At 37.1% G+C, this 72,089-nt stretch overlaps 2 protein-coding genes and 3 non-coding genes across 5 annotated transcripts; 4 read left to right on the forward strand and 1 right to left on the reverse strand.

Annotated features, from left to right (window-relative positions):
• Window positions 1-2,274: 2,274 nt before the first annotated feature.
• Window positions 2,275-2,382, forward strand: LOC112704509 (small nucleolar RNA R71). The gene has a single exon (XR_003155132.1). It is a non-coding gene; the product is annotated as a small nucleolar RNA R71 (small nucleolar RNA).
• A 21,874-nt stretch (window positions 2,383-24,256) lies between these two features.
• LOC112703134 (uncharacterized protein At1g01500-like) lies at window positions 24,257-26,058 on the forward strand. The gene is made up of 3 exons (XM_025754458.3): window positions 24,257-24,520; window positions 24,813-25,548; window positions 25,638-26,058. The coding sequence occupies exons 2-3, from the start codon at window positions 24,886-24,888 to the stop codon at window positions 25,872-25,874; spliced, it is 900 nt and encodes a 299-aa protein (XP_025610243.1). The 5' UTR covers window positions 24,257-24,520; window positions 24,813-24,885; the 3' UTR covers window positions 25,875-26,058.
• Window positions 26,059-27,067: 1,009 nt separating this feature from the next.
• LOC112703135 (probable receptor-like serine/threonine-protein kinase At4g34500) lies at window positions 27,068-32,363 on the forward strand. The gene is given in 8 exon segments (XM_072199497.1): window positions 27,068-27,966; window positions 29,568-29,672; window positions 29,775-29,897; window positions 30,013-30,183; window positions 30,262-30,391; window positions 30,475-30,684; window positions 30,773-30,784; window positions 30,786-32,363. Coding segments are annotated over 8 exon segments (1,443 nt in total). The 5' UTR covers window positions 27,068-27,367; the 3' UTR covers window positions 30,879-32,363.
• A 14,223-nt stretch (window positions 32,364-46,586) lies between these two features.
• Window positions 46,587-46,695, reverse strand: LOC112704729 (small nucleolar RNA R71). Its single transcript, XR_003155338.1, has one exon. It is a non-coding gene; the product is annotated as a small nucleolar RNA R71 (small nucleolar RNA).
• An 8,083-nt stretch (window positions 46,696-54,778) lies between these two features.
• On the forward strand, window positions 54,779-54,886 carry LOC112704370 (small nucleolar RNA R71). The gene has a single exon (XR_003154996.1). It is a non-coding gene; the product is annotated as a small nucleolar RNA R71 (small nucleolar RNA).
• The last annotated feature ends 17,203 nt before the right edge of the window (window positions 54,887-72,089 follow it).

The raw sequence follows: 72,089 nt of genomic DNA on the forward strand, positions 1-72,089 counted from the left end.
TATTAGGGGTTGGGTTTGGGAGGGAAAGTTATTGAATTTTGAAAGGTGGGGTAGGTGGGGTTTTTGGGGAAGGGTGAGTGGATGTGAGTGGTGAAGGGTATTTGGGAAAGGGTGTTATTGGAATGTGTGAAGAAGAGAGAGAGTGAGTTGAGGTAGGTGGGGATCCTGTGGGGTCCACAGATCTTGAGGTGTCAAGAATTTCTCATCCATGCACCATTTTGGCGTGGAAACGCCCTCTGAGTGCTAATCCTGGCGTTAAACGCCAGATTGCTGCCCATTTCTGGTGTTTAACGCCAGCTTTTCTTCCCTTTTTGGCGTTGAACGCCAACTTGGTGCCCTTTTCTGGCGTTAAATGCCAGTCTGGTGCCTTTTTCTGGCGTTAAACACTAAGAATGGTGCCAGACTGGCCGTTTAACACCCATTTTGCTACCCTTACTGGCGTTTCACCAGTAAGTTCCTCCTCCAGGGTGTGCTATTTTTAATGCTGTTTTTGAGTTTGTTTTTATTTTTGTAGTTGTTTTTGTGACTCCACATGATCATCAACCTAAAGAAAACATAAAATAACAATGGAAAATAGAAAATTATCATAAAATAAAAATTGGGTTGCCTTCCAATAAGCACTTCTTTAATGTCAATAGCTTGATAGTGAGCTCTCATGGAGCTTCACAGATATTCAGAGCAAGGTTGGGGCCTCCCAACACCAAACTGGTTGACTCTGTATTGAGAGAAGCTTTTCATGCTTCTTCTCCATGTGTACAGAAGGAGATCATTGAGCCTTAAACACAAGGTAGTTCTCATTCACTTGAAGGACCAACTCTCCTCTGTCAACATCAATCACAGCTTTTGCTGTGGCTAGGAAGGGTCTGCCTAAGATGATGGATTCATCCTCATCCTTCTCAGTGTCTAGGATTATGAAGTCAACAGGGATGTAAAGGCCCTCAACCTTCATTAAGACATCCTCTACAAGTCCATAAGCCTGTTTCCTTGAATTGTCTGCCATCTCTAGTGAGATTCTTGTAGCTTATACATCAAAGATCCCTAGTTTCTCCATTACAGAGAGTGGCATGAGGTTTACACTTGACCCTAGGTCACATAGAGCCTTCTCAAAGGTCATGGTGCCAAGGGTGCAAGGTATTAAGAACCTTCCGGGATCCAGTTTCTTTTGAGGTATCTTCAGCCGAGCCAAGGTGTTTAGTTCATTAATGAGCAATGGAGGTTCATCCTCCCAAGTTTCATTATCAAATAATTTGGCATTCAGCTTCATGATTGCTCTTAGATACTGAGCAATTTGCTCTTCAGTGGTAACTTCATCTTTTTTAGAAGAAGAATATTCTTCAGAGCTCATGAATGGTAATAGGAAGTTTAGTGAAATCTCTATGGTCTCTAGATGAGCCTCAGATTCCTTTGGTTTCTCAGGAGAGAACTCCCTAGTGGTCAGTGGATGTCCCATGAGGTCTTCCTCGCTGGGAATCACTGTCTTTCCCTCCTCTACAGGTTCGGCCATGTTGGTCATGGTTATGGCCTTGCACTCTCTTTTTGGATTCTCTTCTGTATTACTTGGGAGAGTGCTAGGAGGAGTTTTAGTAACTCTTTTACTCAGCTGACCCACTTGTGCCTCCAAATTTCTAATAGAGGATCTTGTTTCATTCATGAAACTTAGTGTGGTCTTAGATAGATCAGAGACTATGGTTGCTAAGCCAGAAAGGCTCTGCTCAGAATTCTCTGTCTGTTGCTGAGAAGATGATGGAAAAGGTTTGCTATTGCCAAATCTGTTTCTCCCACCATTATTGTTATTGAAGCATTATTGAGGCTTCTGTTGATCCTTCCATGAGAAATTTGGGTGATTCCTCCATGAAGAATTGTAGGTGTTTTCATAGGGTTCTCCTATGTAATTCACCTCTTTCATTGCAGGATTCTCAAGGTCATAAGCTTCTCCTTCAGAGGAGGCTTCTTTAGCATTGCCAGATGCAGCTTGCAATCCAGTCAGATTCTGAGAAATTATATCGACTTCCTGGGTCAATATTTTATTCTGAGCCAATATGGCATTAAGAGTATCAATCTCAAGAACTCCTTTTTTTCTGAGTTGTCCCATTGTTCATAGGATTTCTTTCAGAAATGTACATGAACTGGTTATTTACAACCATTTCAATGATTTCCTGGGCTTCTGCAGGCGTTTTTCTTCAGATGAATAGATCCGCCTGCAGAATGGTCCAATGACATCTTGGATAACTCAGACAGACCATCATAGAAGATACCTATGATGCTCCATTCTGAAAGCATGTTAGAAGGACACATTTTGATCAATTGCTTGTATCTTTCCCAAGCTTCATAGAGGGATTCTCCTTCCTTCTGTTTGAAGGTTCGAACTTTCACTCTAAGCTTACTCATCTTTTGAGGTGGAAAGAATTTAGCTAAGAAGGCATTGACTAGCTTCTCTCGAGAGTTTAGGCTGTCTCTAGGTTGTGAGTTCAACCATATACTAGCTCTGTCTCTTACAGCAAAAGGGAAAGCAGAAGTCTGTAGACCTCGGGATCAACTCCATTGGTCTTAACAATGTCACAGATTTGCAAAAATTCAGCCAAGAACCGATGAGGATCTTCCAATGGAAGTCCATGAAACTTGCAATTCTGTTGCATCAAAGAAACTAATTGAGGCTTAAGCTCAAAGTTGCTTGCTCCAATGGCAGGAATAGAGATGCTTCTCCCATAGAAGTTGGGAGTTGGTGCAGTAAAGTCACCAAGCACCTTCCTTGCATTGTTGGCATTGGTGTTATTTTCGGTTGCCATGTCTTTTTCTTTTTCGAAGATTTCTATCAGGTCCTCTCCAGAGAGTTGTGCTTTAGCTTCTCCTAGCTTCCTCTTCAGAGTCCTTTCAGATTCAGGATCAGCTTCAACAAGAATTCCTTTATCTTTGTTCCTACTCATATGAAAGAGAAGAAAACAAAGAAAGTATGGAATCTTCTATGTCACAGTATAGAGAGTCCTTGATGTGTTACCTTACTGGGAACCATATTAGTTCTCACCCAATCTTTTTCCCTTTTCTCCACAGATGGAGGATTTCGATTTGACTACTGCCACTGGAGATATACTAAAAGGGGTACCAGAAGAGCATGTGTTATCATACCCTACAGGAGATGCTTGAGACTAGTCTTAAGATGATGCCTGCAGACTTATGCCCGATGGTGAAAAGACTATAGGATAGATGGTCTTTATTCCTTAGACTTTGATTTCTCTCACTTTTGTAGCATCTTTGAGGGGTAGGACTTGATATTTTTTCTTTTCTTTTGTTAGTCTAGGTACCAGCTTAGGAGTTTTTTATATGAACCAGGTATCTAGAAAGTGGTCAGTTGTATATAAGTCTATATATATATATATATATATGCATGTCAAGTTTGTATGAACTAACTAGAGGTATATATGTATGAAGGTTTTTTTTGTTATCTTGTTGCTATTTGGCTTTATTGTTAGTTTGGTATTTAATTTTATACTGTATATCTCTGAGAATGTGTTTGGCTGTTGCTAACGGATTTATTAAGAAAAGCATATGATAAAAATAAGCTAATACATGTGGTTTCGTTAGTAGGAAAGGCTCAAACATTAAAGAGTCTAGAAGGGTATAGGGTTACTAAAAAGTAACACCTGACGATTGGAAATGATCCGGACCTGCCGAAAATTGGGTCGTTACAACTCACACTTGAAGAAAACCAAGATTCACAAGTTCTTTTGAATGAAAGCTTCCCTGATGAACATCTCTTTGTGATTCAAAATACACCATAGTTTGTTGACATTGCAAACTATAAGACAGCAAGGATCATCCAACAAGAATTTATTAAGCAACAAACCAAGAAAATAATTCATGATGCTAAGTACTTTCTTTGGGATGAGCCTTATTTATTCAAGAGATGTTCTGATGGAATGATAAGGAGATGCATATCTTATGAGGAGCCTCAAGAGGTGCTATGGCATTGTCATGGATCTGAGTACGGAGGTCACTTTGGGGGAGAAAGAACAGCATCAAAAGTGCTTCAATGTGACTTCTTTTGGCCATCCATCTTTAAATATGCAAGAGAGTTTGTGAGAAGGTGTGATCAATGTGAAAGAGCAGGAAACTTGCCTTAAAAAATGAAATGCCACAGAACTATATACTAGAAGTGGAGTTATTTGATGTATGGATCATTGATCTCATGGGACCATTCCCATGCTCATACTCATACAATTATATTCTAGTAGCTGTGGATTATATTTCAAAGTGGGTTAAGGTAATCCCTTCAATCACAAATAATGCTAAGGTGGTCTTGAATATCTTGTGGAAGAATATATGCAGTAGATTTGGTGTGCCTAGATCTTTGATTCATGATGGAGAGAGCCACTTTTGTAATAAATAACTTGAAGTCATCCTTCACAGATATGGGGTGAAACACAGAATTGCTATACAATACCACCCCTAAACAAGTGGACAAGCTAAAATTTCTAATAAGAAGCTCAAGAGAATTCTTGAGAAGACTGTTGAAACCTCCAGGAAAGATTGGTCTAAAAAGCTAGATGATGCCTTATAGGCCTATAGAATAGCTTTCAGGAACTAATTGGCATGTCTCCATACCAATTAGTTTATGGTAAGTCTTGCCATTTACCAGTAGAATTGGAACGCAAAGCATTCTGGACTACAAGATTCTTGAATTTTTATATAAAAGCTGTTGGTGAAAGGAGACTCCTGCAACTAAATGCGTTAAAAGAATTTGGACAAAAAGCCTATTGATGAGCGGATATTTTATACGCTTTTTTGGGGGTAATTTCATGTAGATTTTAGCACATTTTAGTTAGTTTTTAGTAGAATATTATTAGTTTTTAGGCAAAAATCATATTTCTGGACTTTACTATGAGTTTGTGTGTTTTTCTATGCTTTCAGGTATTTTCTGGCTGAAATTGAGGGAGCTGAGCAAAAATCTGAGTTAGGCTGAAAAAGGACTGCTGATGCTGTTGGATCCTGACCTTCCTGCACTTGGAATGAATTTTTTAGAGCTATAAGAGTCTAATTGACGCGCTCTCAATTGGGTTGGAAAGTAGACATCTAGAGCTTTCCAGCAATATATAATAGTTCATACTTTGCACGAAGATAGATGACGTAAACTGGCGTTCATGCTGCTGTCTGGCGTCCAGCGCCAGAAACAGGTTACAAGTTGGAGTTCAGCGCCCAAAACACGTCACAACCTGGCGTTCAACTCCAGAAACAGCCCAAGCACGTGAAAAGCGTTAGTCTCAGCCCCAGCACACACCAAGTGGGTCCCATAAGTGGATTTCTGCACCAATTATCTTAGTTTACTCATATTCTGTAAACCTAGGTTACTAGTTTACTATTTAAACAACTTTTAGAGACTTATCTTGTACCTCATGACATTTTCAGATCTGAATTTTATACACTTTGATGGCATGAGTCTCTAAACTCCATTGTTGGGGGTGAGGAGCTCTACAGCGTCTCGATGAATTAATGCAATTGTTTCTATTTCTCCATTCAAACGTGTGTGTTCCTATCTAAGATGGTCATTCGCGCTTAACTATGAAGAAGGTGATGATCCGTGACACTCATCACCTTCCTCAATCCATGAACGTGTGTCTGACAACCACCTCCATTCTACATCAGATTGAATGAGCTTCTCTTAGATTCTTTAATCAGAATCTTCGTGGTATAAGCTAGATTGATGGCGTCATTCATGAGAATTCGGAAAGTCTAAACCTTGTCCGTGGTATTCCGAGTAGGATTTCGTGATTGAATGACTGTGATGAGCTTCAAACTCCTGAAGGCTGGGCGTTAGTGACAGACGCAAAAGAATCATTGGATTCTATTTCAACCTGATTGAGGACCGACAGATGATTAGCCGTGCTGTGACAGAGCATTTGGCCCATTTTCACTGAGAGGATGGGAAGTAGCCATTGACAACGGTGACACCCTACATACAGCTTGCCATGGAGGGAACTTTGCACTTTTCCATGGATGGAATATTACATTACAGGAATAAATCAAGACAAAGCATCTCCAAAACTCCAACATATTCTCCATTACTGCATAACAAGTATTTATTTTATGCCCTTTCCCCTTTCTTCACTGAACTTGAAAAACACTGTTGTTGGCATCCTGACTAAGAATAATAAGATAAACATAGCTTGCTTCAAACCAACAATCTCCATGGGATTCGACCCTTACTCACGTAAGGTACTACTTGGACGACCCAGTGCACTTGCTGGTTAGTTGTACGGATTGCAAAAAGTGTTATTGCAATTTCGTGCACCAAGTTTTTGGCGCCGTTGCCGGGGATTGTTCGAGTTTGAACAAACTAAAGGTTTATTTTATTTCTTAGATTAGGAATAATTTATTTTTGTTGTTATGGAGTCATTAAATTCTGATAGGATAGTTTCTTTTCAAAAATTTCTTTTCAAAAATATTATTTTTCTTAATTAATTGTTAATTTTCGTGAGTTTAGTGTCTTGTTCTAAGTTTGGTGTTAATTGCACATTTTATATTTTTCTTTAAATTTTCGAACTTGTGTTCTTTGTTCTTCATTGATCTTCAAGTTGTTCTTGTTTATCTTGCTTGTTTGATCTTGAGTTTTTTTCTTGTTTTGTGTCCTTTCTTGTTTTTCTTGTACTTTTTCAAAACATTAACTTTCAAAAATTTTATACTTTTATCCATAAATATAATACATCTTTAAAATCAACACTGACGTTGCTGCCCAATTGGCTGGAGCTTTAGTAGTTGTTCTTGATAATTGGGTATCTTCTTTGGAATCTTTTTCAAAAATAATTTTTCCTTGATTGAATCTTGTGCCAAACTCTAAGTTTGGTGTTTCCTTGTTAATTTTTCTTTAATTTTCAAAAATTTATCTTGGTTTTCTAAAAAATTTTAAGTTTGGTGTTCTTTCTTTTGTTCTTCAAGGTGTTCTTGAGTCTTTCTTGCGTTTTAATCTTAAAATTTTTAAGTTTGGTGTTCCTTGGTGTTTTCCCTCCAAAAATTTTCGAAAATAAGGAGCATTGGATCTAAAAATTTTAAGTCTTGTGTCTTTTGTGTGTTTTTCTCTTTCATCAAAAAATTCAAAATTCAAAAAAAAAATCTTTCCTAACTAATTTTAAACTACATTTTCGAAAATTTTATATAAAAGTTTAGATTTCAATTTCAAAATATTTTCAATTTCTTTTATTTATTTCGTTTTTATTTTATTTTATAAAATAAATTTTTATAAAATAAATAATATTAACATACATATCATCTCCTTTATTCCATTATGGAACTAAGTGGGAATGAACAGTCCAAGAGGACTCTGGGGTCATATGCTAACCCCACTACTGCTTCATATGGGAGTAGTATCTGTATACCCTCCAATGGAGTTAGTAGCTTTGAGTTGAATCCTCAGCTCATTATCATGGTGCAGCAAAACTGCCAGTATTCTGGTCTTCCACAGGAAGAACCTACAGAGTTTCTGGCACAATTTTTACAAATTGCTGACACAGTACATGATAAGGAAGTAGATCAGGATGTCTACAGATTATTACTGTTTCCATTTGCTGTAAAAGATCAAGCTAAGAGGTGGTTAAATGATCAGCCTTAGAACAGCATAAAAACATGGAAACAGCTGTCAGAAAAATTCCTGAATCACTATTTCCCTCCAAAACGGATGACACAGCTAAGGCTAAGCATCCAAGGCTTCAAACAAGGAGATAATGAATCCTTTTATGATGCCTGGGAGAGATACAGAGAGATGCTAAGAAAATGCCCCTCTGAAATGTTTTCAGAGTGGGTGCAATTAGACATCTTCTACTATGGGCTTACAGAAAAAGCTCAGATTTCTCTAGACCACTCAGCTGGTGGATCTATACATATGAGAAAAATAATTGAAGAAGCTCAAGAGCTTATTGATACAGTTGCCAGAAATCAGCATATGTACCTAAGTAGTGAACCTTCCATGAAAGAAGAAGCTAAAGCAGTAACTGATGAACTCAGTCCTGTGGATCAGGCTAATGAATTCAATCAGCAATTAGACTTTCTAACCCAGCAGCTAGCCGAATTCAAAGAAATACTACAGGAAACAAGAATGGCTAACAGGAATATGGAAGTACAGTTAAAGCAAACAGAAAAGCAACTGTCAAAACAAATAGCAGAAGAATGCCAAGCAGTTCAGTTAAGAAGTGGGAAAACATTAAATACCTCACTTCAAAGCAGCAGGAAGCCAAGAAATGAACAAATGGCCAATCAAAATCCCTCTGAGGACAATCAGAGCCCAGAAAGGAACAATACTGGCGCTGAACGCCCAGACCATGCTCATTCCTGGCGTTCAACGCCAGAAACAAGCATGAATCCGGCGTTGAACGCCCACAGGGAGCGCAGTTCTGGCGTTCAGATGCCAGTAACAAATAAGGAGGTGGCGTCTAACGCCACTCCAGCTTCCACACCTGGCATTCAAACGCCAGTGGGGGATCAGTCACATACAAGTGCTGATAACAACCTTTCTAAAAAGGCTTCCCAACCCACTTCTGTAGGTAATAAACCTGCAGCAACTAAGGTTGAGGAATATAAAGCTAAAATGCCTTATCCTCAAAAACTCCGCCAAGCGGAACAAGATAAGCAATTTGCTCGCTTTGCAGACTATCTCAGGACTCTTGAAATAAAGATTCCGTTTGCAGAAGCACTTGAGCAAATACCCTCTTATGCTAAGTTCATGAAAGAGATCTTAAGTCATAAGAAGGATTGGAGGGAAACTGAAAAAGTCTACCTCACTGAAGAATGCAGTGCAGTCATTCTGAAAAGCTTACCTAAGAAGCTTAAAGATCCCGTGAGCTTTATGATACCATGTACATTAGAGGGTACTTGTACCAAGCAAGCTTTATGTGATCTTGGGGCAAGTATCAATCTAATACCTGCATCTACTATCAGAAAGCTTGGTTTGACTAAAGAAATCAAACCAACCAGGATCTGTCTTCAACTTGCTGATGGCTCCATTAAATACCCATCAGGCGTGATTGAAGACATGATTGTCAAGGTAGGGCCATTTGCCTTTCCTACTGCCTTTGTGGTGCTGGAAATGGAGGAGCACAAGAGTGCAACTCTCATTCTAGGAAGACCTTTCCTAGCAATTGGCCGAACCCTCATTGACGTCCAAAAAGGGGAAGTAACCTTGAGAGTCAATGAGGATGAGTTCAAGTTGAATGTTGTCAAAGCCATGCAACATCCAAACACCCCAAATGACTGCATGAGTGTTGATATTATTGACTCTCTGGTAAAAGAGGTCAATATGGCTGAGAATCTCGAATCAGAGCTAGAGGACATCTTTAAAGATGTTAAGCCTGATTTGGAGGAATCAAAGAAAATAATAGAACCTCTGAAAATCCCTCAGGAAGAGGAGAAACCTCCAAAACCCGAACTCAAACCATTACCACCATCCCTGAAATATGTATTTCTGGGAGAAGGTGATACCTTCCCTGTAATCATAAGCTCTACCTTAGAGCCACAGGAAGAGGAAGCACTAATTCAAGTGCTAAGGACACACAAGACAGCTCTTGGGGTGGTCCATCAGTGATCTCAAGGGCATTAGCCCAGCCAGATGTATGCACAAGATCTTACTGGAGGATGACGCCAAGCCAGTTGTTCAACCACAAAGGCGGCTGAATCCAGCCATGAAAGAAGTGGTGCAGAAAGAGGTCACTAAATTACTAGAGGCTGGGATTATTTATCCTATTTCTGACAGCCCCTGGGTGAGCCCTATCTAAGTTGTCCCTAAGAAAGGTGGCATGACAGTGGTTCATAATGAAAAAAATGAACTGGTTCCTACAAGAACAGTTACTGGGTGGCGTATGTGTATTGATTATAGAAGGCTCAATACAGCCACCAGAAAGGATCATTTTCCTTTACCATTCATAGACCAGATGCTAGAACGACTGGCAGGTCATGAATACTACTGCTTCCTAGATGGATATTTTGGTTATAATCAAATTGCAGTAGATCCAAAAGATCAAGAGAAAACGGCATTCACATGTCCATATGGAGTATTTGCATACAGAAGGATTCCATTTGGCCTGTGCAATGCACCTGCAACTTTTCAGAGGTGCATGCTCTCAATTTTCTCTGATATGGTGGAAACTTTTTGGAAGTCTTCATGGATGACTTTTCAGTATTTGGAGACTCATTCAGCTCCTGTCTTGACCATCTAGCACTTGTTCTAAGAGATGCCAAGAGACTAACCTGGTTTTAAACTGGGAAAAATGTCACTTTATGGTGACTGAAGGAATTGTCCTTGGGCACAAAATCTCGAACAAGGGAATAGAGGTGGATCAAGCTAAGGTAGAGGTAATTGAAAAATTACCACCACCTGGCAATGTTAAGGCAATCAGAAGCTTTCTGGGGCATGCAGGATTCTATAGGAGGTTTATAAAGGATTTTTCAAAAATCGCCAAACCTCTGAGCAACATGCTAGCTGCTGACATGCCATTTATCTTTGATAAAGAGTGTCTGCAGGCATTTGAGACTCTGAAAGCTAAATTGGTCACAGTACCAATCATCTCTGCACCAGACTGGACATTACCATTTGAATTGATGTGTGATGCCAGTGACCATGCCATTGGTGCAGTATTGGGACAGAGGCATGACAAGCTTTTGCACGTCATTTACTATGCCAGTCGTGTTTTAAATGACGCACAGAAGAATTACACAACCACAGAAAAAGAGCTGCTTGTAGTGGTTTACGCCATTGACAAGTTCAGATCCTATTTGGTAGGATCAAAAGTGATTGTGTACACTGATCATGCTGCTCTTAAATATCTACTCACAAAGCAGGATTCAAAATCCAGACTCATTAGATGGGTGTTACTTCTGCAAGAGTTTGATATAGAAATAAGAGACAGAAAAGGGACAGAGAATCAAGTAGCAGATCACGTAAACTGGCGTTCAACACCAGTTTCATGCTGCTGTCTGGCGTCCAGCGCCAGAAACAGGTTACAAGTTGGAGTTCAGCGCCCAAATCACGTCACAACCTGGCATTCAACTCCAGAAATAGCCCAAGCACGTGAGAAGCATTAGTCTCAACCCCAGCACACACCAAGTGGGCCCGATAAGTGGATTTCTGCACCAATTATCTTAGTTTACTCATATTCTGTAAACCTAGGTTACTAGTTTACTATTTAAACAACTTTTAGAGACTTATCTTGTACCTCATGACATTTTCAGATCTGAATTTTATACACTTTGACGGCATGAGTCTCTAAACTCCATTGTTGGGGGTGAGGAGCTCTGCAGCGTCTCGATGAATTAATGCAATTGTTTCTATTTCTCCATTCAAACGTGTGTGTTCCTATCTAAGATGTTCATTCGCTCTTAACTATGAAGAAGGTGATGATCCGTGACACTCATCGCCTTCCTCAATCCATGAACGTGTGTCTGACAACCACCTCCATTCTACATCAGATTGAATGAGCTTCTCTTAGATTCTTTAATCAGAATCTTCGTGGTATAAGCTAGATTGATGGCGGCATTCATGAGAATTCAGAAAGTCTAAACCTTGTCCGTGGTATTCCGAGTAGGATTCCGTGATTGAATGACTGTGATGAGCTTCAAACTCCTGAAGGCTGGGCGTTAGTGATAGACGCAAAAGAATCATTGGATTCTATTCCAACCTGATTGAGGACCGACAGATGATTAGCCGTGCTGTGACAGAGCATTTGGACCATTTTCACTGAGAGGATGGGAAGTAGCCATTGACAACGGTGACACCCTACATACAGCTTGCCATGGAGGAAACTTTGCACTTTTCCATGGATGGAATATTACATTACAGGAATAAATCAAGACAAAGCATCTCCAAAACTCCAACATATTCTCCATTACTGCATAACAAGTATTTATTTTATGCCCTTTCCCCTTTCTTCACTGAACTTGAAAAACACTGGTGTTGGCATCCTAACTAAGAATAATAAGATAAACATAGCTTGCTTCAAACCAACAATCTCCGTGGGATTCGACCCTTACTCACGTAAGGTACTACTTGGACGACCCAGTGCACTTGCTGGTTAGTTGTGCGGATTGCAAAAAGTGTTATTGCAATTTCGTGCACCACCTATAAAAGTGCCAAGATGTACAAGGATAAAACCAAGAGGTGGCATGGCCAAAAGATAGCAACAAGGAGCTTTGAGCCTGGCCAAAGAGTTCTGTTACTCAATTCAAGATGGTAGGCCATTCTTGATCACCAAAGTCTCTCCTTATGGATATGTAGAAATCATGGAAGAAGATTCAAAAAGGACATTTACAGTTGGTGCGCGGAATTGAACTCCGCACAACTAAATTGGCAAGTACACTGGGTCGTCCAAGTAATACCTCATGTGAGTGAGGGTCGAATCCCATAGAGATTGTTAGATTGAGCAAACAATGGCTATCTTGTAAATCTTAGTAAGGAGATTAGAAAAGTTAGTTGTTTGTTTGAAGCATAAACAAAATAGTAAAGAACAAAATACCAGATTGATGTGAAAACAATGATATAGATTCAATTAAGGCTTTGGAGATGCGTATTCTTTTCGGATTAACTTTTTTTACTGTCTACTTCAATAACAAATATCCATTCAATGGCAACCGTAATTGACTAACTCATGTAGCATCCTCATCAAGTTAGCCTCTTCTAAACCATAGCAGTCCACCATATCTAAGCAACTCATGTAGCATCCTCATCAAGTTAACTCATGGTTTCCCGCTATAGCCGAAGGTGAAGACCTAAGCAATCCACTCCCTTTCACGATCCTACTCAAAACGCTACAAACATGGTCGGATCTTCCGGATCAGAGAATGCTGCTTCTCTGACTCTAGCCTTAACGCCACAGAGACCTCAATAACCCATGGTCAACGGAATTTTATGTCACTTATCCAAAGTCGCCCAGGCACTCTCTTGGAATCCGCAGTACATTCTCTTGCTATGGTTCAATGCTATCTGGGTCAGGACTCACACGGAACCCATGTAGAACAACGATGAATGTTATAGTTCATCCTCAATTCATGAGATGAAGAACAAAAATTCATAAGAGAATACAATCAAACGAGTAGTGAAATAGAAACAGTAATATTATTAATCCATGAGAATCACCAGAGCTCCTAACCCTAACTTAGGAGGTTTAGTAGCTCATAGCTTACAGAAAGTAATATGAATTCGAAAGTGGTGGAAGAAGCTTCTCAATAAGGTTGATCTTCTTCTATATATATTAACCTAATAACTAAAAAGTACAAATTATGATAGACTAGACTAGAGGTGCGAAAATCTACTCTTGGGCCCACTTTAGTTGAGTACTTGGGTTGAGCTTGGCGTCCATCTTGAAGAATGGGCGTTGAACGCCCATTGGGGGGGTGATTGGTGCTGCCTTGTGCCTCTTGGTGGCATTGAACGCCAGGAATAGGGTGGAATGTGGCGTTCAACGCTGGCGTAGGTTCCTTTGGGGCGTTGAACGCCAGAAAGGGGGTAACGCCTTGGCGTTTAACGCCAAATATGGGTATGCTCCTTCGAAGAAAAGTATAACCCATTAGGTCTAGAAATTCTCATTTGAGTACATGGAGGTCAGAATCTGATAGCATCTGCTACGCTTTCCTTGCCTCTGAATCGGACTTTGCAAAAACTCCTCAATTTCAACCAGAAATTATCTGAAATCATCAGAAAACACAACTCAAAGTAGAATCCAAAAATGTGAATTTAGCACTAAAACCTATGAAAATATAATAAAACTTAAACAAAATATAACTAAAATAATATGAAAATGATGCCAAAAAGCATATAAAATATACGCTTGATGAGCGGATAATTTATACACTTTTTGGCATTGTTTTTACATAGTTTTTATTGTGTTTTGGTTACTTTTTAGTATATTTTTATTAGTTTTTATAAAAAAATCACATTTCTGGCCTTTACTATGAGTTTTTGTGTTTTTTTTTAATTTTAGGTATTTTCTGGGAAAAATTGAGGGACCTGAGCAAAAGTCTGATTCAGAGGCTGAGAAAGGACTGCAGATGTTGTTGGATTCTGACCCTCCTGCACTCGAAGTGGATTTTCTGGAGCTACAGAAACCCAATTGGCGCACTCTCAATTTCGTTAGAAAGTAGACATCTTAGACTTTCCAGAAATGTATAATAGTTCATACTTTTTTCGAGATTTTACGGCCCAAACTGGCGTTCAAACGCCCACCAGAGACCCTTTTTCTAGCGTAAAATGCCAGAACTGGCACCAGAACTGGAGTTAAACGCCCAAACTGGCATCCAAGCTAGCGTTTAAATCCAAAAATGGCCTATGCACGTAAAAGCTTCAAACCTCAGCCCAAACACACACCAAGTGGGCCCCGGAAGTAAATAGCACTTTTGACTATTGTATTTTATCTTTTGATCATCTTTTGATCTTTTGATCACTTTGAGGGAGGCTGGCCATTCGGCCATGCCTAGACCTTTCTCTCTTATATATTTTCCAACGGTGGAGTTTCTACACCTCATAGATTAAGGTGCGGAGCTCTGCTGTTCTTCATGAATTAATGCAAGTACTATTGTTTTTCTTTCAATTCATGCCTACTTCTTCTCCAAGATATACTCTCGTACTTAATTCAGTTAAGTCAAAATGAAGGGGTGACCCGTGACAATCACCCACTATCTTCGTTACTCGCTTAGCCAAGATCCGCGTGCCTAACAACCACAAGCGGTCTACATGATGTTCAACGTAGTCATTGAACGATAGCCAGAGTTTAACTCTTGGGTCTCTGATCCACGGATTTCACTTGCCTCTCCTGACAACAGAGCATTCGAGTCCGTGAGGTTAGAACCTTCGTGGTATAGGCTAAAACCAATTGGCAGCATTCCTGAGATCCAGAAAGTCTAAACCTTATCTGTGGTATTCCGAGTAGGATTGGGGAAAGGATGACTGTGACGAGCTTCAAACTCGTGAATCATGGACGCAGTGACAGTGTGCAAAAGGATAGAGAGATCCTATTCTGACACAAGTCAGAACTGACAGATGATTAGCTGTGCGAAAACGTACCTGGACCATTTTCACTGAGAGGATGGATGGTAGCCATTGACAACGGTGATCCACCAACATACAGCTTGCCATGGAAGGGAGCACGCATGATTGGATGAAAACAATAGGAAAGCAGAGGTTCAGAAGCAAGAAAGCATCTCCAAACGCTTATCTGAAATTCCCACCAATGGATTACATAAGTATCTTTATTGTATTTTATGTTTTATATATCTTTTAATTATCAAATCCTCATATCCATTTGAATCCGCCTGACTAAGATTTACAAGATGACCATAGCTTGCCTTAAGCCGACAATCTCTGTGGGATCGACCCTTACTCGTGTAAGGTTTTATTACTTGGACGACCCAGTGCACTTGCTGGTTAGTAGTGCGGAGTTGGAAAAGTGTGATTGCAATTTCGTTCACCTTTCCATAACACTCTTCCCCAAACACCTTTCACCTATCAAATCCTACCCTCTTCCCCATAATCTCTCCACCACTCACATCCATCCACTCTTCCCCAAAGGCCCTTAATAAAACCCCACCTACCTCACCATTCAAATTCAAACCATTTCCCTCCCAATCCCACCCATTCTCACACGGATTCCCTCTCCTCCTTACCTTATAAATACCCCTCCTTACCACCCTCAATTTCACACATCACAAACACTTCTCCCCCCTTGGTGGAACCACTAATACACTTCCATCTCCTCCATTTTTTCTTCTTCTACTCCCTTCTTTCTTCTTTTGCTCGAGGACGAGCAAACCTTTTAAGTTTGGTATAGGAAAAATCTCTGGCTTTTATTTTTCCATAACCATTAATGGCACCTAAGGCCGAAGAAATCTCTAGAAAGAGGAAAGGAAAGGCAATTACTTCCACCTTCGAGTCATAGGAGATGGAAAGATTCATCTCAAAAGTCCATCAAGACCACTTCTATGAAGTTGTGGCCAAGAAAAAGGTGATCCCCGAGGTCCCCTTGATGCTAAAAAAGAGTGAATATCCAGAGATCTGATGTGAGGTTCGGAGAAAAGGTTGGAAAGATCTCACCAACACCATCCAACAAGTCAAAATCTTAATAGTTCAAGAGTTCTATGCTAATGCATGGATCACTAAGAACCATGATCAAAGTATGAACCCAAACCCAAAGAATTGGCTCACAATGGTTTGGGGGAGATACTTGGATTTCAGTCCAAAAACTGAGGTTGGCATTCCACTTGCCAATAATGAGAGGAGATTCTTATCCTTTCACTAGAAAAGTCAACTTTGATCAAAGGTTGGACCAAGTCCTCATGGACATCTATGTGGTAGGAGCCCAATGGAAGAGAGACTCCAAAGGTAAGCCAGTTCAACTAAAAAGGCCTACCTCAAACCTGTGGCTAGAGGATGGTTGGAGTTCATCCAACGCTCCATCATTCCTACTAGCAACCGGTCCGAAGTAATTGTGGATCGGGCTATCATGATCCATAGTATCATGATTGGAGAGGACGTGAAAGTTCATGAGATCATACCTCTAGAACTATACAAGGTGGCTGACAAGCCTTCCATTTTGGCAAGGTTAGTCTTTCCTCATCTCATCTGTTACCTATGCAATTCAGCTAGAATTGTCATAGAGGAAGACATCCTCATTGAAGAAGACAAGCCCATCACTAAAAAGAGGATGGAGCAAACAAGAGAGCCCACTCATGGACCTCAACAAAAGCATGAGGAAATTCCTCATCAAGAAATCTCTGAGATGCCTCAAGGGATGCATTTCCCTCTATACAACTATTGGGAGCAACTCAACACCTCTTTAGGAGATTTGTGTTCCAACATGGAGCAACTAAGGATGGAGCACCAAGAGCACTCCATTATCCTCCATAAAATTAGAGAGGACCAAAGAGCCATGAGGGAGGAGCAACAAAGGCAAGGAAGAGATATTGAGGTGCTCAAGCACTCCATAGGATCTTCAAGAGGAAGAACTAGCCGCCGTCACTAAGGTGGACCTGTTCTTTAATTTTCTTTTTCTTATTTTTCTGTTTTTCGGTTTTATGCTTTATGTTTTGTCTGTGTTTGTGTCTTTATTACATGATCATTAGTGTTTAGTGTCTATGTCTTAAAGCTATGAATGTTCCATGAATCTTTCACCTTTCTTAAATGAAAAATGTTTCTATTTGCAAAAGAATAAGAAGTACATGAATTTCAAATTTTATCTTGAAATTATTTTAATTATTTTGATGTGGTGGCAATAATTTTTGTTTTCTGAATGAATGCTTGAACAGTGCATATTTTTTATAGTGAAGTTTATGGATGTTAAAATTGTTGGCTCTTGAAAGAATAATGAAAAAAGAGAAATGTTATTGATAATCTGAAAAACCATAAAATTGATTCTTGAAGCAAGAAAAAGTAGTGAATAACACAATGCTTGCGAAAAAAAAGAAGGCGAAAAATAAAGAAAAAAAAGAAAAAGAAAAAGCAAGCAGAAAAAGCCAATAGCTCTTTAAACCAAAAGGCAAGAACAAAAATCCAATAACCCTTTAAACTAAAAGGCAAGGGTAAAGAGGATCCAAGACTTTGAGCATCAGTGGATAGGAGGGCCCAAAGGAATAAAATTCTGGCCTAAGCGGCTAAATTAAGTTGTCCCTAACCTTGTGCTTGTGTCATGAAGGTCCAAGTGAAAAGCTTGAGACTGAGTGGTTAAAGTCGTGATCCAAAGAAAAAAGAGTATGGTTAAGAACTCCGGGCACCTCTAACTGGGGACTCTAGCAAAGCTGAGTCACAATATAAAAAGGTTCACCCAGTTATGTGTCTGTGGCATTTATGTATCCGGTGGTAATATTGGAAAATAAAATGCTTAGGGTCACGGCCAAGACTCATAAAGTAGCTGTGTTCAAGAATCAACATGCTAAACTAGGAGAATCAATAACACTATCTGAATTCTGAGTTCCTATGGATGTCAATCATTCTGAACTTCAAAGGATAAAGTGAGATGCCAAAACTGTTCAGAAGCAAAAAGCTACTAGTCCCGCTCATCTAATTGGAACTAAGCTTCATTGATATTTTGAAATTTATTTTATATTCTCTTCTTTTTATCTTATTTTGTTTTTGGTTGCTTGGGGACAAGCAACAATTTAAGTTTGGTGTTGTGATGAGCGGATAATTTATACGCTTTTTGGCATTGTTTTTACATAGTTTTTAGTATGTTTTAGTTACTTTTTAGTATATTTTTATTAGTTTTTATACAAAAATCACATTTCTGGACTTTACTATGAGTTTGTGTGTTTTTCTGTAATTTCAGGTATTTTCTGGCTGAAATTGAGGGACCTGAGCAAAAGTCTGATCAGAGGCTGAGAAAGGACGGCATATGCTGTTGGATTCTGACCCTTCTGCACTCAAAGTGAATTTTCTGGAGCTACAGAAGCCCAATTGGCACGCCCTCAATTTTATTGAAAGGTAGACATCTTAGGCTTTCCAGAAATGTATAATAGTCTATACTTTGCCTGAGATTTGATGGCCCAAACTGGCGTCCAAACGCATACCAGAGACCCTTTTCTGGTGTAAAACGCCAGAACTGGCACCAGAACTGGAGTTAAATACCCAAACTGGCATCCAAACTAGAGTTTAACTCCAAAAATGGCCTATGCACATGAAAGCTTCAAAGCTCAGCCCAAACACACACCAAGTGGGCCCCGGAAGTGGATTTCTGTAATTGAAAACATGCTACTTTGGCCTTAAAATTGCTAATTTGTAATCTTCTCTTATTACCATTCGATGCCGTGATATGTGTATTAAGTGTTTTGAGGTTTTATAGGATAGGAATGGTTTAGAGGATGGAAATGAAGCATGCAAAAGTGGAAGGAACACAAGAATTTGGAGATTTGAAAAGCTGGCCTCGATGCACACGCATGGATGATGCGTACGCGTGGCAAGTTCAATATCCAGTGATGCGTACACATGGCTGACGCGTACGTGTGACAAACGTCACGTGCGTCAGTTACAAGAAAATGCTGGGGGCGATTTCTGGGCTGCTTTTGACCTATTTCAGGCCCAAAATTGAAGACAAGAGGAGAGGCTGCAGAGTGGAGATGGGAATCATTCATCATTCATTCATTCACTTTTACACTTTAGGTTTTAGATGTAGATTTCTAAGAAAGGGGCTCTCTCCTCTCTCTAGGTTTTAGGTTTTCAGTCTTATTTTTTCTTAGCTTCAGAATTTTATCTTACTTTAATTTAGTTTTCTTCTACCTTTTATTGTTCTAGTATCTTAGTTTATCTTCTTTTGTTGATTTCTTTATTTTTCCAATTTAGTTTATGAACTCTTCTTGTTAGATTCAATTTCTTTTTAATGCAATTTGAGGTATTTCATGTTTATTGCTTCTTTTTTTAATTGTTGGTTATTGATTCCTTACATTTGTTAATCTTAGATTTTACTATTTCTTGTTACTTTTCTATGCTTTTATTTTGTGCCTTCCAAATGTTTGATAAAATGCTTGGTTGGATTTTAAAAGATATTTTTATGTTCTTAACTTGGATTGATTAATTAGAGACTCTTGAGTTATCAAAATTCTTTTGTTGATTGGTGATTGAAAGTTGCTAGTTTGCTTGAGCCTCACTAAATCTAGTTTTTTACTAGGACTCGTCAACTTAAGTCGATTTTGCTCGCTTGGCTTTCCTTCATTTGTTAGAGGATAACTAAGTGAAAGCGATTCGCACTTACCATCAATTGATGATGATAATGAGGATAGGAATTCCAATTCTCAATCCTTGTTAGGACCGTTCTTAGTTGTTAGTTTATTTTTCTCGCAATTTATATTTTCTTGTTCATTATTTCAAAACCCCAAAAAGAAGTACATCATAACCAATAATAAATACACTTCCCTACAATTTCTTGAGAGACAACTCGAGGTTTGAATACTTCAGTTTATTTTTATTGGGGTTTGTACTTGTGACAACCTAATTAAATGTTGACTGAAGATTAATTGTCAGTTTAGATCTATACTTGCAACTATACTTGCAACGAAGTTATTTTGAGAAATTTTTTTCTAACATGTTTTCTCTGTCAATCATTATCATATCACATTATTATTATTATTATTATTATTATTATTATTATTATTATTATTATTATTATTATTATTATTATTATCAACATAAATGGATCATCATTAAGTTAACAACTTGCCGTTAATAAAATTATTGGATAATGAATAAGAATTAGAATTGTATCAATATAATTAAAATGATTAAAAATATTTTCAAGAGATAATTAGTTTAATAATGTACTAAATATTGATTTTATATAATTATAATAAAAATATTTTTTTAAATTAGTATAATTATTCATTATTCATTAAATACTAATTGCAATATTGTAATATAATTATAATAAAGATATTTTTTAAAAATAAATTTATTTAGAGAAATATAAATTGGTTATTAATAACTGGTGCCGTTATCATATCATATTATTATTATTATTATTATTATTATTATTATTATTATTATTATTATTATTATTATTATTATTATTATTATTAAAATGATTAAAAATATTTTTGATTGATAATTGATAAGTAGATTAATAATGCATTAAATATTGATTTTATATAACTATAATGAAGATATTTTCCTAAATTAGTATAATTATGCATTATTACTTAAATGCTAATTATAGTATAATTATAATAAAGATATTTTTCTAAAATAAACTTAGAAGAGAAAATAGTGCATTCATTTTGGCAGAAAAATGGATTTATGACGACACCTCACTTCTATTAGCTGGGAAAAAACTCAGTTTTAGTATATTAAGTAGATAGATTATATATAACTTTCATATTGACAATTAAATTTCAGTTGTTACACAAATATTATATTTTAGGTAATGGTACTTCTTTTATTATTTTAAAATTATTATATTTTTAAGATTATTTAATTATGTTTATTTTTCTATAAACATTGTCATAATTAAAGAGTAACTAATGTTCGTTTGTGATAGTCTAAAATTGAAAAAATAAAAAATATAACATATTAATATTCTGAGTTTTTCGGACCATGTTTGCCTTACGTATTTTCTATTTCTTATTAATTACTATTTTTTTTCATACACTTAATTATCATTAATTTATATCAATTAAAATTTATAACTTGAAAAAAATAGATACGTATCTAAAAAATGAACAAAAAATATATTTTCTTTTTAGTAAAACATTTATGTTGCTTTAGCTTTTTTCTGCATTATATCTAACATTTTTACTATAGTTAAAAATTTTATAGATATAACAAACTAATTGTTACACTATTAAATATATTATTATAGATAAATTATTAAATAAAAATTTGTAAAGAATATATAATACTTAGTTAAGTATCATAATCATATTTAAAGGTAACTAAAATTTAAATGATTGAAATTATTAAAGGTTAAATATTTTACACTTAATCAATTTTAGTGTTGTTATTGAAATTAAAAAAAGGATAAGTTGTTAATAAATTCTATATTTAAATTTAAATTTGAGTAAGAAAATAAAAAAATATTTTGAATTTTATCTCACTAATAAGAGTTAATTTTAAGATAAAAATTACTTTGTATATCATATTGTAGGATAGTATAGTCATTTGTTATTCTTTAACGATAAATATTGTCAAATCAAATGGCATAAGAAACTAAAAAGAAATATATTTATCAGTTTAGGAAATACTAATTTATTTTTCAATAGAATAAATTATATATTGAATAACAAAAGTTGTTATTGGTTTCTCTTCACACTAACTAATACTCAACGATGATATTTTGGTACACTATGTTACAAAAAAATATTAATCAATCTAATAAATTTGGTAATAACATAAGTCTATAAATTTGAAAATTTAAAAATCATGTCATAAAATGTGAAGTTTTAACAAGGAACAATGTTGATCATATTGTTTTGATTTCAAGAATGAATGTCATATCAACAAATAAATTTATCCCAGGTAAGATAAAAGTCCATAAGTATTGTTATTAATAATGAGATATTAATCTATTTTAAAGATAAATACTTTTTTTTTACTACGAATTTTTTTAACTTGGCATGTCAAAGACTAATCCACTACACATTGATACTCTATTTATTAAAGGTCTGCTGCTAACTAATGAATTGTTACACACACATATAAGGTGAGATTCGAATTTTAAATAATTGCTTATGTAGACAAATGAGATGACCATTCAACTAATCCAAATTGACGAAGACAAATATTAATTATTTTAAATATTTTTAAGTTATAAAATATTTATAATAATAATTACTATATATATTTTTTGTTTAATTTTTTAATAAAAAATTTATATAACTTTATGTATTATCTCGTGCAGGGCACAGAAATATATACTAGTTAGATTTTTAAAAATACGAAATGTTACACACGTTATTACTAGAACGGCCGACTCAGCATCAGAAATATGCTCAGAAACCACTATGGTGTCTTAGAAATAAATTTGGAAGACTATTATAGTGAAATTAAAACTTCGAAAACCAAAAAAATCATATGAATTTTAGAACCGATAATAGAAATTTACTCCCATACAAAATATTATTATTATTATTATTATTATTATTATTATTATTAGGAAAATTCTATGGTGCTTATGGAAGATTCCTTCAGCAAGTGAGGAAAAGTGTTGGCAAAATGTGGAAACGACACATGTGAGATCTTGAAAACTATGAGGAGACAAATTCTGTCTAAAAGAAAAGGCTATAGGATATTGTAGGGTAATAGAATTAGATTAATTCTGAAAACATAACTGTAATTATATTATTGAGCCTGTTAGTGTGAAGTTGCGGCCTTTTTTTTAGAAGTGTATCAATGGTATGAGTTTTTGGGCTTCGAAAAAATTGAGAATTCAAAAATAATAACAGTAAAAATTGCATGAGATGAAATGGGCCTTACTTATAATAATATCATTGGATATTGTATTAGAAGTAGTAATAAGCATCTAAAACACATTTTTTATTTTATTTTTATATTAAAATAAATATTTTTTTACTAACTAACTCATTAGTTTATATTTATTATATTATCATATACTATGTGTATTTATCGAAAAATAAGATTAACAAATATTATATAATCTTAAAAAACATTATATTGTTATTAATAAAAATATTTGATTTTTTTATACATATTTAATTATATTTATATTAATAATCATGACTAATAAAAAAATACTTAATTTAAATATAAGTGAGTCTAAAATTAAAATAATAAGTAGCAGGAATTATTACATATATTGATATATCATATATTTGATCTTCCTTATTTAATTATTCCACAACCATATATATAATTTAGTATAATTACGTATATTCATCCAACGTATATCAAGCAAATCTCAAATGATTAATTTAATGTATAAAAATGACAACTGCTGTAATATGATTAATAAAATTATTCATAATTTTATTCTCCACCTTTTTATATGTTATTAAGATATTAAATAATCATTTTAATATTATTGTTTATCGAAGTCCAAAAATAATATATTGTATTTATTTTTTCTTGTATAATATTAAAAACAAGTTTTTTCGATAAATACATATAGTATATGATAATATAATAAATATAAATTAATGAGTTAGTTAGTAAAAAAATGTTTATTTTAATATAAAAATAAAATAAAAAATGTAATTTTATGAGAAAAATACTAAAGTTTTAGATGTTTATTACTACTCCTAATACAATATTCAATGCTATTATTATAAGTAATGCCCATTTCGACCCATGTAATTTTTACTGTTATTATTTTTGAATTCTCAATTTTTTTCGAAATCCAAAAACCCATATCATTGACACACTTTTAAAAAAGGGCCGCAACTCCATATTAATAGGGCCCAATAATATAATTACAATTATGTTTTCAGAATTAATCTAATACTATTATCCTACAATTCCTATAGCCTCTGCTTTTGGACAGAATTTGTTTTCTCATAATTTCTAAAATCCCATATGTGTCGTCTCCACATTTTACTAACACTTTTCTTCATCTGCTGAAAGAATCTTTCATAAGCACCATATTATTATTATTATTATTATTATTATTATTATTATTATTATTATTATTATTATTATTATTATCAGTAAGATATGGTGATTGACTGAAATTGTAAATAGTTTAATTTTTCTCCATTAAACTAACAAGTGACAACTAACAAACAGACAGTATCCCCAATGAATGGTCGAATCAATCGGATGTAATTAGCCATTTTAAGAAACGCGTTGCCTTGTGTTGTAATGTTTCTTTTTCACAAAATTAGTGTGCGTAACTACCTACGTACAACGACCCTGCCAAGTAAGAACCTCTACCTCGCAGATTCAATCTCCGTTTCCCCGATACACAAAACGATTACATTCACAATCATAATCCCAAATCTATTGGCCCTAATATTCTATTTCGCTGCACGACTTACGGTTGCTTCCTAGATTCTCCTCTGTTAACACAAAAAGCTTCATTTTGTTTCCTTGGTAGCGGAGGATCAAGTTTGGTTTCTTTTCATTGCGGTGAGTAGTGTTGCCTTTAAATGATTCTATTAACATGATTTCATTAATTCCGATCTACATCATTCATGCTAGTGGTAGCTTTATCTGATCCATGTGGCGTTGCTTGCATTTTGCATTTTGCGTTTCATGATTTGTTTGTATTTCTTCTTTGGTTGACTCCTATGCTTTCTTTCAAGTTCCAGTGATTGCTTCATTTGTTATAAGTTGTAAACATCTCTTTTACTTTCTAGCTAATTAAATTGTTAGGTATAATAAACTTATTACAGTGGCTTAGTAATGTTATACAATGCAGGGTTCTTATATGGTTGCTACTTCCATATAGCAATCGAGAACAAAAATGAAAGAAACCAAGTGAATGGGTAGCAATGGAGAATTCTTACAAGGCTAATGGAAATATACATAGAGTTTCAAGGCAGAATAAACATCCATTCTCCATAAGGGATCAATCATTGCCCTGCTTTGACATAAGAGTATTTTTAGTCAGAGTTTGCAAATCTGATCTTGATAATTCTGCTCCCGAGGTTCTCAAACTGAAATGTGTTTCACCAAATCCTGGCACACTTCTCAAAGTTAATGGCGTCCGCGCTGCTATGCAATCCGAGGGTGTTTCAAGCCTTCTCAAAAGAGATAGAGTAGATAAGAAATCAAAAGAAGTGACATTTGTAAGCACAGATAGTATTAAGATGAGTAGTAATGTTAAGTTTGAAGTGTTTGACAAAGATGTTCTGTTGGTTTCTGGGGTCTTAGAATTATGCAATAGCAATGGATCTGTTAATGGACAAAGATGGAGCATGAACTGTGAGTCAATTATAATTCCTGGAACTAGTTTCTTCAAGAGCAAGAAATTCATGTTGCCAGGTTCAACTTTACCTACAATAGAGGTCTACATTGCTGGGTCCTTCTTGGATACTCCAATTGTCTTAACAAAGACCCTCCACCTTAGTTCTCAGATAAAACACACAAGGATGGGGACATTCTCTACAAACCTGGAAAACGAGACAAGTGCTCCTTCAACATTTACTTTACAGGTTAACAAGTGAAAGGGGTTTTGCTTTTATTTCCTTCTTTTATTTTATTCTTACTAATAGTTGCATGGCAATTCTTGTACTAATTAAAGGCTGCAGATAACATGAGTGAAAAGCCTGAAGAGGAGGATAACAACATTGATTTGTACCAAAGAAGAGCATATGTTGCTGCTGAAGAAGAAGATGGAGAGGTGTCATGGTTCAATGCAGGTGTGAGAGTAGGTGTTGGAATTGGTCTGAGTGTTTGCATTGGCATTGGCATTGGAGTTGGCGTGCTTGTTAAGACTTACCAAGGCACTACTCGCAACTTTAGGAGACGACTATTATGATATTAATCTGCACATACATACGCAAATATAACATGCTTGATTCACTGATCAACTATCATAATGGACAAGTATTTGAAAAGAAAAACTCATCACTTTGTATTGTGCACCATGTTTGTCATTACATATCCAATTGAAGTGGGGTCACGGGTTACTTACACCCAATCTAATTAAATCTCATTAATTACTCCTAAATTTTCCTTGTTGATAGAATTACTTTTTGTTACTTTAATAAACTCCGTTTATTACTCGACCTTGTTAGCTTCAGTATATGGCAAAATTGAAAATCAGCAAATAAAGGAAAAGTTTAGAGGGCCATTAACTTTTGTGTTTTTTGGTTAGTACTTAACCATCAAAATAAAAGTGAGTGATCTCCCACCATTAGATGTAATCTCACACCATTAAAAATATTATTGATGGCCAATTAATGGTTACAAAATACCAAAATTGTTGGCCCCTAGCATTCCTCGCAAATAAATGAGCTTGGCACTGTCACTGGAGCTGAATGGAGATTCTTATTCCATGAATACAACGGTAGGAGACAGATGTCGACCCAAAAAATTAATAGACAAAGACTTGTATCTTTAGTTGTTCTAATTAGCATACCGGAATTCTTTTGAAGAACAGGGTTAGTTGTTGGTGAAATTCATTATTGAGGGAATTAAAAGCAATATTATTAAATGGCGAATTGTAAAGCAATGGTTTGGTGGTGAGTTACGTTGGATAATCACGTTTACTTGGAATCTCCGTTCAGTCAATTAATCAAATTGACATGTACATATATATAGAGCCAAGTACAGGCATTTCACTAAAATTACAGCGGATTATTACGTGCCAACGTCCATTACAGTACTTCAAAGCTTTTGATGTGAAAATAAGATCAAGACACGTGCTCTCCAACTTCAACGTCAGCCTCAACCCATCAATTCCTTTATATGACTACGGTGGTCCAACAATTGAATCCTGTAATTTCTACGTACATGGTAAAACATAACAATGCATCCAATAAGAATAATAATTACTTAGGATTCCTACATTTGAAATGCGCGCTTTACTCATCAAATTCTTCTTCAGTCGTTCTTTCTTTCATTAACCTGATATGGACAGTGGAATTAGAAAGGATAATGTGTTGATTGATGACTCATTAATTCATAATGGTCCGTCCTAATGGGAACATTGGAAATGGCATTTGGCAAGCAGGGATAGGAGTGGCATTTCGGTAAATAAAGTGCCATTCCAAGCTTAAAACATAACAACTGAAAATGAACTCTGTTTCCATTGGCCTTTTCTTCTTTAGTCTTTATTATATCCGTTGATGATGAAACTTCAAAGTTGAAACCCCAGTCTTCTTTTTTTCTTTTCCTTTCTCTTTTCCTTTTCCAAATTCCAACCATCCCGTCTCATTATAGTTTTCTCAGAAGCCAAACGCTCTTAATTAACGACAACACACACTCCCGATTCCCGAGAGACTTCATTACACCTCCTCACTCGCAGCAATGGCAGCAACCTCCACGGAATCCACCGCTGGTGCTCTGCCGGAGCTGACCAACCGAACTACATTTCTAGGTCTGAAGCTGTACGTGCTAGTGCTGTTTTTTTTGGCGATCGTGGTGGCATTGTTGATCGTGATTTATGTGTGCTTTCGGCGTAGCAGCAGAAGCTCGAAGAAGGGGAAAATGCGAGTGAAGCACAGCTCAGGCGCGATCCCACTGGTTTCAAAGGAGATTGTGGAGGTTAATGCATTGGATCTCGCGGATCATCTCAAAATGGAAAAAGAAGAAGAAGAAGACACGGTCGTTGATGTTGATCCTAATCGGAAGCAAAAACAGAAGCAGCAGAAGAAGAAGAAGAAGGAGGAATGTGAGATCAAGGTTGAGGGAATAATAGAAGGGAGTGAGAAGAGGAGGGAGGAGGAGTCGGTGGAGTCTTCGCCGAACATAGGGTGGGGACGGTGGTACAGCATGTCGGAAGTGGAAGAAGCGACGAATGGGTTTGCGGAAGGGAATGTGATCGGAGAAGGAGGGTATGGGATTGTGTACAGAGGTGTTCTTCGCGACGGTTCTGTCGTCGCTGTCAAGAATCTTCTTAACAACAAGTACGTTCAATTAATTTCATCTCTAACTCGTCAAGCTTCTGCTTATTCTCTTGTGCTTGCATGGTTGATTTTCTTCTAAGTTTTAATTACCACCTATAAAAGTACAAAATACTATATGATTAATTTATGAGACCATCTTTTGGCAACTCTATGCTTCTTATAAAATATACATTAAAAATTGATAAAAAAAATAGTTCAATATATAAAATATATGATTGATTTAATTATTGATTATTAATATAAACTTATTAATATTTTTGTTAATTACTATAATGTTTTGTTTATACTCACTTCGTCATTGACATAAAAATCATTTTTTTTCTTGATGCATGTGGTGTGGGACTGAATGGTGAAGTAGTGAGAGTTCCGTATTTACTAGTATTATATATTTATATACAAAGAATGTTAGCAGCAATTTTAGTGTTTTCTAACCATTAATTGATCATCAATAATGTTTGTAATGGTGTGAGATTATATTTAATGGTGGAAGATTACTCACTTTTATTTTGATGGTTAAGTACTGGCTAGAAATCACAAAAGTTGCTGCCTCTAGACTTTTTCTTTATATACTTTTATTCAATAGGAAAAAGAAAATAAATTACTTCATTGTATATAAAAATTAATTCACATGATTTGTTTTCCTTTTTTTTTTCATATAAAAAAGGATTTTTTTTTTAATCATTATACACATGAAACATGTGTGACTATCCTGGCTTTATGCTGTCTATGTTGCATAATCCAAAAGACTTTGGGACTTGTTAAAGAAAAATATAGGGTCGTGATGGAAATGAATGACTAGGGAAAATAATGACCAAGATAATAAGAGTTTAGGTGGACTAGCTATAAGCTATGGATCCCATATATAATTGTTGGTAACATTTGTTTGGCGGACAGGCGGAGTATGGGGAAAAGAAAATGGTCACTTTGCACTTTGCTTTTGTTTTCTTTGTTACTTTTCTGCTGGCCGGGTAAGGGTAATGTTACTTTCCTCTTTAATCTTTTTTAAAACACTTCTCTTAACTTTTACTTTAATTTTCTTTATTGATCTTTTTTTTATATTTTTTTTATTAAAGTATGACAGTACATGATAAAATCAATTTCCCAAAAACATTTAATCAGAAAGATTTAAAACCTACTTTAAAGTGATATATTCTTTGTGTATTCCCAAAAACTTTACCAGGCACATCATTTAATCCCAAAAAACATGTCTAAAAGACTAAAATAAAATAGAAGCAACGTCATCATTGACCGTGAACGAGGTAGGCCAGCTCGACGACTATTGGGTGTAGCTAACTTCATACTACCGCAAGCGAAAAAGTAACACAGAAATTCAATTATTCATGACTGAGCAGACTAAGGGTGGTATATCAAACAATTAGTGCTTTTCATGCTGGAAACTTTTACAGTCGTTCGTCTAGCTCGGTAGTATTTCAATACTTCATAATGGATCTGAAATTATTTTTATAATTCAAGTAATCCTATATTTCTAGATTATCTTACCTCCAATAAATGCAACATCTATAATGTGCTTTTTCTTCCTCATCACCTAGCAAAGTAAAGGCCAACTGAAATTTATTGTGGCTATTCTCTTATTTTTGTAGGGGCCAAGCAGAGAAAGAGTTTAAGGTGGAGGTTGAGGCCATTGGAAAAGTGAGGCATAAGAATTTGGTACGTTTAGTTGGATACTGTGCACAAGGTGCTAAGAGGTAAAATGTTGTGTCCACATGACTTGTATTATTTTCTTTTGTTGTAATAATGTCTTTTTTGATTCAAATGTAAATGGTATGTCACTTTTGCTGACCACTCAGGATGCTTGTTTATGAATACGTTGACAATGGAAATTTGGAGCAGTGGCTACATGGTGATGTAGGCCCTGTTAGCCCCTTGACATGGGATATACGAATGAGGATTGCTGTTGGAACTGCCAAAGGGTGTGTTTTTCTCGTTTTCCTGTTTCGTTATATTCAATACCATATAATATCCTAAAGTATCTCCCTTGTATTAATATACAAAAGTGAAAAAATGTATTATTATAACATGAATCAGATTAGCCTACTTGCATGAAGGCTTAGAACCCAAAGTTGTGCACCGAGATGTAAAATCCAGTAACATTCTTTTGGACAAAAATTGGAATGCCAAAGTATCTGATTTCGGACTGGCCAAGCTCTTAGGCTCAGAGAAAAGCTATGTCACAACGCGTGTAATGGGAACATTTGGGTTAGTTCTTCTTCAGTTATGTCTTATGGCATAAAGTTTTCTTGCACATTGACGTTAATGAAATTACATTTTGTACAGATATGTTTCACCTGAGTATGCAAGCACAGGAATGCTCAATGAGTGCAGTGATGTGTATAGCTTTGGGATTCTACTAATGGAGCTAATTACAGGAAGAAGTCCTATTGATTATTCCAGACCACCTGCAGAGGTGATTCCATGATTATTTTTCATCAGGTCTTATTTCTGCCCACTATACGAGTTCTTATTGCTTTTTTGTTTGATGTGCATCAGATGAACTTGGTTGACTGGTTTAAGGGAATGGTAACAAGTCGTCGCGGCGATGAGCTAGTCGATCCTTTAATTGAGATTAAACCCTCTCCAAGATCTCTGAAGCGAGCTTTGCTGGTTTGTTTGCGCTGTATAGACTTGGATGTCATTAAGCGACCAAAGATGGGTCAAATTGTTCACATGCTTGAAGCTGACGATTACCCATTTCGTTCTGTAAGTCTTTCTTCTTTCTTATAACAGTAGGCCCTTCTAGTGATTCACTTTGATTAAATGATTTTTTGTAATTGTTTTGAATGAGTAGGAGGTTCATACATATTAGAGAGAAAGACCCTTCTCCTTCTCATACAACTGTTGCTTTTCCAACAAGGCAGGTGGAGTCAGTACATAAACCAAGCTGGAGGAGATGATTGCGTTGCCTATAGAGACTACAGGGTTGCAGCTTGTGTAAACTCTGCTGATACAAACTATCAATTTGTTGTAATGTGAATTTTCACTTTTTTATGAAGAAGAAGAACAGGTGAGATGCCATTGTGAATATTTCTATAACAACATAGTTAATATATAGTTATTTTAATTAGGTGTTTAAAACGCGGTGTGGTATTGCATTATCATCATGAGAAGAAATGAGCACTGGCTTGTAAATATGTATTCCTCACGATATACCAATTCTATTAGTTTGTTAGATTGTTGACATTTAGTAAGGAGATTTCTTTTTGTAATAAATACATTAAAAAAAAACTAGCCATCAAATGATATTTTTAAATATAAATATATATTTGATATCACATAAAACATAGACTTAACCGTAATCTAATAGCTAATGATTGTGTGTAAACAATTTTTAATCCGATTGAATTTAATATATTAGAAAATGAAAGTGTAGAGTTCTTTTTCAATACACACAACTCATACCATTAAAAGTTGAAAGGAAATAAAGCAACAAATTTAGAAGCATTTCCTATCTTTTGTTTCTCACACAAGTTATTCGGAGAAACAAAAATGCCTCTCTGATTCATAATTTCTTTTTGGTTGCGTTTCGAACAGAGATAGAGACTAAAAGATAGAAAGAGATTAGGAGATAGAGACTGAACTAAGTTTAAATATCATGTTTAACGTAAAATATATAAAATTGGATTATGTCTCAGTATCCTATTTAATTTAAAATAAAAATAAAAACTGGAATTATTAAAGTTATTAAAATACCATGTCCTTGAACAACGCCTGAGCAGTGAAGCCCACCTCCCTTCAACCCTGTCCCTGGCTACTCCACGGAGGTCGGAGCAGCAGATGATGTCCTCGTACGCATCACAGTGTCTGTAACGCATCTAAATCGCGCTAGGAACTCCTGAGAGTCGTGATTTCGGTGCCACTTCTTCCCACATCGTTGGAGATCGCCACTACTTCATCCCTCTTCGTCGCATTCTTCCTCTCGTCGCTCTTCCTCGTGTTCATCCCTCTTTGTCGCATTCTTCCTGCTGCTAATTGTTCTTGCTGCCTCATCAGGTTATCGCCGTCAATCGTTCTCACTGTTTTGCATTGATTTGCCGCTCCTTATTCTATATCGGCGACTCCTTCCTCCCACAACTCGTGCTGTTTATCAGCGCTTCTCCTCCATTCCTTGTTTAGCGGTAACGGTGGCTCCTCTTTGTCCTTATCATCTCCTCCTATTTTCTTTCTCTCTTCTACCATCTTCTATTCTGTTTTTTGTCCCCTATTCTTCAATTTTTTGTATTATGCTTTTGAAATCCTCTTGTTTATGAGATTATTGAATCTAATTTTGAAATATATTTATGAGATTGTTGCTATTCTTAGTATTATTGTTGTTGGTGGTGATAGCAGATATATGATGACAGAGGTGGGGTGATAAGTTTAGGGCCGGCACATGTGTGAAGAAGTGTTGGTGTGAAGGATGGTTAGGAGTAGACTTGGACTATAAAGTTTTGAAATGAGAGGATGTTAAAAAAAAATATTAAAAAGAAATATTATTAAAGTTTCTATCTTTGTCCCAAAATTTCAGTTTCTTGCATTCCTGCTTTTTAGAGGTACTGAAGGGATTAAAATTTTGTATCCCAAGACTAAAATTTTAGTTCCAGTATCTAGTCATTAAACACAATACTGAGTCCCAATCCCCAATCTCAATCCCAATAGTCCATACCAAATACTACTTTCCAAATCAAGAGACAAATATATTAGTATCACTCATAAGGCATCCATGACATAAGAAGAGATTCCTCTGGCCCTTGGTAAGGCGAAATCGAGGCGGAGCAGTTGTTTTCCTCAATGATCACCTTGCGAATACCGTCCAAGGAACAATATGAGCAGCCACTTTGTCACAACAAATCAAGCTTATCACTCTTAGTTGCTTGCAATTTCCACTATCCGAGTTATCCTATTGGCCATGATTTTCGGAAAAAAATCCAGTTTTTCTATTAACTTATAACATCTTTTTGAAATAAGGGAGAGTTATGTGTCCCGAATAAACAACCATGACAAATTCAACACACACAATGTAGGAACTTCAAAGCCAACCCAAAACAGTTCCAATCTTAATTGAGCTAAGTTCATATGCTGAATCTTACATCACTTCCTCAAAACTTTAAGAGCACCTTCCAAAACGCTCTCACAACACCTCAAATCTATCATCTCCATGTTGGGGCAAACCGAAGCAATCATTTTGACACTTCCATCATTCAAAGACGAATTGTGAGCCAAATAGAAAAACTTCACATGAGAATTCACAACCAAGCAATTCTCCTTCACCTTTTTCTTCCCAACATTGGTTCTCTCCATCTTGATCTCGGTTATCAAAGGACAGTTTTGCATGATGGCAAACAAGCTCAAATCAGTAAGCTTTTCATTCTCACTAAGTTTCACAATGTTCAAGCTACCAAGAGGCAAAGACAGCTCAATGACACATCGATCATCTAGAAACCTTGAGAGTTGAAGATCAAAATACTGCATATTGTTACACTTTCTCAAAAAAAAAAAAGAGATTCCACCGTATCCATATCCCTGACAACCCCGAAGAGAGAGTTCCCTCAACGAAAGGCCTTCTTCCGCAACAACACTTAATAACTCATCAGAAAAATGCGAATAAGATAAATCAAAGCAAGTCAAACCCCTCAAACTCACCGATGCATCAATGAGCTCCAATGTCACATTGCCCCATGTAAATACCCTATTTATAAATAGACCATGTAAACAGCTAGCAGCCAAAGACCCCAATCCGGGTCTCTCGCGAATCATATTGGCAACGCCTATATGTCTAAGATGGCCGGTGTTAAGAGCAACTAACTATTCTAGAAACATGCAATTCTGATGATGAGCAAAAATTAAAGCTTACGGATACCAGCAAGTGTACCAAATTGTTCAAGTAATACCACAGAGGGTAGATATCGTTCCCATGAGGATCAAAAGATTGAGCAAACAAATATCAAATTAAATGTCTAATTAGATTAAAGTAACCTAGATTGATGATGTCAAAACTTGTATCTTGGAATCTTGAGAGTTTGAGAGACAGTGAGCTTGGATGTTGATTGAGAGGAGACAAAGATTGTGAGAGTCAAGAACTTTAGAGATATTTATGCTCATAAAAAAATCAAACCTTATTTACTTATTTTGAAGTATGCAAAGATCTTTCGCGACAAATCTTTACTTGATTTCCAATTCCTTGGTTTCTCAGTTTCTTTTTAATCAAATAGTTGTCAGTTAATTAATTAAAAAGTTTAAGCACAAAAACTAATTTAGTTTATAATAAGATTTAAAAGTAGTTCTTAGGTCAAATTATATGTCACGTATTCAAGCTAGTCCTATCCAGTTAAACCTTAAAAGAAAATATAATTTTTAAAAGTTGTTCTAATCTGAATTATATGTCACTTATTCAAAATTAGAGTGATTGAAAATTATGCATATGTCGCACACTAATTGAACCACTATTCCTAGCTGAATTTGTAACACCCTTTTACCCTAAGCCTTATCTCTAGCTGTAAAGAGAAGGATAACAAAGTGCCACGGCGGTTCTAAAGCTCATACCATACTATATATATAAAAAGAAATAGTAATACTAGAAGCCCGATGGAGGAGTAAAAGCTCAAAGTCGCATGAAGCAAAATTATAAAACTCGAAACGTTCACACACGATAACTACAAGCGTAAAGACATAAAATACGATGTAGTACAATAATAATCAAGATATATATATATATATATATATATATATATATATATATATATATATATATATATATATATATGTCAAAAGGATACCAGCCGTAGCCCACAGAGTTTAGGCCGACTAATTAAATACAGACATGATAGAGTGTTTGATTTAAAACAACATATGTATCATGTATCTCAAGTTTAGCCTCTAAGGCAACAAAGTATAAAGTACAAAAGTGAGAGTACTATAACAAAATATCCAAAAGTACAAAAGATGATAAAAGATCTTCCGCTCCGTCATAATATCGCAACTCACCGAGGGGGTTACAACCTATAGCTGAAAAATAATAACAATATATGGTATGAGAACCGAAGGTTCTCAGTATGGCAACAGTGCCCAATATGTAAGATATAAGGTTTTGGGATGCCAAAGGCAGTCTTAGAACTTTACATCGATACAGAATATTCAAGCTTAAAACAAATAATTAACTTAAACCGTAAACAGGGTAATCAAAACTTAGGGAATTTCTAACTAATACCAAATCACACGGTTGTATCCCACAGCCTTCGCCAACCTACCCTCCACGCGATCCCATCGCCACTTGATGCGTGAGCATCTTATACCCTTTTTCTAGTTGTTTTTATAGTGTTTTTAGTTAGATTTTATTAAGTTTTACTAGATTTTAGTGTAAAATTCATCCTTGGATGATACTTTGAGTTTTTTTGGTATTTTTAAGATTTTAGGTGAATTTCAGGCGAATTTAACAAAGTCTTGTGCAAAGACAAAGAAAAGATAGCAGATGCTGTCAACTCTGACCTCCTTACATTCCAACAACCATAACCTGAGCTATCAAAGTCCAATTGATACGGTCTTAACTCTGTTTGAAAGATAACTTTCAAAGCTTTCTAACAATATATAATAGTCTATACTTTTCTTCTGGAATCACTGCTAAATCAGGTGCTAAACGCCAAGCCTGGCATTTAGCCCCTAAGAAGGAGTAACTCCTGGCGCTAAACACCCAAATTGGCGTTCAACGCCAGTTAGGGAGCTAAAGCCATAACGCACTCCTCCCCTATGGGCGTTCAACACCCAAATTGACAGTGAGCACCAGCAAGCAATCGAAGCATTCACCAAGTGGGCCCCAAAGTGGATTTTAGCACTCCTTAGGCTTATCTATCTCGCCCCAAAGTGGATTTTAGCACTCCTTAGGCTTATCTATCTCACCTTTGTAATTTTGAATTTAAAATAACATCTTTTAGGTTTAGCATTTACTATTTAAAGAGGAGATCACTTAGGTTTAAGGATATACAGATCTTTACTTTTTGAACTATTTTCTCTGTAAAGTCATGAGCAACTAAACCTCCTGGTTAAGGTTAAGAGCTCTGTTTATTTCTATGGATTAATATCATTACTCTTCGATTTTAATTAATGTTTGATTCAATTCTAAGGTGTTGTTTTCATTCTTAATCTTATGAATTTAGGGTAGAATGAGAGTATGACCCCTTATTCTACATGAGCTCTTGTGATTCTCGAGAGAGTTATCTCGCATGGGCTACAGCATGAAAACACTCCTCCTAAACTGCGATTTACCTGAGCTAATTAGATAAGTGACATAAAATCCGGTTAGCTTTGGGTGATTAAGATTTTTGTGGAGGTAAACTAGTTTTTTGAACTTCACTCTCTGATCTGAATTGAATGACCACGAGAGTGGCTTTTGATGAAGATTAGAGGAGATTAAATTGCTAAGATATTAGGTTTTAATCACTTATGGTTTGCCATAGAATGAATCACCCATTGTTAAAATAGTTGGTAAGAAGTCTTAATCCGGAAAGATAAACATCCCCAAGACCTTAACTATTATCTCATCATTGTTTTACTCCAAATTTGTTTATTTGTTTTCTTTCATTGCTATTTCACTGTTTATGCGTTGACAACAACAACAACCACCTTTTACTATTTTCCTAATTAAGTCCAGCAAGATAACTATTGCTTGCTCAATCTAACAATCCTCAATCACCCTTACTTGGATGACCCGGTGCACTTGCCAGTGAAGTTGTGCGAGTTCTAATTTTGCGCACCAAGTTTTTGGCGCCGTTGTCAGAGATTGTTCGTGATTGACAACTACCGGTTGGCTTGCTGCTTAGATTAGGTATTTTTATTTTTGGTTTAAACTATTTTTCTTTTAAATTTTTGAATTTGATTTTGTTTGTTTTCTTAAATTTTTTATTTCTATCTTGTTTATCTTTTCCTTTTAAATTTTGAAATTTTTGTTATCTTATTTTCATTTAATTTAAAATTTTAAGTTTGGTGTCTATTTAGTATTTTTCTTTCTTTTTTTTAATTTCGAAAACAATTTGAAAAAAAAAACCTATCTAGTGAATTTTCAAAAATTCTTGCATCTTTATTTGAAATTCTAAGTTTGGTGTCTTGTTAGTGATCTTTTTGTTTAACTTAATCTTGTTTATCTTTCTTGATCTTTGATCTTTATCTTATCTTTTTCCTTGATTTTCAAATTTTGTCATCTCATCTCATCTTTATTTTAAATTCAAATTTTAAGTTTGGTGTTTTTCCTTAGTTTTTCTTTCTTCCAATTTGAATTTCAAAATCCTTATTTGACTTTTTCTCTCTAATTTTTGAAAATTTTAAAATCAAATATTCCATCTTTGTTTTCAATTCTTCTTGATTAATTGTTTGCTTTATCTTGCTTTATTTTTAAGTTTGGTGTCTCTTTAATTTTTTTTCTTTCTCTTTTGAACTTCTTCATTTTTCTTTATTTTCGAAAACTCTTTAAATTAAATCCACCATCTTCATTTTCGATTCTTTTTATTGCTTACTTTTATCTTATTTGATCTCTGATGACAAGTCATCATATACCCATTTTTCAAGCTAATTTCACTTGTTTTATTAGTCTTTATGCACTTTCTTGCATCCTAAGTAAGAGATTTGGAATGAAAATGCATAACTTCTTTAAATCAAGCAACTACCATGAAATTGATGTTAATTCATGAGGTTTAAGCTAATTTTAATTGAATTTTAATTGATTTATAAGCCTTGTGAATTTAGTGATACTTTGAGTAGTTGTTTTGGTTGATTGTAGGTGAAGAAAAGAAGAAAAGAGAAAGCGTGGCTTAAGAAAGCGTGGCCCAAGGAGAAAAAGGCGTGGCGCATAAAGAAGGGAGCAAGCATTGCCCTCCACAAGGGCACACTGCCCTCTAGGAGGGCAACATGAGCAGGCAAGCCAAGAGAGGCAACGCTGCCCTGCCCACGACAAGGGCAGAGCACAAAATTTTGCCTTGGATCAAAGAAAAGAAAAACCTTGCCCTGCCCTCCTCAAGGGCAGTATCGGGCTCACCAAAAGGAAAAATTCAAAGAAAAAGTTCATCATTGCTTGCCACAAGGGTCGAACACGGAACCATGAGGAAACAAGAAACTAAGCCTTACTTTGGTGCCAAGAAAATCAAAGAAAAGAAGTAGCGTGCGCGTCACACAAGGATCGAACACGGGGCTTCAATTTGAAAACACTGCCCTGCCCTCCGCGAGGGCAGGGCAGCATTTTGGTGATGCACACAGGCGCACCATTCTGGCGCACCAAGGGAAGGCTCGGCAGCATCATTCTGGCGCACAGGCATCACTCGGCAGCACCAGTAGCACGCATCTGGCGCACCAAAAAGTTCTGCCCTGTCCTCCGCGAGGGCAGGGTAGCGTCCTGCACACACCAACACACCACACGCACACACCATGGGCCAGATGCACAATTTTCTGCCCTGCCCTCCACAAGGGCAGGGCAGCCTCCTGGGAGCTACTTTCTTCATGGGCTAAAATTGGATTAAAAATCCAATAAAATCCATTTCTTCACCAAATCAAAAGCCCATCCAAATCCTAAGATCCAAGAATAGAAAGTGTATAAATAGGAGATAGTTTGATGTAATTAGGACCTTTTCCTTTACTTTGGAACTTGGATCTTTCTTTTGAGCTTTGAATTTTATTTTTGAACTTTGGGACTTCTCTTGGTGACTTCACTGAGATTTCAGAGAATTGGGGAGGAGAATTGATCTCTCTTCTTCCTCGTTCTTGCTTGGACACTTTTAATTTCCTTGTTTTGAGTTTTGGGTGTGAAGAGTTGAGGAAATTCTGTCTCAATCTCCATTCAAAATCTCTTTAAATCTTCTTCTGCATAATTTAGTTGAATTTCAGTTACTTTACTGCTTCTTCTTCAATTTCTTGTTAATTGCTTTGTGGACTTGGATCTGGGAAGGCAATTGAGATCTAGACTTTGCTATCTAGTCTCTTGAGTCCTGAGATCCCATTTTTCCTTTTGGTTCTTCTGTGAACCTCTGCTGCAAGTCAATTTTCATTTCTGTTTAGACTCTAGTTCTTTCTAATTCAACTTCTGCTTTATTAATTGTTGCAATTAAATTTCCCTTGCTGAAATTCTGAATTCCCAGTCCTCAACTCCCCTTTTCCATTCAAGCAATTTACATTTCTTGCATTTTAAGTTACTGCAATTTACATTTCTTGCACTTTAAGTTTCAGTCGTTTAATTTCTTGTTCTTTAGGATTCAGCACTTTTACTTTTCTGTCCTCTAATTTAATGCAATTCTCCCCTCTCCCTTTACATTCCAAGCAATTTAGCTTCTGTTAAAGATAAACCACTCAACCAATACTTGATTCGCTTGACTAAATCAACCACTAAACTAAAATTGCTCAATCCTTCAATCCCTGTGGGATCGACCTCACTCCCGTGAGTTTTTATTACTTGATGCGACCCGGTACACTTGCCGGGGATTGAAATAGATTGACAATGATTAAGTGAAGTGGAGATCTAGATCAAGCACTTTTTCTTTTCTGTTGTTTTTAATTTTGGCTAACACACTAACTGTTTGAATTTTTGCTTAAACTAACTAAAACTTCATTCTAGCTATAGATTGAAGTTTCATTGGTTTTCTGGATCTGTGTGTTTATTGTTGTGTGTTTGTATGTCAGGTATAGGAAGATCTTCCCATGTCCTCTCTGAAATTGACCAAAGAACTCTTCGAAGAATAAGAAGAGCTGAAAGAGGAAAGAACGTTATTGGAGAGGAAGAATCTGAGGAGGAATTCCAAGAGATGGAAGGAGATCCATCAAATCTCAATCAACCAGGAGGAGGGGCCAACAATAACCCACAACAAAGAAGGGTCCTGGCTTCATACACATTTGCAAATGCTAGACACTGTGGAAGTAGCATTCTTACTCCTAATGTCAATGCAAACAATTTTGAACTAAAGCCACAACTCATCACTTTGGTTCAAAATAACTGTTCTTTTGGAGGAGGGCCATTGGAGGACCCAAATCAGCACTTATCTACATTCTTGAGGATTTGTGATACTGTGAAAACCAATGGTGTGCCTCCTGACAGCTACAAGTTGCTGCTCTTTCCATTTTCTCTCAGAGACAAAGCCACTCAATGGCTAGAGACATTTCCAAAGGAGAGCATCAACACTTGGAATGACTTGGTGAGCAAGTTTCTTGCCAAATTTTACCCCCTCAAAGGATCATAAGATTGAAGACTGAGGTGCAGACATTCACTCAAATGGAGGCTGAAAATTTATATGAAGCATGGGAAAGATATAAGGCACTATTGAGGAAATGTCCACCAGAGATGTTCACTGAGTGGGACAAGCTGCAGAACTTCTATGAGGGACTCACTCTTAAGGCTCAAGAAGCACTTGACCATTTAGCTGGAGGCTCATTACAACTCATGAAAACCACAGAGGAAGCTCAAAATCTCATTGATATGGTGGCTAACAACCAATATTTCTTTGCTCACCAAAGGCAACGCCAACCATCACAAAGGAGATGAGTAATGGAGTTGGAAGGAGTGGATTCAATCTTAGCTCAAAACAAAATGATGCAGCAGCAGATTCAACAACAATTTGAGCAAATGGCCAAAAGGATTGATGGCCTGCAAGTTGCATCAGTAAGTGCCACAGGCCAACCATCAACTACTTGGGGTCAGAATGAAGAAATTCAAGAGGAGCAATAGCAAGAGCAAGTCCAATACATGCACAACCAAAATCCTGGAACTAATGAAGTCTATGGAGATACCTACAATCCTTCCTGGAAGAACCATCCCAACCTCAGATGGGGAGACAACCACAATCAAATTCAGCAGCCATGGCAAAGGAACTCAACTCAAAACAATTGGAAAAACACAAACAACAACCAGCCAAACACTAACCAAAACACATACAGAAAACCACAAAATACATATCCCAACTCTAACCATTATCCACCAAATAACCACCCGACTAATCAAAACACCTATCACCATCCATCAACACCCCAAAACCAACCAATCTTACAAGACTCTCAGAGGATCACTAATCTAGAGATTCTCATGGAAAAGATGATGAAGAACCAAGAATTGACAACAAAGAACCAAGAAGCTTCCATGAAGAACCTAGAGAGGCAGATTGGGCAAATCTCCAAACAAATTTCTGTTGAAAAACCATCAAGCTCACTACCAAGTGACACCATTCCTAATCCAAAAGAGGAATGCAAGGCAATACAGTTGAGGAGTGGAAAAATACTGCTGAAAGATGAAGAAGCCACCAAAAAGCCCAAGGAAAGTGACAAGAAACAAGTTGAAAATGAGGCAGCCAATGAAAAAGATGCAACAGCAAGCAAGTACTCTCAGAATCAACCTCAAGAGAAAGAAAATACACCACAAAATCTGAAGAAGGGAAGGCAGATCGTGGAAGAACCAATTCCAAGACAACACCAAGGGGAGAAAAGCTTGACATCTCCACTGCCTTATCCCCAAAGATTCCACAAAGAGACAAAGGATCAACAATTCCACAAATTCCTTGAGACTTTCAAGAAGTTGGAAATCAACATACCGCTGGCTGAGGCATTGGAGCAAATGCCTCTGTATGCCAAGTTTTTGAAGGAGCTCATCAATAAGAAAAGAAGTTGGAGTGAGAAGGAGACTGTAATGCTCAGTGAAGAATGCAGTGCATTAATCAGAAAAGGACTTCCTCCCAAGCTTGAGGATCCTGGAGGCTTCTTCCTACCTTGCACTATTGGAAGCCTATTCATCAACAAGGGGATGTGTGACTTAGGAGCAAGTATAAATCTAATTCCATCTTCTTTAGTGAAAAAGCTTGGCATAGGAGAGGTGAAACCAATACAGATGTCCTTGGAATTGGTAGACCAATCAGTGGTACAGGGTTGATTGAAAACCTTTTAGTTAAGGTTGACAAGTTCATCTTTCCAGCAGATTTTGTGATCCTGGAATCAGCAGAGAATGAGAATGACTCCATAATACTTGGTCGACCATTTTTGGCCACTGCTAGAGCCATTGTAGATATAGAGCAAGGAGAGCTAACCCTCAGGATGCATGAGAAGAGCATCACTTTGAAAGTCTTTCCAGAATCACAAAGTAATGAAGAAGCAAGCAAGACAAATAGTGACTTCCTTCCAAAGCAAGCAACCAACAAGGCAGTAGAACAGAAAAATAAGCAGGTGCAAGAAGAAAAAGGAATTCAAAAAGAAGCTGGGATGATAAACAAGAAGGAAGGTATTACAACCCAGGTCACTGTCAAGGAAGAAAGATCAATAAGAAAAACAAAGATGAAGAACAAGAAGAAGGCTCACAAAGGGTGGAAGAATAAGAAAATCCCAACTGAAGGATTTTCCAAAGGTGATAAGGTGCAATTAGTGTATCAACAGCTGGGAACAGAAGATTATTACACTGTCAACCAAGTACCTTCTCTTGAGCATATTGAAATTGAGCATCAAAGCACACATAGAAAGCTTACAGTGAGAGGTGACAAGTTGAGACATCACCAGCATCAACCACCCTAAAGGGAGTTCAATGTCAAGCTAGTGACAATAAAAGAGCGCTTGTTGGGAGGCAACCCAACCTGAGGTAGTTTTCTTTCACAACTTTTTCAATAAAAATGTTGAATAATTGGTATGGATTGCAAGGAGCTAAGTTTGGTGTTGCACACCAAAACAATTTAAGGGAGAATGAAAGATTCTAAGTTTGGTGTTCCACCAAAAATATTATTTAAAAACACATTCTCACCTCTTGCATGATGCTAGCTCCAAGCAACCAAACACATTATTCAACTGTTTAACTTCTTTCTAGCTTTAATTTCATTAACCTTTAGCAAGGACACAAGGTTTCACATATGGTTAAATTGTTGCATAAGAGGCAGTGGCAAACAATTAAGTTTGGTGTTCTCACACCTAAATAAAACCAAGAGCCACACTCAATTTATGCATACTAACCATACAATTAAGGGCTTGAGAAGCAAGAAACTTTGAGAATTATGCAGGACAAGAGTCAACAATTGAAGATATTATGCATCTTAACTCAAAGAGAACACAACAGAAGGAAGAATCAAAGGGCTGCAACTTCAAAGGTTGTATCTAAACTTAATCCTTGCTGCTGTGAAATGTTTTGAATCTGGAAACCATTGTATGTCCTGCTAAAGTGCATATCTAGTTGCAAGTGAAATTGTTTGTTAAGAATGCTAAATCTGCATGTTGTTTGTTATCCATCACTTAGCTAAATTTTGTTTTGTTTCCCACATGCTTGAATAAAAGAGAATTGTTTGAATTGAAAAGTGAAATATCCAATGTTGCATAAGTAAGAATGGAAGTTAATGGTGGTATTTGTGTTTGATTAAATGCATAACTCATGAAATAATTGTTGCATAATATCATTCTCATTCAATTGTGAGTTAGCTTGCTGTTATAAAGATTCTTATCAATAAAGAAAAAAGCCCTTGGGAACAAAAACAGAAAGAAAAGGAAGAAGAAAAGGCCAAAGTGGCAAGAAAAACAAATAATAAAGGTTGGACACCAATAGCTTGGACCCTAGGACATATGCCTGTGGTGTTCTTGTACTAAGATATGCTTGGATAAGTAAATTCTAAGGGGTATTTTAAAACCCGGTCACTTAGATCAACTGATTTGGGATGGCCAATTGAAAGTCCACAATAAAGAGCAACTTAGATACAGGACATTTAGTTATCCAAAGAGATGCTGGGCATCAATGATCCTAGGAAGAAATAGTGAGCCATGTGTCTGTGGTGGAAAGATGTTGGGTAAAAGAAAAAATTAAAGCCAAAGGCTACTACTGCAACATTAGACACCAAACCTCCAAAAGAATAATAAGCTTGTTAAAGCATTATAAGAAAGAAAAGTTAGCAAGGGAGTAATTAAAAAGTAAGTCTTATAACAGCAAGTTTAGCAAGCCTTTGAGGAAAGATGTATACTATGTAACAGCAATAATAATTGAGTTATCATTGTCTGCATAAAGACTCCATAAATCAAGTTCTGCTATATGCCTAATAAGGATATGTGTTCTTTTATTGTTCATTTCATTTTCCCTTAGTTTTGATGCTTGCTTGGGGACAAGCAAGATTTAAGTTTGGTGTTGTGATGACAAGTCATCATATACCCATTTTTCAAGCTAATTTCACTTGTTTTATTAGTCTTTATGCACTTTCTTGCATCTTAAGTAAGAGATTTGGAATGAAAATGCATAACTTCTTTAAATCAAGCAACTACCATGAAATTGATGTTAATTCATGAGGTTTAAGCTAATTTTAATTGATTTATAAGCCTTGTGAATTTAGTGATAATTTGAGTAGTTGTTTTGGTTGATTGTAGGTGAAGAAAAGAAGAAAAGAGAAAGCGTGGCTTAAGAAAGCGTGGCCCAAGGAGAAAAAGGCGTGGCGCATAAAGGAGGGAGCAAGCATTGCCCTCCACAAGGGCACACTGCCCTCTAGGAGGGCAACATGAGCAGGCAAGCCAAGAGAGGCAACGCTGCCCTGCCCACGACAAGGGCAGAGCACAAAATTTTGCCTTGGATCAAAGAAAAGAAAAACCTTGCCCTGCCCTCCTCAAGGGCAGTATCGGGCTCACCAAAAGGAAAAATTCAAAGAAAAAGTTCATCATTGCTTGCCACAAGGGTCGAACACGGAACCATGAGGAAACAAGAAACTAAGCATTACTTTGGTGCCAAGAAAATCAAAGAAAAGAAGTAGCGTGCGCGTCACACAAGGATCGAACACGGGGTTTCAATTTGGAAACACTGCCCTGCCCTCCGCGAGGGCAGGGCAGCATTTTGGTGATGCACACAGGCGCACCATTCTGGCGCACCAAGGGAAGGCTCGGCAGCATCATTCTGGCGCACAGGCATCACTCGGCAGCACCAGCAGCACGCATCTGGCGCACCAAAAAGTTCTGCCCTGCCCTCCGCGAGGGCAGGGCAGCGTCCTGCACACACCAACACACCACACGCACACACCATGGGCCAGATGCACAATTTTCTGCCCTGCCCTCGTCCTGGGAGCTACTTTCTTCATGGGCTAAAATTGGATTAAAAATACAATAAAATTCATTTCTTCACCAAATCAAAAGCCCATCCAAATCCTAAGATCCAAGAATAGAAAGTGTATAAATAGGAGATAGTTTGATGTAATTAGGACCTTTTCCTTTACTTTGGAACTTGGATCTTTCTTTTGAGCTTTGAATTTTATTTTTGAACTTTGGGACTTCTCTTGGTGACTTCACTGAGATTTCAGAGAATTGGGGAGGAGAATTGATCTCTCTTCTTCCTCGTTCTTGCTTGGGCACTTTTAATTTCCTTGTTTTGAGTTTTGGGTGTGAAGAATTGAGGAAATTCTGTCTCAATCTCCATTCAAAATCTCTTTAAATCTTCTTCTGCATAATTTAGTTGAATTTCAGTTACTTTACTGCTTCTTCTTCAATTTCTTGTTAATTGCTTTGTGGACTTGGATCTGGGAAGGCAATTGAGATCTAGACTTTGCTATCTAGTCTCTTGAGTCCTGAGATCCCATTTTTTCCTTTGGTTCTTCTGTGAACCTCTGCTGCAAGTCAATTTTCATTTCTGTTTAGACTCTAGTTCTTTCTAATTCAACTTCTGCTTTATTAATTGTTGCAATTAAATTTCTCTTGCTGAAATTCTGAATTCCCAGTCCTCAACTCCCCTTTTCCATTCAAGCAATTTACATTTCTTGCATTTTAAGTTATTGCAATTTACATTTCTTGCACTTTAAGTTTCAGTCGTTTAATTTCTTGTTCTTTAAGATTCAGCACTTTTACTTTTCTGTCCTCTAATTTACTGCAATTCTCCCCTCTCCCTTTACATTCCAAGCAATTTAGCTTCTGTTAGAGATAAACCACTCAACCAATACTTGATTCGCTTGTCTAAATCAACCACTAAACTAAAATTGCTCAATCCTTCAATCCTTGTGGGATCGACCTCACTCCCGTGAGTTTTTATTACTTGATGCGACCCGGTACACTTGCCGGTGAGTTTTGTGTTGGATCGTTTTCCACACATCAATTTCTTTATTAGAGTTTCTCACAGGGAGTCCTCTATACTCTGACATAGAGACCCCGCCTTTCCTTTTCTTGGTTTGTTTCTTCTTGTTTATGAGAAGGAACACGGATAAGGAAACCCTTCAACAAGCTCAACCTTGCAAAGCCAGATAGAATCTCAGAGAATCTTTTGAGAAGGAAGCTGAAGAGACAACTATGGCTGCCAATCCAAACGCTGGAGGAGACGCAAGGAAGGTGCTTGGCTCTTAAACTGCACCCATATTTAACTTCTATGGGCGTAGCATATCCATACCTGCCATTGGTGCCAATAATTTCGAGCTCAAGCCTCAACTGGTCACTCTGGTGGAACGGAATTGTCAGTTTCATGGACTCCCGCAGGAGGATCCCAACAAGTTCATATATGATTTCTGTAGATCTGTGATACTGTTAAGACAAATAAAGTGAACCCCGAGGTTTAGAAGCTCATGCTCTTTCTTTTTGCTGTAAGGGACAGAGCAAAGCTATTGCTAGATTCTCAGCATAAGGAGAGCCTGGACACGTGGGAGAAGGTGGTCAATGGATTTCTGGCCAAATTCTTTCTACCTCAGAAACTGAGTAAGCTTAGAGTTGAAGTCCAGACTTTCAGACAGAAAGAGGGAGAGTCCCTCTATGAGGCCTGAGAGAGGTACAAGTAGTTGATCAGGAGATGCCCTCCCGACATAATCTCAAAGTGGACCATGTTGGAGATATTTTATGATGGCCTCTCTGAGATGTCCAAGATGTCACTGGATCACTCTGAAGGTGGTTCACTCCACATGAAGAAAACACCTGAGGAAGCACAGAAGCTCATTGAGATAATTGCCAACAACTAATATATGTACACTTCTGAGAGAAACCCTGTAAACACTGGGACTACTCAAAAGAGAGGAGTCATGGAGGTGGACACATTAGACACCATTTTGGCCTAAAACAAGCTCATGTCTCAGTAAATCAACATGATCTCCCAACACCTAAGTGGGATGCAAGCTTCAGCTGTCAATACTCAAGATGCATCCTATAAAGGAGACGCTGGTGACAATGCTTAGATCACCATGGAGGAAGTAAATTACATGAGGAATCCCTCCAGAAATCCCAATAATAATCCTTATTCAAACACTTTTAATCAGGAATGGAGGAATCACCCCAACTTCGGGTGGAGAGATCAGTAGAAGCCTCAACAAGGCTTCAATAATCAGGGTGGAACCAATAAAAATAGGTTCAATAACAGACAGTTCTAACCCTCTCAGCAGCAGATGGAAATGCCTCAACAAAACCTCTCTGACCTGGCCACCATAGTTTCTAACCTCTTTAAGTCCACTCATATCTTTATGGAAGATGCTCAATCTTCAATTCGGAATTTAGAGATACAGGTGGGCCAGTTGAGTAAGAGGATACCCTAGGAACCCTCTAACACTCTTCCAAGCAACACAGAGGTAAATCCAAGGAAAGAGTGCAAAGCTCTCACTATGGGAGAAGAGGCCAAATCCAAGGAGAAATATGTTGTTGAGGAATTGAAGGAGAACAAGGCTCAGGAGGAGACTAGTAGTGTACTTATACACGCCATTATGGAGATGAATGAGCCTGAAGAACAACCCTCTCCAAATGTGCAAAAGGAGACTGAGGATGAGCAACTTGCTCAATTCTTGGCATTCCTCAGGAAGTTGCAAGTAAATATCTTTTTTGTTGAGGTGCTGGAAAAGAAACCTCCCTATATGGCCTGTTTGAAAAGTGTAATCTTTTAAAAGAAGGCCCTGAAGGGAGATGAAATAGTGGTGCTAACCAAGGAGTGTAGTAAACTTGTGCAAAGAAAATACAATTACTCCCCCCTTGTGACCACTATAAAAGAAAACCTATAGAACCATCCACATTCCAATATAATTACTCCCAAGAAGCAACATTCTCACATACACCATCTCCATATTCTTATCAAGATGAACCACCTTCCTATCGTGAACCCTTATATCCACTCCAATCTCTAATGGATGACACCCTTGGTCTTATTCTTCAAGGGCAAGGAGAGATGCAAAGGATGGCACTAGAATTCATGGCTACCTTGACCGAGGTAGTAAATACTCTAGCCTCCCAATGCTTAGACACTCAAAGTACTCCCATGACCACATGTGGAGAATCTAATGAGGAGCATAGCATGAAGGAGAGATTAGAAACTCTGGTGGAAAATGAGAAATGTGACTTTGTATTGGAACAATTAGAGGAAGCCATAATTGTTGAAGAGGAAGAAATGGTTGAAGACTTAGGAGATGCAGAACCTCCATGGGAATCTCAAGTCATAGAGCATCCTTCCAAAAAGTTTGAATTTGATGTTGAGGAGGGTGCGCAACCTCCAAAGCATGTCATGAATGAAGAATTGGAAGACATGGATTCAATCATTGAAGAATTTTTATCCACAATTGAATCCTCTCGCTTTGGACATGAAATAGAGGCCAAAGAAGAAAATACACAACCTCCTATACCCTTGGTAAGCAATGAAGAAGAAATTGAATTGGAAGAAAGCTACCAAGAGGAAGACGTTAAAGTTGAAGAAGCTTGCCGAGAGGTGGAAGTAGTCAAGGAAGAACACAAAGGAGTGAAGCATACATTGTCAAAACCATTGGAAACAACCCTTCCTAAGTTACCATCCAACATAATATTTGGTGCGCGAAATTGTGATCATCAATGGCGCCATCAACATGGTACGCTCAATTGCAATCTCAACTCTTTATCACAACTTCGCACAACTAACCAGCAAGTGCACTAGGTCGTCCAAGTAATAAACCTTACGCGAGTAAGGGTCGATCCCACGGAGATTGTTGGTATGAAGCATGCTATGGTCATCTTGTAAATCTCAGTCAGGCAGATTCAAATGGTTATAGGTGATTTATGAATAAAGCATAAAATAAAGATAGAGATACTTATGCAATTCATTTGTGGGAATTTCGGATAAGCGTATGGAGATGCTTTGTCCCTTCCATCTCTCTGCTTTCCTACTGTCTTCATCCAATCCTTCTTACTCCTTTCCATGGCAAGTTGTATGTTGGGCATCACCGTTGTCAATGGCTACAGTCCCGTCCTCTCAGTGAAAATGTTCAACGCGCTCTGTCACAGCACGGCTATTCAGCTGTCGGTTCTCGATCATGTCGGAATAGAATCCAGTGATTCTTTTGCGTCTGTCACTAACGCCCCACAATCGCGAGTTTGAAGCTCGTCACAGTCATTCAATACTCGAATCCTACTCAGAATACCACAGACAAGGTTTAGACCTTCCGGATTCTCTTGAATGCCGCCATCAATTCTAGCTTATACCACGAAGATTCTGATTAAGGAACCCAAGAGATAAACATTCAAGCCTTGTTTTCTTGTAGAACGGAAGTGGTTGTCAGGCACGCGTTCATAAGTGAGAATGATGATGAGCGTCACATAATCATCACATTCATCATGTTCTTGGGTACGAATGAATATCTTAGAAGAAGAATAAGCTGAATTGAATAGAAGAACAATAGTAATTGCATTAATACTCGAGGTATAGCAGAACTCCACACCTTAATCTATGGTGTGTAGAAACTCCACCGTTGAAAATACATAAGAACAAGGTCTAGGCATGACCGAGAGGCCAGCCTCCATGATCTAAGGACTAGGCATCCAAAGATGATCCTAAGATCTAAAGTGATTAAAAGATGAAAATACAATAGCAAAAGGTCCAACTTATAGAGAACTAGTAGCTAGGGTTTACAGAAATGAGTAAATGACATAAAAATCCACTTCCGGGCCCACTTGGTGTGTGCTTGGGCTGAGCATTGAAGCATTTTCATGTAGAGACTCTTCTTGGAGTTAAACGCCAGCTTTTGTGCCAGTTTGGGCATTTAACTCCCATTCTTGTGCCAGTTCCGGCGTTTTATGCCAGAATTCTTGAGCTGACTTAGAACGCCTGTTTGGGCCATCAAATCTCGGGCAAAGTATGAACTATTATACATTGCTGAAAAGCCCAGAATGTCTCCAACGCAGTTAAGAATCCACTTCGAGTGCAGGGAGGTCAGAATCCAACAGCATCTGCAGTCCTTTTCAGCCTCTGAATCAGATTTTTGCTCAGGTCCCTCAATTTCAGCCAGAAAATACCTGAAATCACAGAAAAACACACAAACTCATAGTAAAGTCTAGAAAAGTGAATTTTAACTAAAAACTAATAAAAATATAATAAAAACTAACTAAAACATACTAAAAACATACTAAAAACAATGCCAAAAAGCGTATGAATTATCTGCTCATCACAACACCAAACTTAAATTGTTGCTTGTCCTCAAGCAACTGAAGATCAAATAAGATAAAAAGAAGAGAATATGCAATGAATTCCAAAAACATCTATGAAGATCAGTATTAATTAGATGAGCGGGGCTTTTAGCTTTTTGCCTCTGAACAGTTTTGGCATCTCACTTTATCCTTTGAAATTCAGAATGATCGGCTTCTATAGGAACTCAGAATCCAGATAATGTTATTGATTCTCCTAGTTAAGTATGATGATTCTTGAACATAGCTACTTTATGAGTCTTGGCTGTGGCCTAAAGCACTCTGTCTTCCAGTATTACCACCGGATACATACATGCCACAGACACATAACTGGGTGAACCTTTTCAGATTGTGACTCAGCTTTGCTAGAGTCCCCAATTAGAGGTGTCCAGGGTTCTTAAGCACACTCTTTTTGCCTTGGATCATGACTTTATTTTTTCTTTTTCTCTCTTCTTTTTTTCGTTTTTTTTTTTGAAATCACTGCTTTTTCTTGCTTCAAGAATCATTTTTATGATTTTTCAGATCCTCAGTAACATGTCTCCTTTTTCATCATTCTTTCAAGAGCCAACATTCATGAACAACAAATTCAAAAGACATATGCACTGTTCAAGCATACATTCAGAAAACAAAGTATTGCCACCACATCAAAATAATTAATCTGTTATAAAATTCAAAATTCATGCAATTCTTCTCTTTTCCAATTAAGAACATTTTTTTTAGAAAGGTGATGGATTCATAAGACATTCATAACTTTAAGGCATAGACACTAAGACACTAATGATCATAGGACACAAATATAGATGATGAACATAAGCATAAAAAATTCGAAAAACAGGAAAATAAAGAACAAGGAAATTAAAGAACGGGTCCACCTTAGTGATGGCGGCTTGTTCTTCCTCTTGAAGATCTTATGGAGTGCTTGAGCTCCTCAATGTCTCTTCCTTGCCTTTGTTGCTCCTCTCTCATGATTCTTTGATCTTCTCTAATTTCATGGAGGAGAATGGAATATTCTTGGTGCTCCACCCTTAGTTGTCCCATGTTGGAACTCAATTCTCCTAGGGAGGTGTTGATTTGCTCCCAATAGTTTTGTGGAGGAAAGTGCATCCCTTGAGGTATCTCAGGGATTTCATGGCGAGTGGGATCTCTTGTTTGCTCCATCCTCTTCTTAGTGATGGGCTTGTCTTCATCAATGAGGATGTCTCCCTCTATGTCAATTCCAACTGAATAACAGAGGTGACAAATGAGATGAGAGAAAGCTAACCTTGCCAAGGTAGAGGACTTGTCCGCCACCTTATAAAGTTCTTAGGATATAACCTCATGAACTTCTACTTCCTCTCCAATCATGATGCTATGAATCATGATAGCCCGATCTATAGTAACTTCGGACCGGTTGCTAGTGGGAATGATTGAGCGTTGGATAAACTCCAACCATCCTCTAGCCACGGGTTTGAGGTCAAGCCTTCTTAGTTGAATCGGCTTCCCTCTTGAATCTCTCTTCCATTGAGCGCCCTCTTCACAAATGTCTATGAGGACTTGGTCCAACCTTTGATCAAAGTTGACCCTTCTAGTGTAAGGGTGTTCATCTCCTTGCATCATGGGCAAGTTGAATGCCAACCTTACATTTTCCGGACTAAAATCCAAGCATTTCCCTCGAATCATTGTAAGCCAATTCTTTGGGTCTGGGTTCACACTTTGATCATGGTTCTTGGTGATCCATGCATTGGCATAGAACTCTTGAACCATTAAGATTCCGATTTGTTGAATGGGGTTCTCCTCTTCTTCGGATCTCATGTCGGATCTCCGGATATTCACTCTTTTTGAGTTTGAAAGGGACCTCGGGGATCACCTTCTTCATGGCCACAACTTTATAGAAGTGGTCTTAATGCACCCTTGAGATGAATCTCTCCATCTCCCATGACTCGGAGGTGGAAGCTTTTGCCTTCCCTTTCTTCTTTCTAGAGGTTTCTCCGGTCTTAGATGCCATAAATGGTTATGGAAAAACAAAAAGCAATGCTTTTACCACACCAAACTTAGAAAGTTTGCTCGTCTTCGAGCAAAAGAAGAAAGAAGAGAGTAGAAGAAGAAGAAATAGAGGAGATGGAGGTGGCTTTGTGGTTTGGCCAAGGGGGAGAAGTAGTGTTTTGGTTGTATGAAAATGAAGGAGGGAAGATGGGTTTATATAGGGGTGGAGAGAGGGGTAGGGTTCGGTCATGTGAGGGTGGGTTGGGAGGGAAAGTGGTTTGAATTTGAATGGTGAGGTAGGTGAAGGGTTTTTGGGGAAGAGGTGTTGAGGTGATTGGTGAATGGGTGAAGAAGAGAGAGAGTGGTGGGGTAGGTGGGGATCCTGTGGGGTCCACAGATCCTGAAGTGTCAAGGAAAATTCATCCCTGCACCAAGTGGCGAGCAAAAATGTTCTTTATGCCAATTCTGGCATTAAACGTCGGGCTGATGCCCATTTCTGGCGTTTAACGCCAGCTTCTTGCCCTTTCCTGGCGTTTAACGCCAGTCTGGTGCCCTTTTCTAGCGTTAAACGCCTAGAAATGTGCCAGACTGGGCGTTAAACGCCCATTTGCTGCCCTTACTGGCGTTTAAACGCCAGCAGGTTTTTCTCCAGGGTGTGCTATTTTTCTTTCTGTTTTTCATTCTGTTTTTGCTTTTTCAATTGATTTTGTGACTTCCCATGATCATCAACCTACAAAAAACATAAAATAACAAAGAAAATATAGATAAATATAACATTGGGTTGCCTTCTAACAAGCGCTTCTTTAATGTCAGTAGCTTGACAGTGGGCTCTCATGGAGTTTCACAGATACTCAGAGCAATGTTGGAACCTCCCAACAGCAAACTTAGAGTTTGAATGCGGGGGTTCAACACCAAACTTAGAAGTTGGTTGAGGCCTCCCAACACCAAACTTAGAGTTTGACTGTGGGGGCTCTGTTTGACTCTGTTTTGAGAGAAGCTCTTCATGCTTCCTCTCCATGGTTACAGAGGGATGTCCTTGAGCCTTAAACACAAAGGATTATTCATTCACTTGAATGATCAATTCTCCTCTGTCAACATCAATCATAGCCTTTGCTGTGGCTAGGAAGGGTCTGCCAAGGATCATGGATTCATCCATGCACTTCCCAGTCTCTAGGACTATAAAATCAGCAGGGATGTAATGGTCTTCAACTTTTACCAGAACATCCTCTACAAGTCCGTAAGCTTGTTTTCTTGAATTATCTGCCATCTCTAGTGAGATTCTTGCAGCTTGTACCTCAAAGATCCCTAGCTTCTCCATTACGGAGAGAGGCATGAGGTTTATGCTTGACCCTATGTCACACAGAGCCTTCTTGAAGGTCATGGTGCCTATTGTACAAGGTATTGAGAACTTCCCAGGGTCCTGTCTCTTTTGAGGTAGTTTCTGCCTAGACAAGTCAGCCAGTTCTTTGGTGAGTAAAGGGGGTTCATCCTCCCAAGTCTCATTACCAAATAACTTGTCATTTAGGTTCATGATTGCTCCAAGGTACTTAGCAACTTGCTCTTCAGTGACATCTTCATCCTCTTCAGAGGAAGAATACTCATCAGAGCTCATGAATGGCAGAAGTAATTCCAATGGAATCTCTATGGTCTCAGTGTGAGCCTCAGATTCCCATGGTTCCTCATTAGGAAACTCATTGGAGGCCAGTGGACGTCCATTGAGGTCTTCCTCAGTGGCGCTCACTGCCTCTTTCTCCTCTCCAAGTTTGGCCATGTTGATGGCCTTACACTCTCCTTTTGGATTCTCTTCTATATTGCTTGGAAGAGTACTAGGAGGGAGTTCAGTAACTTTCTTACTCAGTTGACCCACTTGTGCCCTTAAGTTTCTAATGGAGGACCTTGTTTCAGTCATGAAACTTTGAGTGGTTTTGATTAGATAAGAGACCATGGTTGCTAAGTCAGAGTGGCTCTGCTTAGGATTCTCTGTCTGTTGCTGAGAAGATGATGGAAAAGGCTTGCCATTGCTAAACCTGTTTCTTCCACCATTATTGTTGTTGAAACCTTGTTGAGGTCTCTGTTGATCCTTCCATGAGAGATTTGGATGATTTCTCCATGAAGGATTATAGGTGTTTCCATAGGGTTCTCCCATGTAATTCACCTCTTCCATTGAAGTGTTCTCAGGATCATAAGCTTCTTCTTCAGATGAAGCGTCCTTAGTACTGCCTGGTGCAGCTTGCATTCCAGACAGACTTTGAGAAATCATATTGACTTGCTGAGTCAATATTTTGTTTTGAGCCAATATGGCATTCAGAGCATCAATCTCAAGAACTCCTTTCTTTTGATTCATCCCATTGTTCACAGGATTCCTTTCAGAAGTGTACATGAATTGGTTATTCGCAACCATTTCAATGAGTTCTAGAGCTTCTGCAGGCGTCTTCTTCAGATGAAGAGATCCTCCAGCAGAGCTATCCAATGACATCTTGGACAGTTCAGACAGACCATCATAGAAGATACATATGATGCTCCACTCAAAAAGCATGTCAGAAGGACACTTTCTGATCAATTGTTTGTATCTTTCCCAAGCTTCATAGAGGGATTCACCTTCCTTCTGTCTGAAGGTTTAGACTTCCACTCTAAGCTTACTCAATTTTTGAGGTGGAAAGAACTTTGCCAAGAAGGCATTGACTAGCTTTTTCCAAGAGTTCAGGCTTTCTTTAAGTTGTGAGTCCAACCATATTCTAGCTCTATCTCTTACAGCAAAAGGGAATAGCATAAGTCTGTAGACCTCAGGGTTAACCCCATTGGTCTTAACAGTGTCACAGATTTGCAAGAATTCAGCTAAAAACTGATGAGGATCTTCCAATGGAAGTCCATGAAACTTGCAATTCTGTTGCATTAGAGAAACTAATTGAGGCTTAAGCTCAAAGTTGTTTGCTCCAATGGCAGGGATAGAGATGCTTCTCCCATAGAAGTCGGGAGTAGGTGCAGTAAAGTCACCCAGCACCTTCCTTGCATTGTTGGCATTGTTGTTGTTTTCAACTGCCATGTCTTCTTCTTTGAAGATTTCTGTTAGGTCCTCTGCAGAGAATTGTGCTTTAGCTTCTCTTAGCTTTCGCTTCAAGGTCCTTTCAGGTTCAGGGTCAGCCTCAACAAGAATGCTTTTGTCTTTGCTCCTGCTCATATGAAAGAGAAGAAAACAAGAAAATATGGAATCCTCTATGTCACAGTATAGAGATTCCTTGAGGTGTCAGAGGAAAAGAAAAATAGAAGGAAGAGGTAGAAGAATTCGAACTTAGAAAGATAGAATTCAAATTGTACATGTTAGTCCATAAATAGAAGGATGTGAGAAGAGGGGAAGAAATTTTTGAAAATAAGTTAAAAAGATTTTAAAAACATTTTGAAAAATTGAAGAATGATTTTCGAAAAATATGACTGGGAAGGAAATAAAGTGATTTTTGAAAAAGATTTTGAAATTAGAAATAAAAAAGATATGATTGAAAACTATTTTGAAAAAGATGTGATTAAAAAGATATGATTGAAAAGTTATGGTTTTAAAAAGATATTATTGAGAAGATATGATTTGAAAAAACAATTTACAAAGATTTGATTTTGAAAATTAATGACTTGGCTAACAAGAAAATATATGATTCAAACTTTAAACCTTTCTCAACAGAAAAGGCAACATACTTGAAATGTCGAATCAAATCATTAATTGTTAGCAAGTATTTTTGAAAGTGGAAAGAAATTGATTTTGAAAATATATGATTGAAAAGATATGATTTTGAAAAATTTTGAAAACTTGAAAAAAAATTTGCATTAAAAACAAAATCTTCCCTCTTATGCCATCCTGGTGTTAAACGCCCAGAATGGTATACATTCTGGCGTTTAACGCCCAAAATGCTACCCTTTTGGGCGTTAAACGCCCAAAATGCTACCCTTTTGGGCGTTAAACGCCCAGCCAGGTGCCTTGGCTGGCGTTTAAACGCCAGTTTTCCTTCTTCACTGGGCGTTTTGAACGCCCAGCTTTTTCTGTGTAATTCCTCTGCTGTATGTTCTGAATCTTCAATTCTCTGTATTATTGACTTGAAAAGACACAAATTAAAATTTTTTTGGATTTTTAATGATGAGAAAAAATGAAAATGCAACTAAAATCAAATGAACAATGCATGCAAGACACCAAACTTAGAAGTTTGTATACTACTGACACTAACAAATTGAGAATGCATATGAGAAACAAGAAAACACACAAAACAAGAGAATTTAAAGATCAGAGCAAGTAAATCATCAAGAACAACTTGAAGATCAATGAAGACACATGATAAATGCAAGAACAGAAACATGCAATTGACACCAAACTTAAAGTGGGACACTAGACTTAAACAAGAAATATTTTTGATTTTTATGATTTTATAATTTTTTTGGTTTTTTTTATCGAAAATTATATGGAGAAGAAAATAAAGAAATTCAAAATTTTTAATAAGAATTCCAGGAATCATGCAATGTTAGTCTAAAGCTTTAGTCTAAAGGAATTAGACATGGCTAGCCAAGCTTCAGCAGGACATTGCATTCAAGAGCTAAATTGATGAAGATCAATCAGCTTTGGTGATGATAAGAACATCACCTTGAAACACTAGAATTCATTCTTAAAAATTATGAAAAATACCTAATCTAAGCAACAAGATGAACCGTTAGTTGTCCAAACTCAAACAATCCCCGGCAATGGCGCCAAAAACTTGGTGCACGAAATTGTGATCATCAATGGCGCCATCAACATGGTACGCTCAATTGCAATCTCAACTCTTTATCACAACTTCGCACAACTAACTAGCAAGTGCACTGGGTCGTCCAAGTAATAAACCTTACGTGAGTAAGGGTCGATCCCACGGAGATTGTTGGTATGAAGCAAGCTATGGTCATCTTGTAAATCTCAGTCAGGCAGATTCAAATGGTTATAGGTGATTTATGAATAAAGCATAAAATAAAGATAGAGATACTTATGCAATTCATTGGTGGGAATTTCAGATAAGCGTATGGAGATGCTTTGTCCCTTCCGTCTCTCTGCTTTCCTACTGTCTTCATCCAATCCTTCTTACTCCTTTCCATGGCAAGCTGTATGTTGGGCATCACCGTTGTCAATGGCTACAGCCCGTCCTCTCAGTGAAAATGTTCAACGCGCTCTATCACAGCACGGCTATTTAGCTGTCGGTTCTCGATCATGTCGGAATAGAATCTAGTGATTCTTTTGCGTCTGTCACTAACGCCCCACAATCGCGAGTTTGAAGCTCGTCACAGTCATTCAATCCTCGAATCCTACTCAGAATACCACCGACAAGGTTTAGACCTTCCGGATTCTCTTGAATGCCGCCATCAATTCTAGCTTATACCACGAAGATTCTGATTAAGGAACCTAAGAGATAAACATTCAAGCCTTGTTTGCTTGTAGAACGGAAGTGGTTGTCAGGCACGCGTTCATAAGTGAGAATGATGATGAGCGTCACATAATCATCACATTCATCATGTTCTTAAGTACGAATAAATATCTTAGAACAAGAATAAGCTGAATTGAATAGAAGAACAATAGTAATTGCATTAATACTCGAGGTACAGCAGAGCTCCACACCTTAATCTATGGTGTGTAGAAACTCCACCGTTGAAAATACATAAGAACAAGGTCTAAGCATGGCCGAGAGGCCAGCCTCCATGATCTAAGGACTAGGCTCCAAAGATGATCCTAAGATCTAAAGTGATCAAAAGATGAAAATACAATAGCAAAATGTCCTACTTATAGAGAACTAGTAGTTAGGGTTTACAGAAATGAGTAAATGACATAAAATTCCACTTCCGGGCCCAGTTGGTGTGTGCTTGGGCTAAGCATTGAAGCATTTTCGTGTAGAGACTCTTCTTGGAGTTAAACGCCAGCTTTTGTGCCAGTTTGGGCGTTTAACTCCCATTCTTGTGCCAGTTCCGGCGTTTTACACCAGAATTCTTGAGCTGACTTGGAACGCCTGTTTGGGCCATCAAATCTCAGGAAAAGTATGAACTATTATACATTGCTGGAAAGCCCAGAATGTCTACTTTCCAACGCAGTTGAGAGCGCGCCACTTGGGCTTCTGTAGCTCCAGAAAATCTACTTTGAGTGCAGGAAGGTCAGAATCCAACAGCATCTGCAGTCCTTTTCAGCCTCTGAATCAGATTTTTGCTCAGGTCCCTCAATTTCAGCCAGGAAATACCTGAAATCACAGAAAAACACACAAACTCATAGTAAAGCCCAGAAAAGTGAATTTTAACTAAAAACGAATAAAAATATAATAAAAACTAACTAAAACATACTAAAAACATACTAAAAACAATGCCAAAAAGTGTATAAATTATCCGCTCATCAATATTCAAGTGGGTAAAATTCTTATCCCTAAGCTTTACTTTTCTGCTTGAATACTGTTTGCTTGAAACGGATGGCTAACTTAGGGCACTTTGTGGAATGAAGCGTAAGAAAAAGATGTTTAGTGGTTGGCATTATAAATCTAGACTCATTATGGTCGAGACTTCAAGGATTAGATGCAAGGGTTGGACTAGTGCTCAATTGGTTGGGTCTAAGAGAAGAGTTTGGTACTTCATTGAGAATTCGGCTTGCTTACCACCCGAATGGAATTACAAGAATCACTTTGAAGACGGGTGCAAAAAAAAAGATATAGGATCCCGGATTACAACATGAATGCCAACTTTTGGAGCTCATATCTTGTGGAGAACCTCACCAAGGCTTGGTGAAATTGGTTGGAAATTCTGACAGCCACTTGAAGAGCAAGCATCCTTGGATGTTCAAGGATGAGTACAAGCATAAGCCACCATAACAAGGATATCCCCAATTGTCCAACTTACGGACAATAAATAAAAGTGCTAGGTGGGAGACACCCCACCATGGTAAATTCTTCTCATTTTTCCTTTTGTTTATATTGGTAATAAGTTGAATTCTCATTTTTAGTTAGATTTATTTAGTTTAAGTTGTGATTTAGCTTGTTTAATAATATTTGGCATTGCTTTGGTAGCTTGTTAGTTTCTCAATAAGATTTTGAAAAAAAAAGGGGGGCACCCCACGCGTGCGCTTGCGCGACGCATACGTGTCGCTAGAATGCTACTGCTATATGGTACAAAAACCAGAGAGTTGTAATGGAACCATGCGAGTGTCGTGCGAGGAGCATGAAAAGTCTCCACACGTACGCGTGACTTATGCGTACGTGTCACTTCTCTTTTCGGCTTCTCACGCGTATGCGTGACTGATGCTTACGCGTCGTCTTCTCCTTCTGCTTTTCCACGCATTCGCATGGACACGCATGCGCGTCGCTTCTCCTCTCATATTTGTTTCTTCTTTCTTCTCTCCTGCTTCTTTCTTTCTACCTTTCTTCTTCTTCATTCCTTCAACTTCTCATCTTTATTCTCTTTTGCTTATTGCATTTGCATACTGATGAGCGGATATTTTATACGCTTTTTGCCATTATTTTCATATAGTTTTTAGTATGTTTTGTTTAAGTTTTTATTAAGTTTTCATAGGTTTTAGTGAAAAATTCACATTTTTGGATTCTACTTTGACTTTGTGTGTTTTTATGCAATTTCAGGTATTTTTTGGCTGAAGTTAAGGAGCTGGAACAAAAGTCTGATTCAAAGATAGAGAAAGTGCTGTAGATGCTGTCAAGATCTGACCTCCTTGCATTTGAAAGAGCTTTTCTAGAGTTACAGAAGTCCAAATAGAGCGTTCTCAACGGCTATGGAAAGCTAACATCCAGGGCTTTCCAGCAATGGATAATAAATCATACTTTGCTTCAGAATTGAAGGCCCAAAACTGACGTTCAACTCTAGTCATCTACCCCAGTCCAGGCATCCAACGCCCACAAAGAGGAGACCAAAGGGGGCTCCTAGCCAGCGTTCAACACCCCTAGAGAGTCTTAGCACGTGGGAGACACTAAATCTCAGCCCAAACACTCACCAAGTGGGCTCCAGAAGTGGATTTTCGCACTAAAAGACTGTTTTACCCTTTTTATGTAATCGCTAGTTATTAGATTAGTATTTAAAGGAGAAGATCACCCTTGTTTTAGGATATTCGAACACTTCTAGCATATTTCGAATTTGATATTGTATTTTCTATCAGTATGAGTCTCTAAACCTCCTAGGTTGAAGGAAGGAGCTCTGCCGAGTTTTATGGATTAATAAAAGTATTACTGTTCTATCTTCAATTCGTGTTTGATTCTTATTCTAAGATGTATCTTCGTTCTTCATCATCATGAATGCATTGAACCGGCACAAGGTCATCTCATTCTACATGGGTTCAGAGTGAGTCTTTCATCGGATAATGATGAACCACTAGCTTGATTATACATCTCTTAAATGGCTAATCCACGACTTCATTGGGAACTTCTCGAGACACCAGTTCATCCGAGGTATGGGGAGATTAGAGTCTTTGTGGTAGAGGCTAGAACCAAAGGCGCAACATTCTCTAATCCGAAAGATTTGACCTTGTCTGTGGCATTTTGAGTAGGATCACTAAGGGGAATGGACTGCAGGAGCTTCACCCTCAATCAGACTGGATCCGCACTAACCCTAGGGTTCAGCACTGGAGGTGAATCGGTGACCTCTCAAGAAAGGCATTGATCACATACAGCCTTCCATAGAAGAAATCATTCACCGTTGGAGTAGACAGTAAAACCAAATTGATCCAGAAGAACAAAGCATCTCCAAACCTTAACCATCTTCTTATCGTTGCATTCACCATCAATTGAGTAACATTTTCTTTATTTTCCTTTTATGCGCTTTAAACAAACAAACAACTCTTCTATCCGCCTGACTAAGATCTACAAGATAACCATAGCTTGCTTCAAATCACAATCCTCGTAGGATCAACCCTGACTCACTCAGGTATTACTTGGACGACCCAGTGCACTTGCTGGTTTAGTTGTGCGAAGTGTAATTCCGCGCACCATATAGCTTGTTCTTATTTTCCTTCTTAAGTTTATTATTTTAACATTGGTATTGACTTTTCCCATTCAACTGTTGAGAATTTATTGGATTATTATGGTGCTTCATGACTTGTTTGATATTGTTGGGTGCTGGACTTTTTAAGTAAATGTTTAATCTTTTAGGACACTTGCGTTCTTTGTGCATTGATATGAACTTGCATTGTCTTTCATGACCCACTCTTTCCTATTTGAACTTGATGCTCCAAATGCTCTTCATGTCATTTTCTTATACTTTGACTTTACTCTTGCATCAAGTGTTAGTTGATATGCCCTTTGCTTATATTGCTTTCAAACTTACATGTTGTAGCAACCATGTAATTGAGAATTAACATTGGGATTTTTGCTAGTAAAGAATTTTGTAAAAATATAGTCGCGTTGTAAGTATAGATTCTAAACCAACAGAAAATCCCTTCGTACAAATGTTTTGGTTGTCACAAGTAACAAACCCCTTTTAAAATTGATAACCGAGTATTTAAACCTCGGGTCGTCTTCTCAAGGAATTGCAGGGAGGTATGTTCTTATTATTGGTTATGCAAAGGTATATTTTGGGGTTTTCAAAAGGGTTGAACAAGTAATATAAAATAACAAGTCGTCAAAATAATAACTAGTAAAGCTCTTGGCAAGGTATAAGAACTGGAAGTCCTATCCCAGTTATCCTTATCAATTGTGATGAGAATTGGATTTTTCTCCCACTAAGTCAACCTCTAACTATGAAGGTAAGTTAAGTGGATGAATTAATTTTAATTCCTCAAGTCCTAGTCTTTCCTTGGGAGAGGCTAGAGTTAGTGGAACTCGAATTAATTCTTGAAGAATTCCAATTTTCAGTCAACAATGAGTTTGATAACTCAAGATTCACCAATTAATCAACCAGAGCCAAAAGGTAGAAAGATCTAAATTATTTATATCATAAATAAAAGAAACAAATCATAGATCTGAAAATACCTCAAATTATATTAACCAAAGAAAATCATAACATGAATGGTCATTAAACAAATAAAAGAGAAAATAAATAAATAAGAACATTGAACCTGAGATGAAGAATTGAAATTCTAAATCCTTTAAGAGGAATCCTAATCCTAAATCCTAAGAGAGAGGAGAGAACCTCTCTCTCTAAAAACTACATCTAAAACCTAAAATTGTGAGTAATGATTGAATGATTTGATATGAATTCCTTTATTGAGTCTCTGCATGTTCCCTAACTTTAATCTGTGTTTCTGGGTCAAAAACTGGGTTGAAATGCGGCCCGGAATCTGTGCCAGCGACTTCTGTAATTCTGCAGATCGCGCACGTCACGCATCTGCGTCGTCCACTTGTTCGCGTCACTCAGCATTTCTCGTACCACGCGTGCGCGTTGTCCATGCTTTCGCGTCGTTCGTGCAGCTTCCAATCCGCGCGGTCGCGTCAGGCATGCAAGCGCATCACGGTAATTCCTTCTATTTCGTGCGGTCGCGTAAGCCATGCGACCGCGTGACTTCTCACTGGTCATCTCCTCAATTCCTTGTGTTCCTTCCATTTTTGCATGCTTCCTCTTTATTCCTTACGCCATTCCTACCTTATGAAGCCTGAAACACTTAACATACAGATCACTGCATCGAATGGTACAAAGGAAGATAAAAATATACAACTAAAAGGTCCTTAGGATGCAAGTTATTAATCATAGGATATTTTTAGGAAGGAATTGTAAATACATGCAAATCATATGAATAAGTGGGTGAAAAGCTTGATAAAACCACTCAATAAAACACAATATAAACCATAAAATAGTGGTTTATCAATAATCCCAATTTTATTTGGAATTAGCCCCACCTATATTTTATTTGCTTTGATACCTTTATTTTTTTTGGCTTAATCTTCCATCTTTTTCTCCTCTTTCAGGCCGGCCACCAAGAAGGGAAAGGAAAAGCTTCTAAATGGGGCGCAGAACAAATCCATCCACATAATCTTTTGAAGGAACTCGTCAGTTGTAGCAACCCATTCTAATCCACCTTGCTCATCTTTGCATGCACTGAGAACGGCGCAATCTTTAAGTGTAGGACGGTCGAGACCGACTTTCGTGGGTAACTACTTCCTTTTTCCAATGCCAATTCTTGATCTTCTTTGTTAGTTAGTTGTTGCATTGCATGATAGATTGCATGTTAGTTAGAGTTTGTGCATATTTTACCACTACTTGGTTGAAGTGATGATTTCCTTTCTAAGAAACTGTTTTAAGCATTTCACTAATTTGAATAAAAACTTTTGAATTAAAATGTTTGAACATGCTTGAAGAAATTTATTTTGGAACATGGTTTTAGAGCTAGAATACACAAGCCTAGTGAGATTTTGAGCCTATTGATTGATTGCATCTTATCAACCAATATATTTTGTTTTGGTGTGTGTTGTTCTCTCTAAGATTGTGATCTTTGTCTTGTTGGATTCTATATTTCCATTGTTTGATATATGAATGCGTCTATGTGATTGAGACCTTTGTTTCACTAAGCTCACATACCCATATGCCCTTAACCTTTCATCATCCTTTGCAAACCGATGTTGAGCCTATTTTACCTCATTTGTTCTTTATTTTAGCATATCACTAACTCTAAGCAGTAAATAATTAATGTCCTTAATTTGAATCCTTAGTTAGCTTAGACTAGTGAGAGTGTGCATGATTTAAGTGTGGGAAAATTGGGTTGGGAACATTTGGTTTGGTTTGGGAATTGGGTACTGTATATTTTTGTGAAAATGTGAAAAGATAGTTGAGCACATATTCTTGCATTCAATACCTTAATCATATGCATTGATTTCTCGTATATGTATATTAAACACCACATATATAAAAAGAAAAAAAAAGAAAGAAAAAGAAAAGAAAAATAAAAAGAAGAAAAAGAGAAAAAGAAAACAATAAAAAGGGGACAAAATACCCAAAGTAAATGGTGGTAGCAATGCATATGTATTGTTTTCAAAATCAGGATACATGAATATATGGCAAAAGATAGTCAATGGGTAGTTATGTTTTGCATTGTAATTACATGGAGTGTCTTAGGTTAGGTGGGAAGTTTAGGTTAATCAAGGATTCGGATTTTAGTCCACTTAACCAAATACATTCCTACCCTGACCCTAACCCCATTACAACCCATGAAAAGACCTCTTGATATATGTATTCATGCATTAAACTTTTGTTGATTGGTAGAAGAAGAGCAAGCCTTTGAAAGCAAGATTAGTAGATAACCGAGAGAATCGACCCTCAAACACTAGATCAATTAGAGTGCATACACTTTCGGTGAGGGTTCGATACTCAATTCTTTGTTCATGGCTTTCACGAGCTTTCTTCTTGCAAATCTATTTGTACTTCATTTTGACATTTGAATTAGTGGAATCCAGTTCATATTTGCTCTTGGAAGATTTATTTACTTTTAACCAAATAGGTAGAAGTATTTAGCATGTAGTTGCATTCATATAGATAGGTTGCATTGCATAAGTCTTACCATTTTCCTTTCACATTTTTGGTTCCCTTGAGTTTAGCATGAGAACATGCTAACGTTTAAGTGTGTGGAGATTTGATGCACCACTATTTCATGACTTATTTTGGATCAAATCGAGTTGATTTTATCAACTTTACTCACACTTATCTATATAATTTGCATATTTTTAAGTTTCCTTCCGAATTTTGTGCTATTATTGAAGACATGCTCCTAGGCCTTTAAATTACTAATTTTTAATCCTCTCTTATTACCATTCAATACCGTGATATGTTTGTTAAGTGTTTTCAGAGTTTATAGGGCAAGAATGGCTTAGAAGATGGAAAGAAAGCATGCAAAAGTGGAAGGAATACAGAATTAAAGATTTGAGAAGGTGGTGTCAACGCGTACGCATGACTTAAGCGTGCGCGTGACCAGGAACAGTGTCCACCTGACGCGTACACGTGACTGGTCAGTGCAGAATTCAAACGACGCGTACGCGTGGCTGATGTATACGCGTGACAAGTGGCACGTGCCTCAGTAAAGGGAATACACTGTGGGTGGTTTATGGGCTGCTTTTGGCCCAGTTTCAAGCCCATAAATGAAGACAAGAGGCTGGGGAGTGGAGGAGGAATTCCATTCATTCATTCATTCATTCACACACATTAGTTTTAGATGTAGGATTCTAGAGAGAGAGGCCCTCTCCTCTCTCTAGGTTTTAGAGTTTCTTCTTTTATTTTCAATTTTATCTAGGTTTAGGTTCTACTTCTTATCATGATTCAACTTCCTCTTTTAATTTCTTGTTATTACCTCTTTGTTTTCTTAGTTTTATATGTTGTTTCCTTTACCTTGTTGCTTTATTATTCATGTCTCCTTGTTGATTCCAATTTTCTTTTAACGCACTTTGAGGTATTTTATGCTTATTGTCGTTTTCTTTAATTTGTGGTTATTGATTTCTTGCAATCGTTAGTCTTAGATTTTACTATTTCTTGTTAATTTTCTATGTTTTTATTTTGTGCCTTCCAAGTGTTTGATAAAATGCTTGGTTGGATTTTAAAATAGATTTTTGTATTCTTGGCTTGGATTGAGTAATTTGGAAACTCTTGAATTTGTCAAAGTCTCTTGTTGATTGGTGATTGAAAGTTTCTAGTTGGCTTGAACTTCACTAATTCTAGTCTTTGATTAGGACTTGTGAACTTAAGTTGATTTTGCTCACTTGACTTTTTTTCAATTGTTAGAGGTTAATTAAGTGAGAGCAAAAGGCAATTACCATCACAATTGACGATGATAATGAGGATAGGAATTCCAATTCTCAACCCTTGTTAGGACTTTTCTTAGTTGTTAGTTTATTTTCTTGTTATTTATATTACTTGTCTCTTATTATGAAAACCACAAAATATACCTTTTCATAGCCAATAATTGCACACTTCCCTGAAATTCCTTGAGAGACGACTCGAGGTTTAAATACTTTGGTTACTTTTAGTGGTTTGCATTGTGACAAACAAATTAAACATTGACCAAGGATATTTTGTTGGTTTAGAACTATACTTGCAACGCTTTTTTTTATGAGAAATTTTTTACCGACATTTATCCTCCGTCAGGGCGTTACGGATCGTTGTCCCCATGATGAGCGGATATTTTATACGCTTTTTGGTGGTATTTTCATGTAGTTTTTAGTATGCTTTAGTTACTTTTTAGTATATTTTTATTAGCTTTTATGCAAAAATCAAATTTCTAGACTTTACTATGAGTTTGTGTATTTTTCTGTGATTTCAGGTATTTTCTGGCTGAAATTGAAGGATCTGAGCAAAAATCTGATTCAAAGGCTGAAAAAGGACTGCAGATGCTGTTGGATTCTGACCCTCCTACATGCGAAATGGATTTTCTGGAGCTACAAAAGTGCAATTGGCACGCTCTCAATTGCGTTGAAAGTAGACATCTTGGGCTTTCTAGAAATGTTTAATAGTCCATACTTTGCCCGAGATTTGATAGCGCAAACTGGCGTTTTAATGCCAAATTTCTACCCTTTTCTGGTGTTAAACGCCAGAACTGACATAAAAGCTGGAGTTAAACGCCCAAACTGGCACCAAAGCTGGCGTTTAATGCCAGGAATAGCCTATGCACGTGAAAGCTTCAATGCTCAGCCCAAACACACATCAAGTGGGCCCCGGAAGTGGATTTCTGCACTATCTATCTTAGTTTACCCATTTTCTGTAACCTAGGTTACTAGTTTAGTATAAAAACTACTTTTAGAGATTCATTTTGTACCTCATGACATTTTACATCTAAATTTGTATCTTCTACGGCATGAGTCTCTAAACTCCATGGTTGGGGGTGAGGGGCTCTGCTGTATCTCGATGGATTAATGCAATTATTTCTGTTTTCTATTCAATCACGCTTGTTTCTATTCTAAGATACTCATTTGCACTTCAACATGATGAATGGGATGATCCGTGACACTCATTATCATTCTCAACTTATGCACATGTGCCTGACAACCACTTCCGTTCTACCTCAGATTGAGTGTGTATCTCTTGGGTTCCTGGTTCACGAGTTTGATTGCTTCTCCTGACAACAGAGCATTCAAATCCGTGGAACTAGAGTCTTCATTGTATAAGCTAGAATCAATTGGCAGCCCTCTTGAAATCCGGAAAGTCTAAACTTGTCTGTGGTATTCCGAGTAGGATCTGGGAAGGGGTGACTGTGATGAGCTTCAAACTCACAAATGCCGAGCGCATTGACAGTGTGCAAAAGGATCAATGGATCCTATTCCAGCACAAGTGAGAATCGACAGATGATTAGCCCTAAAGAACTCGTAGTTGGACCATTTTCACTAAGAGGACGGATGGTAGCCATTGACAACGGTGATCCACCAACATACAACTTACCATGGAAGGAGCCTTACGTGTGTGAAGAAGACAACAGTAGGAAAGCAAAGATTCATAAGACAAAGCATCTCCAAAACCTCAACCTGTTCTCCATTACTGCATAACAAGTATTATTCATTTCATGTTCTTTCACTTTTTACACACAAAACTCTTTTCATTATTAATCTCCTGACTAAGGTTTACAAGATAACCATAGATGGCTTCAAGCCGATAATCTCTGTGGGATCGACCCTTACTCACGTAAGGTATTACTTGGACGACCCAGTGCACTTGCTGGTTAGTTGTACAAGTTGTGAAAAGTGTAATTTACAATTTCGTGCACCACCCCACTGAGCCGTATATACAACATTTCAAGTGAGCGTTATGTATCACCGTCCTCATGAGATTGTGCTCAAAATCATATCACGCAAGCGAGATAACACCCAAACCACCATCCTTGCCAATTCAATGATCATATTTCAATAATATTCACAATTAATCATCCTCAGAATCATAATCAAACTCAATCATAATCATAATCAGAGTCAAGACCATGAGTCTTTATATTTATATTTATCATGAGGGTAACCGTCCTCAAACCGTGAGCGGAATAACAGTACCGTCTTCACCGTGGGTGAGTTAAAACTACCAGCACATTCAAAGATTTGAAAATGTTGTCATACTCCATACGGAGGTTACGGGAGTTTACAACTCACCGGAGAAGTTTAATAGCTCAAAATGGTATTCAAGCATTCACCCAACATAAAACTTTTTTTTAATCACACTTACGAATTTCTCGAAAATCAATTTCATTACTTTAAATTCTTTGAAGTCCTCGAATCATAGCTCTGTAATTAGAATCAATCAAATAAACTCATTTTTGGAGTTAACCAAGTTCCTAAAACATATTTCAATTTCATTCTTTATTTTACAACATTCCCAAATGACCCAGAAATCATTCCATTTCGCTAAATAAAAATTTGAATACTTTAAGTTCTCTTTTAAGCTCAAAAACTTCTCCCGAAGACTCGAAGAATCCTTTATCTTTAAAAATACACTTACATTACTTTATTTTTCATTAAAATCCTCAAAACACCACTCTTTAATTCATATTAATTCACTAAAACTCATTTTCAATTCAATCAAATACCCAAATCATAATCCTTTTTTGTAATTAACCAAACCAAAGTAAGTTAAATCTCCAATTCACTTCTATTACGTTACTTTTCTCTAAAACTCCTCAAAAACATAATCCTTAAACCTAAATTAATCAAACAAAAACTCATTTCTTTAGTTCAAGATATTCTCCCAAAAGAGACTTAAAGACCATTTCATTTTACCAATCAGTCCCATGATTTAATTTCACTTAAATACTTATAAAATTTTTAGTAGTATCTCCTCTAAATTTGGACTTTGCTACCCTTGCGGGTTCCCTCATTTTCATAAATTCTCAATTTATCTTGATCCAAAGCAACACTCAATCCAAAATTAACCAAATCATGGAATTCAATAGTACAGCAACCTATCACTTTCAATAATTCAAGCAAAAACCAATTCAACAACCACTAACTCAATCAAGAAACCACTTTAAGCATCAAATCCCAACGTCATCAATACTCATCATATTTCAGTCCCACACAAATATCGCATTATCAAGCAACCACTAACTAAACATTCTCAATCAATTAATAAATCAATTAAGCAAACAAATACATCAATTCCACGCAACTCAGTTTAATCCATAAGACTTACGAAATCATAGAAGTATATTTTTCATATCAATATCAACTTGTAACAATTCTTGAAAATAAAAAAGTTTTAAGAAAAGTCCCTACCTCAAATAGTCAAAACCTAAAATCCATAAAATACATCAAAACTCTTTTCTACTGGCCCGCAATAGTGGCAGCCATAACCATAGCTCCATACCGCTTTCACAACAATAACCACAACTCCAATCACAATATGTAACAACCGAAACTCTGATGCATGTGCATCATGAGTGGTTTTCTATGTCATTTTCATTAAGAAAGCCATTGCATTATTGTCAATTATGAAGTGTTTTAGTGCTTAATTTGAATATTACTTTGATTTCTTTGAGTTAATGAATTCTTCTAGAAAATGTTAGAAAAAAAAGTAACAAAAGCATTAATAGAAGAAGCACTCAAGCAACACTTCTAGAACAACATATCTAGAGATAAGATGGAGTTTTGCTAAGCTTCTTTTGGGAGTTAAACAAGCCAATGGTTACACCTCTAAGGAACATCATTTGTGGTCTTTCCAACTCTCCTTAATTGGCGTCTCCAATGCCACAAACTTGAAGGAAGAGTGGCGTCTCCAATGCCACGAAAATGAAGGAGGAGTAGCGTCTCTAACACCACAAAATTTTACCTCCCAAGGACTAACATATTGGCATCTCCAATGCCATGAATTTTCACTCCCAAGATGCCACATTGTGGCATCTTAAACGCCACAAAATTAAAGGAAAAATGGCATCTCCAAAGCCACAAAATGCAAGCTTTATGGCCTCCAATTCTTAGCAACAACATAGTGTCTCCAATGCTACAATTTGGCCACTTTGTGAAGCGTCTCCCTCTCATAGACGCCTTCGATGTTTCATACAATTTTAAGGCATGAATTGTGATGAATGGACTTTTGTGTGGTCTAGAATTCACAAATAAAAGCTCGTTGAAAGTATAGCTTCTAAACCAACAAGAATCCTTTCATACAAAAGATTGTTTGTCACAAGTAAAAAACCCCTAATAAATAATAACCGAAGTATTTAAAACTCGGGTCGTCTTTCAAGGAATTGCAGGGAGGTGTTCTTATTATTGGTTATGAGTAAGTATCTTTTGGGTTTTTTTGAAAGGTTTGAACAAGGAATTTAGATGGCAAGAAAATAAATTAATAACTAGAAAAACTCTTGGCAAGGTATGAGAACTGGAAATTCCATCCTAGTTATCCTTATCAGTTGTGATGAGAATTCTTTATTACTCCCACTTAGTTAACCCTTACTAAATAAAGAAAAGTCAATTAGACTAATCAGTTTGATTCCTCAAATCCTAGTCAACTCCTATGGAAAGACTAGCGTTAGAGGAATCGAAATCAATCAGCAAATTCCAATTTTCAATCAGCATCGAGTTGATAACTCAAGTGTCACCAATTACTCAACCAAAGCCAAAGGGAGAAAAATCCAAATTATTTATATCATAAATAAAAGAAAGCAATCATAAATCTGAAATATCTCAAATTATATTAAATATAAAATCAAATCTAACATGAGAATTCATAAATCAAAGTAATAGAATAAATAAAAATAGAAGGGAAACCAAAGTAAAGGAACATTAAACCTGGAATGAAGAAAAAGTAAAGCTAACCTAAGAAAAATCCTAAATCCTAAAATCTAAGAGAGAGAAGAGAGCATCTCTCTCTCTAGAAAACTACATCTAAAACCTAAAATTGTGTGTATAAAAGTTGTATGAATGAATGGATGCATTCCCCACCTTTGTAGCCTCTAATCAGTGTTTTTTGGACCGAAAACTGAGTCAAAAATAGCCCAAAAATCGCCCCCAGTGATTTCTATTAATTCTGCAGATCACGCATGTCACGTGTACGCGTCAGTCACGCGTACGCGTCGCTGGTCGTTTTGGCATGTCACGCGTTCGCATCAAGCATGCGCATGCGTCATCTTGCAGAACTCCAATCTACGCGTATGCGTCAGGCACGCGCACGCGTCGATGCAAATTTCTTCATGTCGTGCACACGCGTGAGCCATGCGTGCGCGTCGATACTCGCTGGTTATCTCCTTAGTTTCTTGTGTTCCTTCCATTTTTTCAAGCTTTTCTCTCCATTCTCTAAGCCATTCCTGACCTATAAAGCCTGAAACACTTAACGCACATATCACGGCATCGAATGGTAATAAGAGAGGATTAATATTAGCAAATTTAAGGCCAAAGAAGCATGTTTTCAATCATAGCACAAAATAAGGAAGGAAAACGTAAAACATGCGAATTGTATGAATAAGTGTGAGAATAATGGATAAAATCCACTAGATTAAACACAAGATAAACCCTAAAAATGGGGTTTATCAAATTGGCATCTCCAACTTCACCCTTGAGGCACACTTTTAAGACTATGCTTTGAGCTTCAATTTTGGTCTTTAAGAAAGCATATGAAATGTCACAATTGGAGCTTGAAATTGAAAAATAATTGACCAAGTCTAATGCTCATCAAATCCAACTAATCAAGCCCACAACCATCAGAATAATTCACAAGGCTCAGGATCCAAAGGAAGCAAGGAAGATCACTAGTGATAGCTTGTTAGGAAATGCATTTGAATGTAATTTAAATTTCATTTGAATTTGTAATTTAGGATATGTTATAAATAGAGGTTGAGAAAGTCTCAGGGGGACATCATTCCATTTACTTCACTTTCTACTTCTTTCACATTCTCATACTCTTTTGTAATTTTTTGAGCTATTAGTAGCTAATTATCTCATCATTGAGGAAAAGAGCTCTGTTGAATTTCAATGTATTAATGT

The sequence above is a fragment of the Arachis hypogaea genome, chromosome 7 (genome assembly GCF_003086295.3).
Source record: "Arachis hypogaea cultivar Tifrunner chromosome 7, arahy.Tifrunner.gnm2.J5K5, whole genome shotgun sequence".
Taxonomy (NCBI): domain Eukaryota; kingdom Viridiplantae; phylum Streptophyta; class Magnoliopsida; order Fabales; family Fabaceae; genus Arachis; species Arachis hypogaea.

Coding starts and splice junctions, on each gene's coding strand:
- LOC112703134 (XM_025754458.3), top strand. CDS start 24,886: ATGGAGAATTCTTACAAGGCTAATGGAAATATACATAGAGTTTCAAGG. Junction 25,549..25,637: donor CTTCAACATTTACTTTACAG/GTTAACAAGTGA, acceptor TACTAATTAAAG/GCTGCAGATAACATGAGTGA.